General features: G+C 32.4%; 1 protein-coding gene across 4 annotated transcripts; it reads left to right on the forward strand.

Moving 5' to 3' along the window:
- The first annotated feature begins 32,262 nt into the window (after positions 1-32,262).
- On the forward strand, positions 32,263-56,264 carry LOC139524035 (E3 ubiquitin-protein ligase Mdm2-like). 4 transcript variants are annotated; one of them, XM_071318564.1, is made up of 10 exons: positions 32,263-32,346; positions 37,396-37,581; positions 37,777-37,851; positions 38,392-38,525; positions 40,298-40,409; positions 43,680-43,806; positions 44,027-44,079; positions 45,718-45,930; positions 53,124-53,204; positions 55,553-56,264. In XM_071318564.1, exons 1-10 carry the CDS (start codon positions 32,344-32,346, stop codon positions 56,261-56,263), a joined length of 1,695 nt encoding a protein of 564 aa, XP_071174665.1. In that variant the 5' UTR covers positions 32,263-32,343; the 3' UTR covers position 56,264. The 4 variants fall into 4 exon arrangements, with proteins under 4 accessions (XP_071174665.1, XP_071174664.1, XP_071174663.1 ...); XM_071318563.1 differs by lacking the exon at positions 32,263-32,346 and adding an exon at positions 32,577-32,603; XM_071318562.1 differs by lacking the exon at positions 32,263-32,346 and adding an exon at positions 35,491-35,520.
- Positions 56,265-71,072: the final 14,808 nt, after the last annotated feature.

A 71,072-nucleotide genomic window follows, 5' to 3' on the forward strand; every position in this document is an offset into this window, starting at 1 on the left:
GCAATGGACGCTAGATTGATTAAACTTAAATCTTCTATAGTTGTACTGCTTCATTCTTTCATATGTACTAAACAATACTTGTAATTTAATACTGATAAATAATAAAATATTATTATTCAACAAATGGTGTACAACTTGAATAGTTTTACTACGTATTAATGGTTTTGATGTTCTTAAAGATACTACTCAAGATTAGGAGTGTGACTGTCAAAGGCGAAAAATATAGTTCAATGGTTTCACTTTTTTAAAGTATTTAACTGCACACCTACTCTTATTACTGTCATTATACTTTGGACCAATTTTGTTTATGGTGGAAAAAAAAATAAAACTTGGGATGCGTTTTAAAGGAAACTGAAACAATATCAAGACATACATTTCATACAGCTTTATAACTTGACGCAAATTAATAATCAAAAGCAAAGTTTGCTAATTGTAACTTAAATACTAAGAAATTCTGTATGTACACGTATCCGTGGAGGACGTAATTTCGTTCATCAAAAATGTGTCGGACTTTAAAACAACTTACTGGATTTGTAGAAATTGTCATTGTAAATATAAATAAATTGTATGTTATAAATGTATGTAATAAATGTCCTCAACTTTTATTATTTAGTACATATTACTAGTCCCATCGTACATTGCTTTTTTTTTTATGTAACAATAACTCAATGTAACCGTAGCCTCAATAATTATTGTTACATTCGTAATTAAACAGGTCCTTACCCAACCATGCATTCCGGCATTTAGTCTCCAATGTAACAATAATATTTTTATTATTGTTACATTTCCATGTAACCGTAGCCAGTGCCTTTTTAAAATGGATTGATCCGCCTGTGTTTCCTCTATATTCAACCATTTGTTTAGAAATAAAACCCTGCTTCCCTTAAATCTACCTCTGGGCTCTGGGTTATATCTCCAATTGAGGAAGAAAAAGGTACAATAAAGGCCCTAAAACTCGTGATTTTTAGTACGGGTATGGATAGTAAACCCCATATCGACAGAAACAAGTTACTGTGCATTTCAGGGGCAGTAACCCAACATTGGGTTGTTGGATTTTTCAGAATAATTTCGTGCCAGCAGTTAGTGCCGACCTGTTGAATAATTTGACTCCTTATCAATTTTACTATAACTACTTTAGTTTCTGAAATATGAGTAAAACACTGCATGTTATCCTTATTTTCTTTTTTAGCCGAACGCGTGACCAGGTGACGGTCACGTTTCTTGGCCACAAAAGAATCAAATTATATACTTTAAGCAAAATACCATAAGGACCAATATAACACGTTTACATCAAGAGCAAGTAAAAACAACTGAATCACGATCGAGTTTTCGGGCCTTTACTCACTAGATATGTCCTAATTTCGGTGCAAAATATAGTTGGCATGCATTTTGTGTCCGGGGATACATGGACACGTATATATAGAACTATATAAACAGATAAACAATCAATGTCTATTATAGTGGCTACAGTAGCCCAGTGTTATATAAAACTTGTAATTTAGGCGGACACAGCTGGACACAACGGTATTCCTATATAAAACTTAAATATCTGCTAGCTACAGGTGGACACAGCTGTACACAGTACTAATCCTATATAAAACTTATGAATATGGGGCTACAGGCGGACAAAACTGGACACAACGTTATTTCTATATAATACTTCTGAATATGGGGCTACAGGCGGACACAACTGGACACAACGCTATTTCTATATAATACTTCTACATATGGGGGTTACAGGCGGACACAACTGGACACAACGTTATTTCTATATAAAACTTCTGAATATGGGGGCTACAGGCGGACACAAGTGGACACAACGTAATTTCTATATAAAACTTATAAAATATGCTGGCTACAAATGGACACAGCTGGACACAACGTTATTTCTATATAAAACTCCTAAAAATGAGGGGACACAGGAAGACACAAGTGGACACAACGTAATTTCTATATAAAACTTCTAAAAATGAGGGGACACAGGAAGACACAAGTGGCCCGGACACAACGTAATTTCTATATAAAACTTATAAATAATGCTGGCTACAAGTGGACACAGCTGGACACAACGTTATTTCTATATAAAACTCCTAAAAATGAGGGGACACAGGAAGACACAAGTGGACACAACGTAATTTCTATATAAAACTTATAAAATATGCTGGCTACAGGTGGACACAGCTGGACACAATGCTATTTCTATATAAAACTTCTAGAAATGAGGGGATACAGGCGGACACAAGTGGACACAACGTAATTTCTATATAAAACTTCTAAAAATGAGGGGACACAGGCGGACACAAGTGGACACAACGCAATTTCTATATAAAACTTATGAAAACTGCTGGCTACAGACGGACACAGCTGGACACAACGTTATTTCTAAATAAAACTTCTAAAAATGAGGGGATACAGGCGGACACAAGTGGGCACAACGCAATTTCTATATTAAACTTCTATAAATGAGGGGACACAGGCGGACACAAGTGGACACAACGTAATTTCTATATAAAACTTATAAAATATGCTGGCTACAGGTGGACACAGTGCTATTTCTATATAAAACGTCTAGAAATAAGGGGATACAGGCGGACACAAGTGGACACAACGCAATTTCTATATAAAACTTATAAAATATGCTGGCTACAGGTGGACACAGCTGGACACAATGCTATTTCTATATAAAACTTCTAGAAATGAGGGGATACAGGCGGACACAAGTGGACACAACGTAATTTCTATATAAAACTTCTTAAAATGAGGGGACACAGGCGGACACAAGTGGACACAACGCAATTTCTATATAAAACTTATGAAAACTGCTGGCTACAGACGGACACAGCTGGACACAACGTTATTTCTAAATAAAACTTCTAAAAATGAGGGGACACAGGCGGACACAAGTGGACACAACGTAATTTCTATATAAAACTTATAAAATATGCTGGCTACAGGTGGACATGACACAGCTGGACACAATGCTATTTCTATATAAAACTTCTAGAAATGAGGGGATACAGGCGGACACAAGTGGGCACAACGCAATTTCTATATTAAACTTCTATAAATGAGGGGACACAGGCGGACACAAGTGGACACAACGTAATTTCTATATAAAACTTATAAAATATGCTGCCTACAGGTGGACACAGCTAGACACAGTGCTATTTCTATATAAAACGTCTAGAAATAAGGGGATACAGGCGGACACAAGTGGACACAACGCAACTTCTATATAAAACTTATAAAATATGCTGGCTACAGGTGGACACAGCTGGACACAACGTTATTTCTATATAAAACTTCTAAAAATGAGGGGACACAGGCGGACACAAGTGGACACAACGTAATTTCTATATAAAACTTATAAAATATGCTGGCTACAGGTGGACACAGCTGGACACAACGTTATTTCTATATAAAACTTCTAAAAATGAGGGGACACAGGCGGACACAAGTGGACACAACGCAATTTCTATATAAAACTTCTAGAAATGAGGGGATACAGGCGGACACAAGTGGACACAACGCAATTTCTATATTAAACTTATGAAAACTGCTGGCTACAGACGGACACAGCTGGACACAACGTTATTTCTATATAAAACGTCTAGAAATAAGGGGATACAGGCGGACACATGTGGACACAACGTTATTTCTATATAAAACTTCTTAAAATGAGGGGACACAGGCGGACACAAGTGGACACAACGTAATTTCTATATAAAACTTATAAAATATGCTGGCTACAGGTGGACACAGCTGGACACAATGCTATTTCTATATAAAACTTCTAGAAATGAGGGGATACAGGCGGACACAAGTGGGCACAACGCAATTTTTATATAAAACTTATAAAATATGCTGGCTACAGGTGGACACAAGTGGACACAACGTTATTTCTATATAAAACTTCTTAAAATGAGGGGACACAGGCGGACACAAGTGGACACAACGTAATTTCTATATAAAACTTATAAAATATGCTGGCTATAGGTGGACACAGCTGGACACAATGCTATTTCTATATAAAACTTCTAGAAATGAGGGGATACAGGCGGACACAAGTGGACACAACGCAATTTTTATATAAAACTTATAAAATATGCTGGCTACAGGTGGACACAAGTGGACACAACGTTATTTCTATATAAAACTTCTTAAAATGAGGGGACACAGGCGGACACAAGTGGACACAACGTAATTTCTATATAAAACTTATAAAATATGCTGGCTATAGGTGGACACAGCTGGACACAATGCTATTTCTATATAAAACTTCTAGAAATGAGGGGATACAGGCGGACACAAGTGAACACAACGCAATTTCTATATAAAACTTATGAAAACTGCTGGCTATAGGTGGACACAGCTGGACACAATGCTATTTCTATATAAAACTTCTAGAATTGAGGGGATACAGGCGGACACAACGCAATTTCTATATAAAACTTATAAAATCTGCTGGCTACAAGTGGACACAGCTGGACACAACGTTATTTTTGTATAAAACTTATAAAATCAGGCATCCCCTCCCCCACTGAATAAGTAATTCATGTATTTGGCAGGAAACGTGCGATTTTCACGAAATGTTTAAAGGGGGGTGTGGAAATGAAATGGCACATCCTGCATTTTTCATCAAAGTGAAGATCACAGCCTGTTTATCTCAAATCAATTTTGGCCCCCTCCCGGTTTCCGTTTCACCCATAAAAATTAAATCTCATCTTACTTGCCACTAAAATATTTCTTAAATATATTACTTTTTAACGATGTTGCATTTTAAAAAAAAGTCTCAAACCTGTTAACACACATCTTATGCTTGAAATGGTTCTTTTGTTTTTATCAAATTATTAGATTCCTGATTTTTTTTCTAGAAAAAAAACTCCGTTAGAGGGAAATGAAAAAAAAATGTGTTTATACTATAACTTACATTTACTAATTTGAGGTCATTTAAGTTTCTCACAAGTTTAGTCTTGCAAAATGTAATACTTCCTTTAAACGTCGTACAAGTCGGATACAAAACAAAAGTAACAAAAAAACAGGCCGGAAACAACCTGCCGTATAGTTTTTCTGCACTTGTAGTCAGATCAAGGTCCTCGGCTACCGCCTCGGACCTTGACCTGACTACTCGTGCAGAAAAACTATCCGGCAACGGTTGTTACCGGCCTGTTTCTTTGTTACCTTTGTATTGTATCTAATATTTGCATATAGTAGTAGGCTTTGTAAAATTACATAATTTCAAATCTTTTGTAAATAGAAAGTTATTTAATATTTTATCGACACGCGCCTCAATCTGTTGATTGTCACCTGTGTCATTGATAAGAAATTCACCTTCGCTCAACCAGAGACATATATATATATGTCGTGTACAAGTTGCGATTTTGTACAGGTTATAACCTGTACAAAGATATTGTACATGTTATAACTTGTATAATGCAAAAATACAAGTTACAACATGTACAAAAGTACCTCATACATGTTATAACCTGTACAAAATATTGCTTAGAAATGGTTTTAACTTGTACAAAATCGAAAAATAAGGATATTTTTCTATTATCGAAGTGGGGCGTCCGTTTGGCTGTGCGGGATGTATCAAGTTCGCAGTCACGTCCGGTCAGAAGGGGACGTTAAATCCGATGCCTCGTGTAAAGAGAGTGCCACGCTCTTTGCACGTTCAGAACCCTTGCAACAACTCTTCGAGGGGTCCGTAGGTGGCCTGTTGCAAGGCAAAATTTCTGTCTGTATCCAATATACCCTCATTTTCCAGTGGCAGTCCAAATTTCCCAGACCAACTTCCTCTATTATAACAACCTACCTATTGTATTTATTGTTAACTTGTTCTCGTCCTGAATATGCATGAAATATTTGCCACTGGACGTTAAGCAACCAACAATCAATCAATCAATCAATCTATTATCGCAACAGATGATATAGACCTCAATAATAGTTATCAAAGGTATCAGGATTATAATTTAGTACGCCAGACGCGCGTTTCATCTACATTAGACTCATCAGTGACGCTCATATCAAAATATTTATAAAGCCAAACAAGTACAAAGTTGAAGAGCATTGAGGATCCAAAATTTCAAAAAGTTGGGCCAAATACGGCTAAGGTAATCTATGCCTGGGATAAGAAAATCCTTAGTTTTTCGAAAATAACATTTTCCATAACATTTTCATAACTTTTGTATTATTCCTTCATGTTATAATTAGTGTGTTTTGTCCTTTTTTTATAAAGTTAATGTTCATGCAGTGGTCGGTATTACGAAGCTTTCCTAAGACCTGTCATAAGATATATCTTCGGACACTTACATAGGTCATGATGAAGGCCAAAAATGTTGAAAAGAAGATCCAAAGATATTGATAATGAAGCGTGGTCCAATGAAAACTATTTCAGCTCTCTCTTGCTTTTACAGAGTAACCAAATAAGACATTGTTTTAGTCTTTGCATGCTATAAAAACGAGAGGGAGGAGTATTTCCCAAAATTATTAGGATTTGTTCTTAAATTTTTTGGAAGAATTTAGTTACTAGTATGTAATTGTCATTAAGGAATGCAAGCTTTTAGTAAATAGTTTCACACTTATTTAAGCCATGATGGACTGCATAAAACATACAATAACATGCCGCTGAAACACATTTTGCCAACATAAGTCATGAAACATATATTTCTGAAACTTTGTGATCATTGTCCTCTACAGAAAAAGAAACGTTCTGGTTTATTTATTGTTGTTCTTTATGCATTGGTGAATTTAAATGTATATTTTACTTCATTAAGATTTATTTTAAATTTTGTACAAGTTAAAACCATTTTTAAGCAATATTTTGTACAGGTTATAACATGTATGAGGCACTTTTGTACATGTTATAACTTGTATTTTTGCATTATACAAGTTATAACATGTACAATATTTTTGTACATGTTATAACCTGTACAAAATCGCAACTTGTACACGACATATACATATGTGTATATATGTCTTATATACATATGTGTATATGTTACAATGAATTTGTATAATCAGGGATTATGTAGAATCCCTGATTTTTCAGGGAATATGTAGAATCACTAAAATCATTAGTAATTATATATAATCCCTGAAAATGACCAGTGATTTTACATAATCACTGAACATTTTAATAATTATTCTACAAATTCCCTAACATTTTTTCAGGGATTATGAATAATTTAAGGATCCTTTGTTTGATAAAAAGAATAATACATATAGACTAATCATCTTTTTTTTTTAACTTTCATAGTTTAGTTTAAACATATTTTATTTGCTGAATTAAAGCAAAATGGATTAGACATAAGTAAATCATACTTTCATATTCCTTGTAGATGAAATAATTTTGCTTTTAAACACAGAGGATGATCTGAAAGATACAACCAACTGAAGGTTTAGAGATACAGTTGAAGACTTTCAAAATTAATATTGTCAAGATTCACTTGAAAGCGATAACTTTACATGTATTTTTTGTTTATTAAAAGCCAGAGTCCAATGGATATTCATGTTCTATTTGTAATTAAACAGAGCATGTTATTTGTGGTACATAGAAAACAAATGGTGAAGACGATTATGGAACATCTGTTGTTTTTATTGTTCAAATGAACAAGATATTTAAACAGAGAGAACTTACGCATCTAAATGAATAGAAAAACTAAGGATTGACAATTAGAACAAAAGTTTAGAGGAAACTGGCATTTGGTGTAATATTCTCTTAGCATGATTTCACAGGGTAAAAAAGGAAAGGGGATACCAAAAAACTTAATGATAATTGTTCACCAAAAGTCTGAAAAAAGGATATCGCCTGGCCAAAAAACATGGTTTCTTGCTCGAACCAGTTCGGTGTTGCTAATTCCCTTTTTGGGGGGTACCTACAGATGTTTTTTACTGAACACTTTATTTATCTTAAGCGGGTCATAAAATCTGATTCGATATGTGAATGAAAATGGTTTCTAAAATGTGGATATTGTGGTAATAACAGATGTGAGGCATTTATTTTGATATATTGTTTTTAACATTTTAATATATTGTGCTTAACATTTAAAAAAAAAATAGGGTTATCATTTTGATATGTTGTGCTTAACATTTTACAGTTTATGTTTATACAGTGTAATGCTGTTTTATTTTGATCATTTATAGCATAAATTATTTGACTTTTATTTATTTTCTTTATAAATTAAAACTATTTCTTCATTTCAGTTATTATGTATAATTATCCCTGACTTTTTTTCTAGTGATTATACATAATCCCTGAAAATTTTAGTGATTATATATAATCCCTAAACTGGCCAGTGATTCTACATAATCCCTGAAAATTTCAGGGATTTTACATAATCACTGATTATACAAATTCACTGTAACATATATATGTCTCTGGCTCAACCTTGACCCGGCTATAATCGAAACCTTACAATTCAGGGCATAGGACATTTGAGCGAAAAAGAAAAAAGCACATAGGGTCATTTGAGCGCCGACTTCATAGGACATTTGAGCGCCGGGATATTAACCTTACCTGAGTTTTCAGACAGGACATTTGAGCGAAATTTTCCCTGATAATTTTACACGAATTAAGATTTTTTTTTAAAAGTAAGAAAAAAAAGTAAGATTTAGTTATAAATATTTTTTATTTTATTTCACACCCGAGTAATTCGACCGGTTCTGGCTGGTTTATGTAAGTGAAATCCTAAGTTGATCTCTATTTACCAATCAATTCTACTATAATTCATTGGCTATGCAAATTTTCTTTGTTCTAAAATTCTTATATATATATCTATTAAGTGAAATGTCCCTTGGCACTTGAAATCTTAATACTAATAATACATGTACGTGTTAAAATGGATATTATTTTGACCGAGACTAATAAGGGAAAAAGAAGCCTTGTTTGTGACAGTTTCCGATATAGAGTGGACAAAACACTAAAAGGAGAAGAAATATCCTGGAGATGTACAGTAAGTACCTTTTTTTACAAATTTAATGTTAATGTAAACTACTTGTTCGTCTGTTACGCTTCAACTTCCATAACTTCTTTTAATTTTGATTTATATCTATATCATTATATGTCTATCTTATACCTCCTTTAGATTAATTTTTTAACACATTTGAATATAAGCTACCACATATAGGGTTAGGTATCAAGGCTCCATGTTGAAGGTCGTACTGTAACCTATATAACATTGTTAGGTTGATTTTCTAGGCACTTTACAATATTCATTTCATTTCATACTACATCTTATTTTTATGTCTTGCAATAGCAAATGAAAAAGCATTTAAACACTTCAATTGTATTTGTCCTTTCAATATTTTTCAGGCAAAAGGTTGCAAAGCAAGACTGAGGACGGATTGTACCGGAACCGTTATAATTCAACAGAAAAATACTCATAACCATGATACCAGTGATCGTGACAATGAACGTCACTTGCTGCGGGTACGATCAAAAAGAAAAGCGGATGATGATATTGCTCAACGTCCTTCAAAAAGTGCTTTGTTTTTAGTGCTTTGTTCACTTGTATACTGATTAAACATGTATATGGTATTTCAAAATGTTCTGTGTTTGTTGTTACTATATATCGTGTTTTTTTTGTATTTCTGTCTCTGTTATATTCTTTACTTCTATAGTAATAGCGTATTATCTACTCTTATTTTTTGATATTTTTATCCTTTTAATTTCGTTTTCTTGTTTGTAAAGTTAATTTTTTGCTGATCTCTGGTAAAGTATGGAATCAGGGTCGTGTTCGGAACGAAGTTTCATGTTTCCATCTGATGATCTGCATATGACTGTGACATATAGACGGCGGCATATTATTTCAACGTGTATAGACATGTTCAGCAACAAATTCGTATTTATTGACCATTGCAATTTATTATATTTATAACATTAATTTTATAACTATACAAAATACACATAAGAATAACAATAAATTCATATGATTTGTTAGGAATACAACTACAATATAACGGATTAAAACCTTGCTTTCTAACCAATCCATTCATGTAACGGACCGGCAACTTTCTTTATTTAATACGAAAATCTACAGTGCCGTTATACACATGCATGATCGAAAAGATATTATATTCCTGCATCACGTGATTTTTACCATGTGGAGCTTACATTTGAATAAATACCGAATATGGAAAGTGAAACTACAATTCAAAACATAAAGTCGGAAGGCACAAATAAGAAAAAGAAAGTTTTTTTTTGCAAAAGGTGCAGGTAAATTCTTTCCGTGTTCAAAATATACATGAAATATTTGCCACTGCCCCTTTTCTAATCTATGAATTCTAACCCTGAGTTTTCTATATGTTACTCCATGCCAAGAAATCCTCGCTAAAAATTCCGGTCGACCCCCTACGGTAGTCATTAGTAGCTAAAGATTTGATTTCATTGAAGGAATTAATTTATGACCTTCATGTACGTGTCGCTTAGAACACAGCCATATACCAAATGGTCAATATTAATCATCCATGTAATTTGCTCTATGGGGTGTTTGCAGAATTTCAACGGAGGCAATTTCTTGGCATGGTTAACTTCTATAACACATTGTGAATATTTTGGTTTCTTAAATCACTAAAGTATATGCCTATTACATTATAAAATAAAATGTTATTCATCGTCAATTGTTGAAATAAAGATGAATTGTTAAAAAAAAGAAGCATTGACATCAATTATAAAGCTATCTTTCATAGAAGACAGTTATGATAAGAACTTTGAACAAACAAAAAAAAAACTTTTAAAATTGGTAGACGGCAGATTAATCAGAAAGAAACTGTCATTAGTATTAAATGTAATTCCTATTAAGGACGAGTTTCATTATGTTTTTGCATATTCGGCAAAACTAGACAAACGCTGTTAGAACATTAGTGGATCCCTTAGGATACCACGTTTTGTAATGGATTCGGTTGATAATTTAACGTTTGCAAATGAAATAAAATGAATAGAAATTTTTCCGACTTGTATGTGTTTATTACCTTCACAGTGACACCTAATTTTTAAAGATCAGACGACCTAATCAACACGGTTATCGGTATTGAATATGATCATCGGTCGTGCATGGCTAATCCCAAATAACGGTTCGTGCCGATAAAATTGATTTAAAAAAAAACAACAAACTATAAGCATTCCTTTACGCTCACTCTATCCTGAGTGGACTTTTTTTTTATGTCATGACGTACTCCAAAATGTTGCTTCATTTTGTTGATTTAGAAAAATGAACACAAAAATCCATATAGAAATTGGTAGATGGGGAAATATTCAGAGAGAAAATCGTATTTGTACTTTGTGTAAATTCTGTAATATTGGCGACGAGTTCCATTTTAAAATGTTCGGCAATAGACAAAAGTAGACGAATGCTTCTAACGCATCATTTTCTAAACAGACCACATAACTGAAAAATATCAGTATCTAATGTGTGAAAATATTTACGTTAAGATGTAATGAAAAAAAAACCAATCTTATATGCATAATTCAAATGAACATAATTAATTAGAATAATTATTTACGGAAAAAATAAGTTATTAAATTATGTCGCATTAAAAAAACCGTTGAAAATTATGTAAACAATTTACGTCGCATTAAAAATATTTAACAAAAAATGTAGTGAAAAAATGGCCGAATCCGTTTGAGAAATTCATGATGTGCATAAATTTTAAATCATCTTTCAAATTATCGAAACTGTTATATATGTTGTGAACATTATGAGTAAAGTTCAAATCTTAAAAGTCATTATATAGACAACTGTTCAATAAAAAAATGTCAGAGCAATGAGTACATAAACGATCTTTAACAGGCTTGGTGTATCTTCCAGTCTCAATAACTAACGGGAGCAAGCCTGCACGAAAAAGGACTGTATCACGCCGGTTCGATCGTGGAATAATTTTTGAAATAACGGAGCAGTTGCATTGGTATTGCCTGTATGTTATAACTTTCCATTGTCTTTTCCGCGATCGTTAAAGAGTTCTCTCTGCCATTCTGTGTTATTTATGATGTTAACTTGTTCAATGACTTTTGTCAAGGCTACTTTTGTACTCATTGTCAGTCACATCACTAACAAAGTAACAATGTTCCTAATTTCCAACAGGTTGACTGTGTTGTTCACCTCCTTATTTCAACCTTTCCGTCGACGTGATATCCGACTCCAAATACCAGTCAACAAAAGAAACGATACACGACTTTTTTTAAAATTAAAGATGAAGTCTTCCGTTTATAAGACTAATATTCAAATAGTTTTTTGCTCTCATGACGTCATTTGGCGAAATTTAAACCTTAAAGGAGATACCACCGGATAAAAAAAAATATCAAAAAACAGTCCCAATGGTTCGGCTTGCTGATTTTGCTAGTTTCTTGGTAATTTTTCTAAATGTATTTAGTGTTCGTCAAGCCAAATATAAGGGTATTTATAAGACTACGTTATTGTTAAATCATTATTACTACTTGTAAAATTAAAGTCTCAAATATCAAACGATGGTGTTCTAAAGAGAACTACTTTCATCCTTTCTGGGTTTATGAAAAACTTTCAAGATGAGCACAAGTCTGTCAGGACATTAAGCATGCGTTGTAAACTCTGTTCGTCCGGCGCGTATTTAAACTTTTGATATTAAATAAAGAATATCACAGTAACATAATAACATTTATGTAAAATACAAATATGCACTCAAAAAAAAATGAAAAAAATAATACTGAAGGGGAATACATATGGTTTGCAAATCATAATTTTATCAAAAAAACTTTTTTCTTCTAAGAAAAAATCTATTCAATGGAGGAGCTTAAAACGTGTGTATGTATTTGCAAGTTTATAAGAGCAATAAATCTAATCTATGTATTCATTCTGTCAAAGTCATCATTAAGTTCAAGTGATTTTAAAAAAAAATTCGTATCGGATGTCTGTGTATAAAGCTATTTAAGTTAAGATTTTCCTTAAGTTAAGGAAACTCCGCCCTTTTTATCTCAGTGGTATGCATAAAAAGTCCTAAACTAACTAAAGTATTTCCTTAGTAAAATCTTAAGTGTTTTAAGTCACGACACAACACTTAATTGGAATGCATAAACCCCCTTTACTAAGAAAACGCCTAAGATTTCACTTAACTCTTAGGTACCGATAGAGATACCTCAAGTTTTCAAAAATAGTTTAAAATCAGGTGAAAGTATGCGGTTTTAATATAGGTAATAAAATACTAACAATTCGTTTGTATATTGCTAAATATTAACGATCATCGTAATTTTCATCAAATCACGTATAATAGAAAAAAAAAGAGATAGCATAGGCATAATAGGGTGGTTATGTACTTTATTATACAAATAATGTTATATTCCCCAATCTCGTTGTTGTGTATACTGAACAACGCATGGAATTCATGCTACTATTTTCTTTTGTTTACCGTCTGTATGAGAATGTTTGCACAAATAACTTTGAATTTCAATTGTAACCGTAAGTATACTCAGTTTCATGTATAGAGATGCGAGTTTTTCTGTGACATGTGCTTTTGACCATCCACAAGAACTTGCGGTCATCCGATCTTCAGTACTTCAGTACTTTGATTATATTGTTTTTATAGATAGAAATGAAATTATCAAGTGGGTGAAATAAAAGGAAGTCAATAGGTATAATTTGTATTGCCTGATATAAATATTTTTTCAATATATTACAAAATACAATATATCATAAATAATTAAATACACAAATGAAAATACATAAACATAGATATATAACCAAATTTTTTGGCAAACATCCGCCACTATGAATTTATAAAAGGAAAAAAAAAAAAAATTTAACAAGGGAGGGAGGGTGGGTAATTTCAACGTAATATCAAATTCAAAAATGTAAAGAAAACACTTTGCAATAGTATAAATAAACAATTAACAACAAAGGAAAAGTTTATATCCAATAAAAAGAGCGAAATAATATAGTGAGTAAATTTAATGCAAGAGTTTATACTAATGAAAATCTAGTTTGAACCAGTGTGATTACTGAAGTGTAAAATATAAATTTCACTGTTTTGCTAATTAAATAATTTAAATCTTAAATTAAACCAATTATCAAGTGGGTGAAATAAAAGGAAGTCAATAGGTATAATTTGTATTGCCTGATATAAATATTTTTTCAATATATTACAAAATACAATATATCATAAATAATTAAATACACAAATGAAAATACATAAACATAGATATATAACCAAATTTTTTGGCAAACATCCGCCAAGCCTGCAAGGCCGCCAAAAAAAATTAAAGATAAAATAATAACTATCAAAACAGTTATAATGATGATAAAAACCAGACATACTATCATCACTCTTTTTTCTCACTTCAAATAAGCTCCATCCTTTCAAAATGTGTATAGATAATGAAAGGACAAAACAGCAAACCAACTCAAAATATATGTAGATCTTGAGTAGTTAGAGGAAAACCAGCATCATATTCAGGATGCAAGTTCTCTGAAAAGAGAAAAAAGAATAATTACAGTAAACAATATACATGTATGAAGTAAATAAAAAACACAATTGTAACACATTACAATTTATATACTCTGATGCTTAATAATATTGATTATCTTTTTTCTGAAAAGTTCTGTACCAGCAAAATTTAAATGAAGCCCATCTCTCGGAGCAAATAAGGAAGCATCTGGAATATTGTCGAGTAAGAAACTCCTATACAAATTACAATATAATAAATTATTTCTTTTACACAATCTTTTTAACTCAGTATTAACTTTATTAACTTTAGCTCCAGTTTTCATGTGATCAACTGGTCTAGGAAGAATAGAAGTAAAGATCAACTTAGCAAATGTCATCTTTTTTAACTTGTGAATTAAATCTCCGAAATATGATATAATAGTATCTACGGATTGAGACGAAGAAATATTATTAGTACCAACATGAACTATAACGAAATCTAATGAAATTAAATCTACTTTCCCAGATGAAATTAACTCAGTAAGACGACCAATAGTGGCACCAGGAAAGGCCTGAGTTGTACACCCATCTATTCCACTAACATATTTAGGTATAGACGCTGACACAATGGTCGCCCTTTTTTCAAAGAAATTCCCTGTAAAAATTTATAATAAAACATCTGAAATATGTGCCGTCATCTTTTCTGCCACTGAAATCTTATCATCTAATGAAAATTTTAAATATCTTTTATAAGCATCGCTTTTCCAATCTCCGTACAATTGAATTAATTCAGTAGGTACTTCGGCTGCAAAAGCCCAGCTAGCCCCCCCTCGCCTAAAACTATGTGTAGAATATGAACAAGCATCTAAACCAATCTCAGTAATTAACTGTCTCAATATTGTCTGAAATTGTCTATACGTGACAGGTACACATAATTTATGTTTTATAAAACAATAAGCTGGACTCTTATCAGAAGTACAAACTAAAGACTTCATATTCAAAAAAGCTTGAACGGGACACAATGGGGAATCTGGTATCGAGACTAAAGGTATCAATAATTCTCTCTCACCAAACTGAATGGTTTTCGACCATTTAACACTTATCAATAATAGCTTACGCTTACAATCAAAAATAATACTATCCCTACAAAGCTGCTTATTATGATCAAAAGTAGAAATGGAGTCTGGCACCAAATTAGATTTTCTAAACATTAGAAAAAAGGCATGTAAAAATAAACACCATATAGTAGCATCATATGCACTATTCATATCCAGCTTCTTATAAATTTGAAGTAAAATGTGCGGAGTAATTGGCAAGGCCTGTTTTTGACAATGTGCCTTAATTCTACATAAACCTCTTAATACTAATCTCAAATGAAAAGCTTCAAACTGTGGATATTCTAAATCTAACAGTAAATGCAGATATCTTACTGAACTAAGATAATTCTTTATAGAGTCAACAGATTTAAAACTTCTACTTAGAAACTGTGCATATAGTGTCAAAACATGAACTGTAGCAGGGACAGGCATAAGTTCAAAATATATACAAAACATAAAATATGATTCTAACTGAGTTTTCTTATTTTTATAAGTACTCTCCGCAAAAGCATGTTTAGCAGAATCTTTACATTGAAACCGCAGAACCTCTAACTCTGTAAAATAAATTACCAATTATTTAAAAATGAAAAATCTGACATGATAACTGGTACCTCTTCATATCTATCTACTGAAATAGCTGACTTAAATAACTCTCTGTATTTATGACTACAATGCCATCGAGACAAATAGTCAGCAAGTCTATTTTCTACACCTAAAATGTGTCTGGCTCGAACTTCAAACTGAAAACTTGCTTGAATAAAACAAAGCTCTCTCAAACAAGTTTGCATAAAAGCATCCTTAGATGAACCTGAATTGATGACCTGAACAGACGCCTCATTATCACAAAAGATCAGAATTTTTTTCCCGCAAAATGTTTTCCCCCAAATTTTAACCGCAACTACAATAGCAAGTAACTCCAAACAATTGATATGTAATTGATCTTTTGTGATATCAGAAGGAAAAACAGCATGAAAATACTGGTTTGAAGTAATAGCTCCAAACCCTTCTAAACAAGCATCGCTTGAAAAAATCTCATCTGGAGACGACCAATCTTCAAGAGACATCATCGAGATACCATTATAGCTCGACAGAAACCTATGCCACCACAATAAGTCTTTCTGTACCTCTACCGGAATCTTTCTATATATCTTATGTCCACTGCCCACGACATTTGAAGGAAAAGCACTACGAAGCCAGTTCAACAAACGACTGACAAATAATCTACCGGGTCGTACACAGGTGGACACAAAATGAAGTTTCCCAAGTATTGACTGTAACTCTCTTAAAGAAGCTTTTCCTTCTCCAAACTGAACACATCCTCCGTAACATTAGGGCTAGACATTCCCACACAATGCAATTGTTTATAGTTAACGTTCTTACTTTCCCTTAATTCCCGAGACATACTTTAACGGCGGAAAAGTTCATTACTATCAACTTCAAAAGTCACTTTAACTCAAAAAAGGCAATCAAAAAATTCCAAGTAGCTTTTACGTAATATCTAATTTCAACGTAATATCAAATTCAAAAATGTAAAGAAAACACTTTGCAATAGTATAAATAAACAATTAACAACAAAGGAAAAGTTTATATCCAATAAAAAGAGCGAAATAATATAGTGAGTAAATTTAATGCAAGAGTTTATACTAATGAAAATCTAGTTTGAACCAGTGTGATTACTGAAGTGTAAAATATAAATTTCACTGTTTTGCTAATTAAATAATTTAAATCTTAAATTAAACCTTATTGTATCGAATTTTTATGAAAAGAAAAAAATTGTTCATTTTTTTAAATTACTAAGATAACCTCCACATTGCACCATACAAAGGCGGGAAAATTGTTAAAGCAAATTATCGATATCTCTTGTTCTTCAGAAAATAACGTTTACGAATAATGTAGATTCTGCAAACAAAAAAGTTAACAAAAGAAGCAATTGTTTAAGTGATTCGGACTTTCTATAAAATTTTATATATTGCAAAAAAACTATGCAAGCCGAGTCACGATTTTCAAATTCTTCGAAAAAGAGGTCGTTTCAAATCGAAAACGTGGTCGGTGACCCATTTTTGTGAGGGCTTATTTTGAAGCATTTGAGTCTTTTGTACACGAAACGCGCGTCTGGCGTATATACAAAATTTAGTCCTGGTATCTATGATGAGTTTATTTACATAGGCCAAAGTGTAAATACAATTTAAAGGAGATATTGTTGGTATATCTGAATAGAAGGATTTGTCTTGAAGGTTATTTACGCGCTCGATTTTCCATTTATGCCAGTTCCTCGCAACTTCGTTTATGAAATTGGATTGATTATGCTAGTAGTCCATTTATCTGGTAACTTTCCCAGTTCGAAACAATCGTTACAGATTATATAAAAAAGTTCAATGGCTGCTGTGTTTTTAATTACTACTGCTGGTATCTCATCAAATCCAGAAGCTTTTCGTAGTTTCGCGAATTCGACTGCACTATACTGATCTCTTTTCGTGTGGTGGGTTCATTCAACGTCGAAATGTCACGTTGATTGTAATCGATGTCCGGCACTATTATTTAAGCTGGCATTTATATGTATTTGAAATTCAATTTGTTTTAGATTCGTTTAGTATATTTTTCAAATTATATAAACGTATTTTCAAGGAGTATGGAGTATGTTTTGAAAGGTGACAAAAAAGGGGAAGTAATTCAAATTGTTGTAAACAATTTTCGTACATAAACTAGGCCGTTATATTATTTTTCTCGTTTGTATTGTTTTGAATTGTCATTTCGGGGCCTTTTTTAGCTGACTATGCGGTATAGGCTGTACTCATCGTTATAGACCGTACGGTAAACTAATTTTTTTGTCATTTTATCTCTTGTGGAGAATTGTATCAATGGCAATCCGCATACCACATATTCTTTTTATATTTGAAATACACAAATTATTTACGACCTAAAGCTAAGGTAATTAGTGTGTTTGACACCAAAGCTGTCAAGTGAAGTCATACAATTATGTGTCAGCTAATTTGACAGTACACACAACTAGTTGAACTACGTTTGCGCGCATTTGGGGATTAAAATATTTTACGTTTGCGCGCAGCTTTTGATTACATTTGCGCGCATTCATTTTACAGGTAATCTCATGTAAAATAATAATTCATATATATCAAATTATAAATGACTATATTTTATTGGTATTTTCATAATAGATATGACTATCAATTATAAATTTTGAAGATAGTTTGTTAATTCAAATTATATATTGTTCATATTGAATTCTAAAATCAATTCAATTTAAAACCCCTTTTTATCTTAAGTTCAAGTTATGATAAATGGGCTATGTCACAGATTTCTTAAAGTTTTGTCTACACCTTTGACTTGTTGAATTGTATCTGAAAATCGAAAAAAATATGCGGCTTTATCTCCTTTTTCCCTGTCTAAGAAGAGACTTAGACTAACGGAAGGGGTACTGATAATTGTAAATAATTGAACAAATTGATAAATAAATAAGTATTATGACCTGTATTTCCCTAAAATATTAGTGATTGAATTCTTTCAAAATATGTGCCTTAGGAGACTTAAACTAACGGGAGGGGTACTGATACTTGTAAATAATTGAACAAATTAATAAATAATAAAGTATTATGACCTGTATTTTACCTTAGTTTACCTGTCAAAAAAATGCGCGCAAATGTAAGCAAAAGCTAAGCGCAAACGTAATGATTTTTGCGCGCAAATGTAGTGGTAATGCGCGCAAACGTAATGCACCGTCCCTTCCTGTCCATGGAAGCTAGAATTACGAAATTGCCGCCGTATTTCAAAGGAAAATCACTTAATGAAAGCAGTCTGATGGATTAGGAATCATAATGAAAACGGACCATTTTCGGATTTCCTGGGTTATTTAACGACCTAGCGGGTATCCCGGGTGACCCCTCAGAATTATGAAACTCTCAGTTCACACCCATAGGATACAGGTCAGTTGACAGATTATATCTAGGAATATAATATATAGGACCAATTAAAAATTAAAGTTACCTGTACCCTGGATTAATAGATTGTATGTGCGCCTGCGCATTGCGTATTTTAAGTTAAGTAAAAGTTGCAAGAATTTGGTAAACGCAAGTTAATTTGTCCTTTTACATACTTCATATGAGGGTATAATATTATATTGACGATTTATTCACTCTATATCTTGAATATTGCATACCTTTTAATATCCAGGAATGATTTGAATATTAAATATAAGTATAGTTGTAGTCATTGGTGTTCTATATGTGTCCGGTGCTTAAACACAATGAAAAAAGAAATTTGATGTATAATTCATACTTAAGAAAATTGAATCTGATTGAATTTTCTTTTGTCATTTGTCATGTGGTCATTTATATTAAATCAAGCATTTAAACTGAATTACTATATTCAATGTTTGTAATTTAACGTTGTGTCCATGTGTCCGGACACAAAATGCATGTCAACTATATTTTGCACCGAAACCTTGCCACTAATGTTACTCACAGGCACTTGTTTCTGTCAATATGGGGTTTACTATTACCCATACTAAAATTAAAAATCGAGTGATTTTTTTAGTACGGGTATGGATAGTAAACCACATATTGACAGAAACAAATGCATGTGCTGAAATGTTATTGAATATAGATCTATATATAGTAACAGTATCTATCCGTTACTCCAACTGCCCAAGGCGTTTTGAACGCAAATGCTGTGAAACTGTTTGACAAATATCTTTCAAACTTTGATGGTTTGTATGCAATCATATTTATAAAAAAAACAAAAAAAAACAGAAAAACACAGATGTGGTATGATTGCCAATTAGACAACTCTGCACAAAAGAACAAATGACACAGAAATTAACAGATCTTTATAGGTCACTATAAAGCCTTCAACAATACGCAAAGCCCATACCGCTTTGTCGCCTTTGAAAGACCCCAAAATCACAAATATGAAACCAAACGACAAAACTACATGTATATTAATGTAAAAACAACTGAACGAAAAACAAATGTTTAACACAGCAACAAACGACAACTGAATTACAGGCTCCTAACTTGGTACAGACAAATATATACAAAATGTTGCGGGGTTAAACATGTTAGCGGAATCTCAACCCTACCCTTAATTCGGACAGTGATGTAACAGCATAGCATATGAACGAACTATATGTCCATTCTCAATTTTATAAAATTGTGTTGAAAAAGGCTAAATACATATAACAAAACACATGGACCTGACATGGTACTTGTACATTCCAACAACAAAAAGTACATATCTGAGAAGACTCGCAGTCAGTGACAGCTAGTTCAAAGCCAATAAAAACAAGAGTGCACACACTGAAATGTCTCGCCTTCTTTACTAATCATTGATATTATGTTGATAGTCCTAAGTATAAAGCTTTATTACAACTGTCACATAAACGTTACATTAACCAAGATAACTAAACAAAGACCAATGACTCTTATAAATGTTTTCTATTTTTTCATAAGAGGTACCTTTAATCTTTTCACATACTATGAGTTTTAAATTAGTTTTTTCAGGACTTACAGAAATGACTTTAAAATTGCATATAAGCAACTGCTTAGATAAAGCATTTATATGTTTTCCTGTTCGTGTTCCACTTAAACATGCTATAGGGACATTGTTGAAGAAAGATTTCAGAACTACTAATTCTGAAAAACTTTTTCTGAATTCTCTTCCCGGCCCTGAAAAATAAAAACATGTTTTATATAATGGGTAAAGTTAATAATAAAGACTAAAACTAAATAACTTATGTTTTTTATGTTGTTTGTAATATAAGTATATTTAGAAAATACTGTGAACAGTCTAACTTTAAAATCAATTCTGTGTGTGTGTGTGTTACACACATTATGTTACATTACCGGTATATATTTTATAATCAAAAGCATTTATACTGCTGATGACAGGTACTGTTTTGTATTGATCATTTCATTTAACTGAATGTGATGCTATATAAATTTTACTGAATGTAATGGTACTTAGATTGAATGTAATTCTATTTTAATGAATGTGATGATATTAAGATTTATTGATACTTCTTTTTAACTTAATGTGATGCTATTTAGATTAAATGTAATACTACATTTGTATCTAAATGTCAAATGAATGTGATTGTATTTAAAATTAGTTGAATACTATTTTTCTGAATGTGATTTGAATTGAATGCAATACTGTAAATTCAGAATTTATTGCGAGGTTTTTATTATTGCGAAATATGCGACTGAGTTGTAAACGCAATAATTTAAACTCACACTTTGAAATGTTTTATATGAATTACCGGTAAACATGATTTTTCTCAAAATCGTAATAATTAAAATCGCATTTTAGTCTGAAATGACAAAATCGCAATAATAAATGCACGCAATAATTTCTGAATTTACAGTACTATTCTACTGAATGTGATGATATTTTAATTGAATGCAATACTATTCTACTGAATGTGAAGATATTAAGCTTGAATGCAATACTTTTCTACTGAATGTGAAGATATTAAGCTTGAATGCAATACTATTCTACTGAATGTGATATTTTAATTGAATGCAATACTATTCTACTGAATGTGATATTTTAATTGAATGCAATACTATTCTACTGAATGTGATTTAAATTGAATGTAATACTATTCTACTGAATGTGATGATATTAAGCTTGAATGCAATACTATTCTACTGAATGTGATTTAAATTGAATGTAATACTATTCTACTGAATGTGATATTTTAATTGAATGCAATACTATTCTACTGAATGTGATATTTTAATTGAATGCAATACTATTCTACTGAATGTGATTTAAATTGAATGTAATACTATTCTACTGAATGTGATGATATTAAGCTTGAATGCAATACTATTCTACTGAATGTGATTTAAATTGAATGTAATACTATTCTACTGAATGTGATGATATTAAGCTTGAATGCAATACTAATCTACTGAATGTGATGATATTTTAATTGAATGCAATACTATTTAATGAATGTGATGGTATTGAGATTTATTTTTCAGCCCATGAATTTTATATGAATCTGACAAGTAATTGTTGGGTTGCTGTCAATAAATTTTAATTGAATGTGATGCTCTTAACTAACTTAAGTGTTATGCTTTTTTGATTTAATGTTATTCAACATTAATTGAATAAGATGTTATTTTGATAGAGTGTAATTCTATTTTGAATGAATATGCTATTTTGATTGTATGAGTGTGATGCTATTTGAATTAATGTAATGTTAATTTGATTGAATGTAATGCTATTTTAATTTAATGAGATACCATTTTGACTGAATATGCTGCTACATTGATGTACATTAATGTTTTGATTTATTGCTTGACTGCTGTTAAATGTAATAATAGGTATAATATAAAGAATTTTCCAATCTGTTTAAAACATGGTATATTAACTTTATCTAAGAAACTTTGTAAACACAATTTCCTTTGTTTGTATGCGTTCTGTATTTGTGACAGAAATTAATACAAGTGCAAGAATAAATGTGACAATCACAAGGAATATTTGCAAATTCTTCGCAAAGAAATTCGCATCACTTGTCCACAGATGTTTACTTGTGTCTTTCTGCATTCCGACACATTACAATTCATGCAAGCAACCTGTACAATCAAAAAACTATGTCAATAAATATTGCCCTCAATCATATAAAATGGTATGTGATATAGTGATTATATGAATTAGAAAAAAAGATTCTGTGATTCTTATTATTTTTATGTGGTGCATGTATGAATATATTGGTTTTCTATCTGTGACTCTATTTATTTTGATGTTTGTTCAAATATGAATTAATAGTATTTGTACATGTATGAAATAGTGAATAAACAATTATTGTGTACTCAAGGTAAATTGTATGATTTAATGTATTGTACCTATAGATACTGTAACAAGTTATATATCTGTTAAAAAAAACTTGTGCAAATACATATGGTCCGAGTACACAGTTATCGTCCCTTGATTTTCGTTGTCCACGAATATAGTCCCTAGTGTGGACAGTGTGTTACTTGTCAATTATTTTTATACCCCTTCCAAATTTATTTATTTATGTTTTATGCCTCAAGTAGCAAGAAGGGGGATAAAATTACACTGTAAAAAAAATTGATTCATGAATTATAATGTAAAGTAGTGATTTGGTTCAGTTGAAAAAGGTCAAAAATTAGCATTTCGGAAGCTGTCAAAAGATTTCAAGACCCCCTTCACATAAAATTGTCCATATTTGGAGTTAGAGCTGATGAAGTTTTCTATAATTTTGATATAATTTGTCCCAAAAGTAGTACAACACACTGTAAAAATATTATGGAGAAAGCGCAGGTGGAATTTTTTTTTTTCCATTTATTGTCTAAAGGAAATGCACTACGAAATAACTGTGTACTCGGACCATATGATTAAAATAGGGTGGTTGGAAAAATTCTTTTCCTTGTTCAAAGAGAAGTTATGAAAGGCTCAAGTTAACAACTTTCTGTTATAATAAAAAAAAAACATTTTGACATTTCAAATTGAGTTATTTTCCTTAGTCCATAATGTTACCTTAAAATCTCTTCTGTGTAAACATGCCAACTTTTATGGCTACTGGTAATCTGTACTGCAATAGTGTGCATAAAACTACAAAATAACTAACAAAGAACATTTTAACTGTCAATAACAATTTCAGAAATTATACAAAATACAAAAGCCTTGAAAAAAATCTAATGCTCAACAATGGAAACTTCTGAATTACCAGTCATCAATTTTGTGCATCAATGACAATTGTGCCAACTTTTCCCTCCAATGCTCGTAACAATTTAACACCATTTTCTGCAACTAACTGTCCCTCAGGGTGTGTCAGAATGATACTGGCACTAAGTGATTCCTGTATGACTATATTATATACATAGAAAAGTAATTTGTTCAGTTTGAGAAGTAAGGGCTTGACCTCAAAGGGATTCGATCCCATGCATCACGCAACCCTTCAATGAACATCAATGCCAATATACATTTAAAAATGAAGATAAAGGCACCAATATGAGGAGAATCTTTTTCACTTTTGAGTATTTAATATTTCTTAAATAATACAGTAATAAATGTGAAAACTTTCTTAGTTTCTCAGACAGTTGATTTGTCATTAATCAAGTTAATGTTTCATTTCGGCAGAAAAAGATAAACCTCAATTATAATAAAGAGGTCTTTCCCATACTGAACTTATTACAGAAAATAAACTCAAATTATTAAAGTTATTTTAACATTCACATTCAGAATTGCTAATAATGAAAACATTATAAAATAATTCCTTCTTATTCAGAATCAGGTATTGTTTAGAAACAAATGCAAAAAAGTATATGTTGCCTTCTTGGTGTTATTGTTTTATGCTACATTTTGTATACTGTTTGGTTGCTATTCATCATGTACATATTGATAATACCATGAATACATACCATTTTCACAGCTGTCTTTGTTGTTCTCAATGATCTGGCACTTCTGGCTAAGCTGAACAACCTTAACATTAATCTTGTTCAATTTTTTACACAGAACACCAGTCTAACAAAAACTGGGTGATCTAAGGTGCCCAGGAAAGGTAAGCAAATCCTGCTCCACAAATGGCATCCAATGTGGTTATACTTGGATACAAACAAAAATATGGAAACAATTATTCAGTATATCTATCAAATCGTGTTACAGGAAGCACTCTTACAGTTAGGTGTGTACATGTATTTTCCCATTTTGGCGCCTGTGGATTTTTGAAATAAGAGAGCAAGTGTGCAATAAAATTCTTGTTTGGATAGCTGAGGATTAATTTATATGAACATCAAGATTATGTAATGTATGTATTAAATAGAGGCTGTTTTCTGTATGTCAGTCAGTATTTGATATATCCATACCAAACATTGGTCCAGCATATATTGTAACGTTCTTTTCAATTTTTTGGGGGGAACAAACCTTGTGATTATACATGTATATTAAGAAAAAAAAAGTAGGCGAAATAGACCCATTTTTTATTTGATCATGTCATAAGGTAGATTACTGTCAACAGTTTCTGATAAGGAAACACTCAAAGGCATTGAAATTCTAGTTCATTTTAAAATTGAAATTTATATGGGGGATATGTGACATTTTCACCCCCTTTTCGCAATATTCCATGGTAAATAAATGCAGAATGTTGCCATGAATACACATAGAGGAATTATTTTTCACCATTTTAACTTTTGAAAATCTATGGAAGATACTCATTACATACATATGCACATGTATAAGCTTTCGGGTCGATCCGGCCCAAGTCAATCCGTCCCATGTCGATCTGGCCCCCCCCCCCCGTTGATCCGGCCTCTCAAAAAAAAATTTTATAAGGATAAGGAATAAAAATAAAGATATAAATTAATTGTAATTCATAAATGTTTATGATTTTTATTATATACAACCCCCAGGATTTGATTGAATTAAGTGATTACGAGTGGCATTACCTTAGTTCACAATCATCAGACAATTGTTGAATAAACAGACCAATTATAGACTAATGATTTCGTTTATATATACTGTTCAAATTTGTCACAAATTCCTCCATATAGTGAATATAGTTTATTCATATTTTATTTTGGGGCCGGATCGACGTAGGCTGGATCGACTTGGGCCGGATCGACTTTGGGCCAGATTGACTTGAGACCGGATTGGTTTGGGGTTGGAACGACCGGATACCCATGTATAACACAAACAGCTAGGTTAATGTATTAGAAAGCCAGGAATAGAGAATGATAAAACATTTTGTGGTTCAATTTTAATTTATTTTCTTACGGTGAATTGTGGAGTGCTACCATTATATAACTAAACCACAAATCAAAAACAAAGTTAGGAACAACCCTTCATATATATACTTCTTATATCTAGGGGTACATTTCAATTTTGTTGTAAAAACCCATTTTTGTTACAAAAGGGCACACGTCTGTATTTTTGAAGATAAAATAGCCTTGCCAGACCTCACAATTATTTGAACTCATCTACAAATGATCTACAATGAATGTTTCCACATTTAAGTTATGTTTTTCTTTTTAATATATTATAAATGATCACTTGCAGACTTGGCCCTTGTCTGAGCCGAGGGACAGTTACTGATTTCAGGCCTGAGTGATTCTTTTTGTTAGGTGGTGTTCTGAACCCAATTTAGGAGTGGACAAATATTTAAAAGAGCCGTCAAGATCGAATTATAATAAAAGTTAGAGTGTACAAAAATATATATTTTTACGATGTTTCATGTTTTGATTAGTTGATGGAATTAATATACTCACTGGGCAGTGGGCAACAAATGGAATATTATATTATATTATACTCTTTCCAAACCCAACAGGCAGATTTACTATAATATTATTTCCCTGGAGAATGTTTTCTATGGAGGAAATTTGTTCATGTTTCAGTGTCAACTGTGGATACAGCTGACACTGTATGTTCCGTATCGTCTCTGTAACATCCATGTTGGATTTGACAAGGGCAAATGAGAAGGGTCAAATAAGTATACATACACCAAAATATATCTCCAGTTTAAAATATCATTTTCTAAAAATTACCGGTAGCTTATATTGTAGTCTTTAAAACCTGTATTCATTTATTAATATAGTATAAAATTCCATACAAACAAAAATAATTTTGACATATTTAATTTTTTTTCAAGAATGTTGAAAAAAACCTACGCTAGCATTAGGAGTTGGTGGCAGTGGTAAAGTCAACGTAGCGTAGTAAAGAGGACTCAATCAAATATTCATTCTTAATAAAAGTACAGAAAAAATGTTTCATCTTGAAGAATTTAGGACTTTTTTTTTTACATATATTGCCACTAAATGGAAGTAGTCTGTTTTCTGGTGTTTATTCTTCTCACGGGTAATCTTGAAAACATAATATATATAAAAATAAGATGTGGTATGATTCCTAATAAGAGATCAAAATGACACAGAACTTTTCTTTTATATGTATTCAATTATATTTTATATGTTAAAAAGAATGTGTTCATAGAACACCCATACAGCATTCACAGTATCATTTTCGATGTTCAGTGAAACATGAAATTGTGGTCAAAACTGTAATTTGGCATTAACGCTAGAAAGATCATATGATAGGGAACATGTGTACTAAGTTTCAACTTGATTGGACTTCAACTTCATTTAAAATAAACCTACCTTAACTAATAACTGAAACCCAAAGAGGGACAGACAGACGAAGGAAATTTTTAATCCACAGACCCAAATGTAATGCTCCTACAACAATTATATAGCTTTTTCAAAATAGAATATATTTATTCTTATTCTAAATCTATATCTATATCTATTTTTTTACCCAAAATCATGGCATATTTCTGGAGAAAAGTTGGTCATTCTCTTCTTCTGTGTCTTTTGATACAAAAAAGTGGAAAAACAATGTTTGCTAGATGAAATAAAACCAAATAAACGAGAAAATGAGGAAAACCAATTTCTACAAACTGAGGCTTCATTTTGAAATAATTCATCAATCAAATCAAAACTATCTGAACCAAAAACTAATTTTAATTTAGAACTAAAGTCATAATCAGAACATTTCTTTCCATTGAAATTAAATTTAACAGAAATTCCAGAACTAAGACAAAAACAGCAATCAATTGGGTTTTCTTTTGTTGGTGTGGTATCTGCATGATCTGTATTTTCCATTTAAAAGAGATGACAAAATTGTATATTTTTGGTAATTAGAATTATCTGATCATTTTAATGTAAATATTGAGCAATGAAAATGGTCTCCGAACAATTGGAAATAATCAACATGATCAATCAAATTTATATTTTTTCTCATTAAAATGTAAGAGTTCAGAATAAAATAAAATCTGAAATAACTCATAAACTGTTATAACGTGTACCAGATGGGATGATTAAATCCAATAGAATTTGTCAATGTATCTCATCATGTGATATATAGAACCAATGAAAAGAACTAAATTCAATAAGAAACATTTTACTTATGGCCTAGCCAAGATCAGATGTGCATTTCATATTGGGTCTATGTTATAGGCTTGTAAAGACCATGAAAGACAAGAAGATAAACTTTACACAAGTAATACATCTTTGAACTGAAGAAGAGAATGTAGGGCTTCACAATGAATATCAAATATCATGTATAGGTGTTACCGTTTTGAAAAAAACCCACTAAAATACACGCTGAAAATGGGCAAAATTTCACGTTATGTTGTTTCATTTAAAATTTCGCTGTTTTAATCAATTGGTCCGAGAACACAATTATTTCGTAGTGCATTTCTTTTAGAACATAAATGAAAATAAAAAAAATCCCACCTGCGCTTTCTCAAAGAAATTTTTACAGTGTGTTGTACTACTTTTGGGACAAATTATATCAAAATTATAGAAAACTTCATCGGCTCAAACTCAAAATATGGACAATTCTATGTTTAGGGCGTCTTGAAATCTTTTGACAGCTTCCGAAGTGCTAATTTTTAACCTTTTTCAGCTGGACCAAATCACTACTTTCCTTTAAAATTCTGGACCCAAATATTTTTACAGTGTAATTTCACTCCCCTACTTGCAATTTGAGGCATTAAACATGGAGAAATAAATTTGGAAGGGGTATAAAAATTAATGGCAAGTAACCCACTGTCAACACTAGGGACTATATATATATTCGTGAACAACGAAAATCAAGGGACAACAATTGTGGTCTCGGACCAATTGATAGTTAATAAGTTAACTTAATTTGAACTACATTACTGGTTCATTGCTATAAACAATTTATTCATCTTTCTTTTACTGTTTGTTGCAACAAAAAATCTTCACTGGTTACAAAGTTATGATAAAAAGTTGAATACTATGCGCTTGTTATGAAATTTTGTACTTTTGTTTTTAGCTTGCTCAGTGTAGTGATAAAAGAGAAAAATAAATCAAATTTATGCTATTATGTGTTTTGTTTTCTCTTCTAGTATATACATTATCAAAAACTAACTCATTTATCAAAATTGAAGTACCCTAGCTGGAGATATATATGCCATCAAAGTTGAATATACAAATAAAGTGAAAAAATGTCTTGTCCGTAGACATGCATTCCCTAGTAAACTGGAAGCATTATTACATTAATGTTGCATTGCTAAGTTCCTGTTCTTTTGTAGATATGAAAACACTACTAACATTTTTTTCTACCATCTATTAATAGAGGGAAAAATTCAAAAATATGTCAGAATGTCTTGTCCGTAGACACATGTCTTGTCCGTAGACATGTCTTTTTATCAATATTGCTTGGCTTTATGGGTCTTAATTAGTCCTATGTGTTGTTTAAACTTAGAAATATCTTATTTCTAATAAATAAATGGTAATTTAAGTGTTCTCAATTTTTGTAAAATTACTTTACAGGAGTGGATTTTAAAAAGTGTCAGATTATCAGTCATAAAAAGCATACCTTATTTTACTTCAATATTGTTTATTCCAGTTGCTGCATACCTTAAAAGATTAACTAAATCAAATGAAGAAAAAGTATTTTTCTCTCTCTAACTTTATCTTTTGCATTTCAGTATTAACAGCAGATGAGGAAGTGTCTACAGACAAGACACTTGTACATAACAAGTATTAAATTCAATTATTTGTCTGCTATGGAACTTAAATCTTATTTATAGGTGATGAAAGTTATCTATTCAAATTAAAACTCAGTATTTTCAACATAAATATAGTCACAATTGATTCTAACAGATTTTTTTGACTGAAATTGTCTTGTCCATAGACATTACCACAATATATTTGTATCCAATTTCCTTGAGTTCAGCCTAATATGATAGGTAAAATGTATGTTATTTTTTCAAGAGAACACATTTAACTATGTCAAAATTGAGTTTTAATAATAGTTTGATTGTTTTAAACAGTCAGAGATATGGATTTCAGTTAAAAGAATGTGTCTTCATTTTGGCTTAATCAATAAATTATTGAGCATGTTGAGATATGTAAAGAATTATGGGTACATTTTTATATTTTTCAAACTTAAAAAACACCGCTTAAAACTTAATTAGTAACTTTAAATCTTAACTTTAACAATCATCTTTGAAAGCATTTAATTGAATATCAATAAAATGTCTTGTCCGTAGACATTAACAAAATGTATTTGTTTCCATTTTCCTCGAAGTTAAGCATCATTTGATAGATAAACCTGATAAAATGTATGGTTTTTTTCAAGATAACACTTTCAGCTATATCAAAATTAGGTTTTAATAATGCATTTCATTAAATATGAATACAATGTCTTGTCCGTAGACAAAACATATAAATTGTATTGCTAAGTTTGATTGTTTATTGTAAGAATATGCATCAAGTTATTTTAATGTTCTATACACCAAAAGAAAGGGTTCTTTTGGAAGTTTTGTTATTTATAGATAATTTTAGATACAGTTTTATCAGATAAGATTAATGATCAAAGAAAGCTACTGTTGTTTGAAATAACTGTGAGTCAAACATGTTCTTGTTAATTTTTTTTCAATTAAAATGTTTGATATTCAATAGTTCTAAACATATTTTGTTGTCTTTGTCATTGACCAAAAATCTGTCACTGGTGACCATGTCTTGAAGGCAACCATTAAAGAAAATTATACAGTTTTTAAACAAAAACTGTATGTAATTATATAAATGCTTCCAGTATGCCAGTGTTAGCCTAACGATGGCAATTTTTCATAATTTAAACCATTTTTGAACCAAAATATCAAAAGAGTTTTTCAATGAGGTGATACTCATTTTTGACTTCATGTGAAACACAAAATGCACATATCTGATCATGCTGATTGTGGCTAGGCCGAAATAAAACTGATAAATATTATTACTTTAGAAACATTTTTGCAAATAACAGTGAAATGAAAACTGAGACATTTCTGGATTATCCAAGAACTTGAATTATTTTCACAGAAATAAAGAAATGTACAATTATGTAATTCCCAAAGCCGTTATACAATGATTTTCAAGTTTTTCATATAACATTTTGGAAGCAAACTTTACAAACAACTGACATTGGCAATTTTGTAATATGCCTTATTTCAAACGTTTTGATTGGTCTAACTGTTTGCTATTTTGTAATACCAAAGATTTTCTCCCGCCCATTTACAACATTTTAGAAGCCCAGCGACGATATAATAGCCTTTCAAGATGTCATAATTATTTGGACTAAATTACACAGTGCTTTAATATGCAAAATACGCATAAGTGCACATCCTTTAATGATTGAAAGGGCAAGACATCTTAATATTCCTAGAGAGGAAAGATACTGTCCTGTCTACATGTAAAAATGGGGAAATTGAGGATGAACAACATTTCTTATTTAAATGTAATAGATATACCTCAAAGCGAGAAATATTAGAAAATAAAATAAATGTTATATTTCAAATACAGCGGAACATTACCGCTGATGAAAAAATATCTCTATTGGTCAATAATAGCTCAGCATTATTACTTGGACTGTCTTCCTCTTTCATATCAGAATGTCTAAATATAAGAAATAGTGAACTTATATAATACATCATTTTGTAACTTTTCATAATTTAGCATGATATGTTATCATGGAACCTTTCATTCTACCATGTCAATTATTATAGTTGTATGTAACGCCATAGGTCTTAACCATTTATTGTTATAAATGAGTTTGTGCCAATAAAAATATTTGTATTTTGTATTTGTAATAGAATATTACTTTCTGTTTGGTGGAATTATGAAATAGAAGTCAAAGGGGGGCGTACGTCCTCTACGCCCTCCTCTGGATCCGCCACTGACTAAGTAAGGTTGTCTATCAATAATATCACTAACCTGATGACATTGTCCCTTTTGAAATGAAAATGAAAGTAGATTCCCGCGGAATCTCGTTTTGAAAATTCTTAATATAGTACACCGGAAGCACATGCTGGAAAATGGTAAACATGTTTCTTATCCTTATCTGAGGCTATAGATGATTTATATAAAAGGGGATTGAAAGCTTTATTTAAATATAATTTTTTTTAACTTATATATAAACCTAAAATTAACACACTTTCACATATATTTGATCATACACTGTGAAACGTGTGTTGTTATATATCCTAGGTGTCAGACCACCCAAATTTTGCAATTTTCACAGCTTTCTAAATATTTTACCTCAAGTTTAACTTCATAGACCTTAATGGGAAACCAGGTATATGCTTAATTGTACATGAATCAGCTTTCTACATGCCAATTTTCACCATACCTTTAAAGCCTTCTAACAAAATAACTGACCTTCAAACAGAGGTACTCCAAAACAAAAACCTGGTTTTCTGGAAATCTAAAATTAGTATACTATGCATACCCGTAGCCAGGGGTGGTTCGGGGGATTCGGACAAACCCCCCCTTGAAAACAAATAATGACTGTTAAAGTCAACGTTCTGTTCGAATTGTGACTGTTAAAGTCAAGTTTTTGAGGCTAACGAACTCCCCCTTTGGAAATTCCTGGCTACGTACGGGCCTGCTATGGAGCGCATTAATCCTCAATTTTAAATGCAAACTCATAGACAAGTAAATTTTGGCTCAAAAAATGATCTAGATATATTTCTTTTTCACCAAAAGTTTCATTTCTGCAAATTTGTTGGATAGTTTAAGTAAACAAGGACATCAAAAGCACTATTTTGTGTTAGAGTAGGGCTACTTTTACATACTTTCTAAATTGGAGGGAGTAATTGGTGGTCTGACACCTAAAAAGCAAAAAAAGTTGATCAGAAATCTTTTGTTCTGTTTATTCTTAATCCTTAGTCAATTTGAAGTTAAAAACATCCTTTCTGAGCATAATGCGCGACTCATATTACAAATTTCACAGCTCAATTTAAACTGACTGTAATGTAAGCCTATATATATTTTAATTTTAACCCCGCCGCATTTTTGCGCCTGTCCCAAGTCAGGAGCCTCTGGCCTTTGTTAGTCTTGTATTATTTTAATTTTAGTTTCTTGTGTACAATTTGGAAATTAGTATGGCGTTCATTATCACTGGACTAGTATATATTTGTTTAGGGGCCAGCTGAAGGACGCCTCCGGGTGCGGGAATTTCTCGCTACATTGAAGACCTGTTGGTGACCCTCTGCTGTTGTTTTTTTATTTGGGCGGGTTGTTGTCTCTTTGACACATACCCCATTTCCATTCTCAATTTTATACTTTGATAGAAAATACTTGAAAATCTCATTTTGGACTAGAGAAACATAAACTTTCAATATTAAGATCAGCTTTTGTTGATTTTTCCTTGTTTGTTCTACTGCTTTAAAGACTTTTCACAATTTTTACAATGAGTTTAATAAAAAAATCCAAGGTATTGAAGAGTCAAGAAATATTGACCCCCCTTTTTAGCTCACCTGGCCCGAAGGGCCAAGTGAGCTTTTCCCATCACTTGGCGTCCGGCGTCCGTCGTCGTCCTGCGTCCGTCGTCCGGCGTTATCTTTTACAAAAAATCTTCTCCTCTGAAACTACTGGGCCAAATTTAACCAAACTTGGCCACAATCATCATTGGGGTATCTAGTTTAAAAAATGTGTCCGGTGACCCGGCCAACCAACCAAGATGGCCGCCATGGCTAAAAATAGAACATAGGGGTAAAATGCAGTTTTTGGCTTATAACTCAAAAACCAAAGCCTTTAGAGCAAATCTGACGTGGGGTAATATTGTTCATCAGGTCAAGATCTATCTGCCCTGAAATTTTCAGATGAATCGGACATTTCGTTGTTGGGTTGCTGCCTCTGAAATGGTAATTTTAAGGAAATTTTGCTGTTTTTGGTTATTATCTTGAATATTATTATAGATAGAGATAAACTGTGAACAGCAATAATGTTCAGCAAAGTAAGATCTACAAATAAGTCAACATGACCAAAATGGTCAGTTGACCACTTTAGGAGTTATTGCCCTTTATTGTCAATTTTTAACCATTTTTCGTAAATCTTAGTAATCTTTTAGAAAAATCTTCTCCTCTTAAACTACTGGGCCAAATTCAACCAAACTTGGCCATAATCATCATAGGGGTATCTAGTTTAAAAAATGTGTCCGGTGACCCGGCCAACCAACCAAGATGGCTGCATGGCTAAAAATAGAATATAGGGGTAAAATGCAGTTTTTGGCTAATAACTCAAAAACCAAAGCATTTAGAGCAAATCTGACAGGAAGTAAAATTGTTGATCAGGTCACGATCTATCTGCCCTGGAATTTTCAGATGAATCGGATAATTGGTTGTTATGTTGCTGCCCCTGAATTGGTAATTTTGAGGAAATTTTGCTGTTTTTTTGTTATTATCTTGAATATTATTATAGATAGAGATAAACTGTAAACAGCAATAATGTACAGCAAATTAAGAACTAAAAATAAGTCAGAATGACCAAAATAGTCAATTGACCCCCTAAGGAGTTATTGCCCTTCCTAGTCAATTTTTAACAATTTTCTTAAAATTTGAAGATTTTCAATAACATTTTCCACAGAAAGTACTGTTATAGATAGAGATAATTGTAACCAGCAAGAATGTTTAGTAAAGTAAGATCTACAAACACATCACCATCACCAAAACACAATTTTGTCATGAATCCATCTGTGTCCATTGTTTAATTTCACATAGACCAAGGTGAGCGACACAGGCTCTTTAGAGCCTCTAGTTTACACCTGGTGTCAGTAATGGGGAATATTAACTGATCAAAAGTGCAGTCATGGTCATTTAACTGTTTTATTTAGTATAAAACTTTCAATTGGGATAATAATTGCATTATTAATTATTGTGTTTAAAAACTTTTTATGATGAAATAATTGACTTAATCAGTCTGAACAAAGTTTTTGCATTCATCATGTTCATATTTAAAAAAAAAAAAATGAACTCCATGCATAAAAAATGAATCATGTTAATTTAAGGCCATGTACTACGATCAGCCGATAAACAGTTTTCTCTTCATGAATGAAAAATAAATGTTTAAATAATGTTAATTATCACTGAACTAGTATATAATATTTACATTTGTATTTAGGGGCCAGCTGAAGGAGGCCTCCCTGTGAGGGAATTTCTGGCTGCATTGAAGACCTTTTGGTGACCTTCTGCTGTTGTATGTTCTATGGTCAGGTTGTTGTCTCTTTGACACATACCCCATTTCAATTCTCAATTTTAATGTTGTATTTATTGATATGTAATGATACGATTGAAATGCTTTAAATTAAGGATGTATTCTTTTGACATTTCAGTCTCAGTGAAGATATAAGGGGAAAAGATTGTGTATTTACAATGAGTAGTTTTTGAGTAATCAATTTTTAAAATTTTATTACCAATCAACATGATCCAGTCAGACTTTTTTGGCAAAATTTTTAGAAAATGGGTGAGGGGTACAAAAATGATTTTACCAGAAGCATGTACATCCCATATCTTTTTTTTTCTTTTCAAATTTCTTAGATATAGATATGTATTTTCTCAATCATTTATAACAAAGAAGTTACACAAATACACAAATTTATAAAATCGACAGCATGGTGAATTTGACACAAAAAGCATCAAAATATGATTAAACTTTCTTATATTAACAATTTAACACCTACCTATAGTAATTTTAATTTAAACTTATTCAGATTGGTCCACTTCATCTTCATGATCTTAATTGAAAGTATGAAAAAAAGTTTAATTGTGGATTTGGGTGTTTTTTTTCATGATAATAGCCCAAAAATAGGTAAAAATTTATGAAGAATGGGAAAATCATGAAAATTTGGTACTTTTAAAAGGCTGTAGCTAAACATTGCTAAAAAGAAGTGCACCACAAGGCTTCCAAAAAATATTTGAGCCAGCCGGACATTTCATATCTGATCCCGATTTTAATTCCTTAAGACTTAGTCACAAAAGGCAATTATGGTAATCAGATGGCCATTTCAATGATTAACATTACATTAAAACAAACGATTTTTAAACTTTACTTTGATATGATATGAATTTGATGTTCGGATGTAACTGTTAAATTAGCAGTGCATCATTCAAAGTGTGCACATCAGCGTACTCATATCTGCCTTAGACTTTTTATTTGTGCAAAAACTTTAGTTTCGTTTTCACATTGTTCTAACCGGATGTTGACTTGACAATGGTAAAACATGGACCATAAACGGATACGTAAAATCCGTGTATGTTTTACAAAGCACGACTGAGTGAAGATACTCTTTCCACGTTATTTCTTCATCAAAATACTTGAAATGAACGTTAGATACAGGTATCAATGATAACTTTAGCATTTTTGAAGAAATGTAGGATGCATAATTAAATTTCCCACCTGTGCACATGCGCACACGTGTTCTAGTTCATACGACGTAGTTCTGACGATTTTTCATTTAAAACCTTTTTAAATTTTTCATCTAATCATGTTGATAAACTAATTTCTTATAATTTTAATCTTTTGGACTAAATCAATTAGAAACAAACTACTGAAAAGTAAGAAAAAAATTGTGAATAAACCGATCAATTTATACGATGTCCAGTACTGAACATAGATCACCTGTCACCTGAACAGGTAGATTTCAGCTGTCCAACTACTAATTAGCCTCGATTAAAATTAGAAAGTATTGGATTAGGTGTTGTTTTGATAGTAATTAATCATCATGTCACATTTATGACCGGAAATGTGTTGATGTTAAAGGCAAAAGTTTGGGTCAAAACGATCGTGAATTATGTAAAAATGACCGAAAAAGCCTTGAAAACTAAAAAGTATATGACCGTTTCATGCTTTGCCCAGCCGGTCTTTTACCGGACATTATACAAATGACCGGAATATATGACCGTTTTGGAAGCCCTGGTGCACCACCATATGATTTTTTCTTCACCCATTATTCTTTTACAATCTTATAAAACCAAATATCAGGTTAAGAAAGAAAGTTTAAATAAATTATTCTAGTTTTTTTTTTTGCTCCTCAGAGGTGTGCATCCTTAATTCAATTTAAATATTTTCATAATTTTATTTTATTTCAGCACAATTACACTATAAGTGGTCAAGTAACATCAAGCCAAGTAAACATGTGCAATAATCCAAATTTAATTGTACGACAGCCTCCTGATACATACAGCACACTTGCAGGATCAAATGTATCTACTTTGAAGCAACTCACAGAGTCCCATTACATAACAACTGAAGAATGTGAGGTCAATTATCCTATGGTAAGTTATCAGAAAGTTTTGGCAGTTTCTTTAAAACATTGGAGATTTGTTTGCCTCACCTACTCTAGTAGAGGGAATTATGTTTTCTGGATATTTGTTAATTTGTAATCTTTTTATCTATTTATAGTAGAACTTGTGAACATGAAATTGTATTGAAAGCAAATATCAAAATTAATGATCGTCTTATATTTGTAGGTCAGACCCAGACGTGAATTTCTTGACCTACTTAAACAAGTAGGAGCATCATGGGAAGTGTTATCCAGAAAAGAGGTAAAAATTTCTCTGAATTCAGAAATTATTTCCATGATTGTATTAATGCCAAAAATGCACAGCACCAGGTTTCGCAATAATTAAAGCTTTCATTCATATTTTCAGTAGTGATTTTATATTTATTGCAATCAGCATATTTAAGATGGTACCTAACACTACAGGGAGATAACTCTGTAAAGTCAGCTAAACGTTTTAATTACGTTGTGTTGTAAAGGGAATAATAAGCTTCTCAAAGATCAAAATTGGTCTTTGTCAAACTGCTATATAACCAGTGCAATTTTTCTGACAAAACGGTTGGTTCAAAATTTTTAGAATTTACATATTTTTGTTAAAGGGTCAAAGTAAATACTTTGTCAAAATTCTATCAAAATAAAACGAGCCAAATTAATTTTAGTGAAATGGTTAGGTACCACCTTAAATACTGTAAACATAACAATAAATGAAGAAATTTTTTATTATTGTGAAAAATGCTACCATATCAATTTTGACACTATAAAAACTTGCGTTCTTAATTTCAACTTAATTATCTGTAAATTGAAGGTCTGTAGTTATCTGAAGGATTACATTGGTAGCAGACAGTTGTATAATCCAAATGACCCTAGTATCGTGTTCTGTAAAAAAGATCCTCTGGGAAAAGTATTTGGAGTTGATAAGTTTACCTTCACAGAAGCAACGTAAGTATTTATCTATAATTGTATACATTATCACTGAACTAGTATACATATTTGTTTAGGGGACAGCTGAATGACTCCTCAGGGTGCCGGAGTTTCTCTTTGCATTGAAGACCCATTGGTGGCGTTCCACTGTTGTTGGCTCTATGGTCAAGTTGTTGTCTCTTTGACACATTCCCCATTTCCATTCTCAGTTTTATGTATATGTATATAATACGCATGTTCTGTACCATTGAGTTGACTGCAATGCCTAATTTTGTGATCGCTTATTTATTGTTTAATCAACTGTATGTTTTGATAGAAACATTATAATTTGCTATTTATTATTTGTATATCTATTGGATATGTCTGAAGGAATAAACATTAACTAATTATAAAGCTGTACTTTTTGATTGATTTGTATTTAGGAGAGAAAGGGCAAAAATTGAAATGACAGCAAGTTTATATAAAAATAATCCTATAAATTGGGTGTTTCAAGTCTTGCAGCAAGGATAAACATGATAAACAGATCTAAAAGACTAAAGTGAAAGACCTCATTTATATAAAAATGCATTGCAAGGAATTGTGTGCAACTTCTTGTTTCTTCAGTATTTAAATACGAAGATAAACAAGAAGTAATTGTAACAGGATGCTGTTAAGAAGTCTCCCAAACAAAGCTCCCATATTCATTTGATTTGTTTAATTGTCCAATACAAGAATAAATATGGTTAAGGGGTGGGGATCTTGACCGTTTACAAGTTTTCAAACAAGAGGGGGTGGGGTGACCCCCTAAGGACTTCCTTTTTTTCCCATTTAATTTGTTTTATTATCCCCTACAAGAATATATATGGTTTAGGAGTTGGGATCTGGACAGTTTACAAGTAAATAGCACATTCTCAAATTTAATGGGGTGGGGGTGACCCCCAGGGACTTCCCTTAAATTTCATTTGATTTGTTTTATTGTCCCCTACAAGAATTTATATGGTTTTGGGGTGGGGATCTGGAACGTTTACAAGATAATAGCACATTCTCAAATTGAACGGGGTGGGGGTGACCCCCCAGGAATTCCCTTTTACAACATTAAATTTGTTTTATCGTCCCATTCAAGAATATATATGGTTTAGGGGTGGGGATTTGGACCATTTACAAGATAATAGTATATTCTCAAATTTAAGGGGGTGGGATGACCCCCCAGGGATTCCCTTTATTTCATGTGATTTGTTTTATTGTCCTATGATCATTTCTGAAGACTGTGTGTGTTTATCACTTAAAGTTTTCAAGTTATATTCATTTGAAAATTTTCGAAAATAAAATCCCATAGGGTTCTATAGTAAACCCCTCCCTTCTTTCGGCCCCCCAAAATACCCCTTAATAGACCCCAATGCACACATTTTATGAAACCCTAAGTAAATCTGACAAGTGGTTTTTGAGAAACGCTGCGGACAAGTTCATTTTTTTTAAAGTGGCGGAAGAAAAAGAAAAAGAAAAAGAAGAAGAATAATAAAAATCATAAGAACTGAGCAAAAACAATAAGTCTCCAAACTTTGTTTGGGAGACTTAATAATGAATGGTAACAAGACGTAACTGCTAATAAATGGAAGACCAAAGGATGTGAATAAGAATTATTGATTGATTGGTTTTTAAATTGCTGTAATATTGTCAAAATGATATATTCCCCTATCAACTTGTACAACGGAAGTAACTATAAACTTATCTAAACGGGGAGGTCTGGGTCGATAATCTTTATCTGAAATTATGAATCTCTATAATGTTTTACATCTGTCTTTTATTTTCAGGAAATTGATAGATGCCAACTGCTACCAGTTACCTGACTCATGTATGGTTAAGAAAGAACAATTAGTCGCTATACCAAAGAAAAGAAGTAATTCATCAAATCAAGTAAATCAGGTAATTATTAATTTAAATTGATTCAGGGATCTTCAGATTGTTTTGAAAATGCTATGGCTGTGGCATCCAAAAATCTTTTCATTTTTTTATGACCGCTGCTGTGGACAATGATGACATCCAGTATTAACCCTGACCGCCCTTCCGTCCAGGGCATTTTCATTTCTTCACTCAAATTTAAGTTTTCCATGTCTAAATTTTTGAAACTTATACACAGATACATAGATTTGGCCAGTGAATCAATACTTTTCTAGAGTAATGCCCCTTTAAAACTTGGAAAATTGCTCACTTTTTAGCTCACCTGTCCCGAAGGGACAAGTGAGCTTATGCCATCACTTGGCATCCGTCGTCGTCCGTCGTCTGTCGTCCGTCATCTGTCGTCGTAAACTATTTCAAGAATCTTCTCCTCTGTAACTACTGGGCCAAATACTTTCAAACTTTAACTGAAAGTTCCTTAGGGTATCTATTTTATAAATTGTATCCGAAGTTTTGATCTATCAACAAACATGGTCGCCATTGCTAAAAATAGAACATAGGGGTCAAATGCAGTTTTTGGCTTATAACTCAAAAACCAAAGCATTTAGAGCAAATCTGACATGGGGTATTATTGTTTAACAGGTCAAGATCTATCTGCCCTGAAATTTTCAGATGAATCAGACAACCCGTTGTTGGGTTGCTGCCCCTGAATTGGTAATTTTAAGGAAATTTTGCTGTTTTTGGTTATTATCTTGAATATTATTATAGATAGAGATAAACTGTAAACAGGAATAATGTTCAGCAGAGTAAGATTTACAAATAAGTCAACATGACGGAAATGGTCAGTTGACCCCTTTAGGAGTTATTGCCCTTTATAGTCAATTTTTAACCATTTTTCGTAAATCTTAGTAATCTTTTACAAAAATCTTCTCCTCTGAAACTACTGGGCCAAATACTTCCAAACTTTAATTGAATGTTCCTTAGGGTATCTAGTTTGTAAATTGTATCAGAAGTTATGATCTATCAACAAACATGGTCGCCATTGCTAAAAATAGAACATAGGGGTCAAATGCAGTTTTTGGCTTATAACTCAAAAACCAAAACATTTAGAGCAAATCTGACATGGGGTAATATTGTTTATCAGGTCAAGATCTATCTGCCCTGAAATTTTCAGATGAATCAGACAACCTGTTGTTGGGTTGCTGCCCCTGAATTGGTAATTTTAAGGAAATTTTGCTGTATTTGGTTATTATCTTGAATATTATTATAGATAGAGATAAACTGTAAACAGGAATAATGTTCAGCAAAGTAAGATTTACAAATAAGTCAACATGACGGAAATGGTCAGTTGACCCCTTTAGGAGTTATTGCCCTTTATAGTCAATTTTTAACCATTTTTCGTAAATCTTAGTAATCTTTTACAAAAATCTTCTCCTCTGAAACTACTGGGCCAAATACTTCCAAACTTTAATTGAATGTTCCTTAGGGTATCTAGTTTGTAAATTGTATCCGAAGTTGTGATTTATCAACAAACATGGTCGCCATTGCTAAAAATAGAACATAGGGGTCAAATGCAGTTTTTGGCTTATAACTCAAAAACCAAAGCATTTAGAGCAAATCTGACATGGGATAATATTGTTTATCAGGTCAAGATCTATCTGCCCTGAAATTTTCAGATGAATCAGACAACCTGTTGTTGGGTTACTGCCCCTGAATTGGTAATTTTAAAGAAATTTTGCTGTTTTTGGTTATTATCTTGAATATTATTATAGATAGAGATAAACTGTAAACAGCAATAATGTTCAGCAAAGTAAGATTTACAAATAAGTCAACATGACGGAAATGGTCAGTTGACCCCTTTAGGAGTTATTGCCCTTTATAGTCAATTTTTAACCATTTTTCGTAAATCTTAGTAATCTTTTACAAAAATCTTCTCCTCTGAAACTACTGGGCCAAATACTTCCAAACTTTAACTGAATGTTCCTTAGGGTATCTAGTATGTAAATTGTATCCGAAGTTATGATCTATCAACAAACATGGTCGCCATTGCTAAAAATAGAACATAGGGGTCAAATGCAGTTTTGGCTTATAACTCAAAAACCAAAGCATTTAGAGCAAATCTGACATGGGGTAATATTGTTGATCAGGTCACGATCTATCTGCCCTGAAATTTTCAGATGAATCAGACAACCTGTTGTTGGGTTGCTGCCCCTGAATTGGTAATTTTAAGGAAATTTTGCTGTTTTTGGTTATTATCTTGAATATTATTATAGATAGAGATAAACTGTAAACAGGAATAATGTTCAGCAAAGTAAGATTTACAAATAAGTCTGCATGACGGAAATGGTCAGTTGACCCCTTTAGGAGTTATTGCCCTTTATAGTCAATTTTTAACCATTTTTCGTAAATCTTAATAATCTTTTACAAAAATCTTCTCCTCTGAAACTACTGGGTCAAATACTTCCAAACTTTAACTGAATGTTCCTTAGGGTATATAGTTTGTAAATTGTATCCGAAGTTATGATCTATCAACAAACATGGTCGCCATTGCTAAAAATAGAACATAGGGGTCAAATGCAGTTTTTGGCTTATAACTCAAAAACCAAAGCATTTAGAGCAAATCTGACATGGGGTAATATTGTTTATCAGGTCAAGATCTATCTGCCCTGAAATTTTCAGATGAATCAGACAACCTGTTGTTGGGTTGCTGCCCCTGAATTGATAATTTTAAGGAAATTTTGCTGTTTTTGTTTATTATCTTGAATATAATTATAGATAGAAATAAACTGTAAACAGCAATAATGTTCAGCAAAGTAAGATCTTCAATTAAGTCAATTTGACCAAAATTGTCAATTGACCCCTTAAGAAGTTATTGCCCTTTAAAGACTTTTTTCACAATTTGTTCATCATGTTGACATACTTTAAAAAATCTTCTCCTTTGAAACTGCTGTATCAATTTCAGCTTAACTTAGGCTAAATGAGTTTCAGAGTATCTAGTATAAATTTTATATTTTATTTCCTTGTATGTCAAGAAACATAGCTCCTAAAGCTAAAATAGAACATAGGAGAAAATGATTATTTTTTTTGGCTTTTGAAGAAAATAGGACGATCCAAAAAACATTTAAATAAATTGAAAAGCCAAAATAATCATTGATGAGAGATTTAACCAAAAGAATTAAGGTGAGCGATTCAGGCTCTTGAGAGCCTCTTGTTTAGTTTCCACACTCTTAATTTATATAATTAGTTATCATGGTTATTCTCGTCAGTATTTTATGAAAAAAAGTTGTTTATTTTCAGATAGTGACTGTTTCTTGTCCAAAGTTGATTGACATACTCGTACATAGTCCCAGTACACAGACAGGGGAACAGCAGAAAAAACAAAATAGTTTCCAAGGTCAAACATCAGACACGAGTTCTAACAGAGGTAAACATGGAAAGTATATAATTATTACAGTTTTGTATGTTAAAATTAAATGGGCAACAACTCTAAATAACATGTTGGTACAAATTCGATAAGCTTTTGACATGTTTCAGCATTGGCAAGATGTTGTGTACATTGAGTTTGGTTTGTTTAGCATGACAGCATGTGCATCCTTGTTTTAGAGTTGACTTAATATTTTTATGAGTATTTCTATTCATTTTAGCACAAAACTTGTCAGCTGCATCTACTGGTAGGAGAAGACATAGATGGGTTTCTGTAAGTAAAAATCACAAATTTACATGTTGTTGTTTTGAACATGATATGTAGATAAATCAGTGGCGTAGCCAGGGTTAAAATGATGTGGATGCGAAACTGTTTTAAAAAAATTTTAGGACCTTTTATGCACTTTTTTTTTCTGACGTTTTTCCTGTATACATGTGTACTTCCCCTACAATCCAACAATGGCTATATTTTTGTTTAATTTCAAAATACCCCTCAATATATAAGTTTCTATCAGAATTTTATTGTTTTCTCGTAACTACCATCATAAGATACAGTAATATGTGAGGTTAAAGTTTCACATCCAATTGAAATATGAAATCTCAAAATGGATCCATTACAAAGGCCCTTTTGCATATGGAACTTCGAAATATAGGCTCTGAAGTGATACCCTCCTTTCCCGCAATTTGAGCCTCCACATGGGATTTTTTTATTACTTGTCTTAACCCGTTGCAGGGGACAGAAATGCCGGGTGTCCGTCATGTGTTGCCAGATTTTTGTGAAATTTATATCATCACCAATGTCTTTGAAACTCGCGAAAATAAGTCCTGATCAAATAATTTAACCAACTATGCCCCCTTTGAAATATAAATCATAATTGATATACCATTGCATTTGGCCTGAAGCTTTTATTTCTCTTAGATATTAAATAAAAAAAAAAAAGGGTTTTTTTTTAGTAACTGCCCTTGTATACATATTAGAATAGATATATATGTGCACTACAGGGACTTTTGAACTCTTTATTTGAAAATAAAATTAATATTGTACCAAGTTTGTAACCGGTATTTATTAGCCCAGAAATGATCACACTCCATAATAAATACTAGTCGTATTTAATGTCACAGGAAACGATATCAGGCAATGATGTGTTCGTTGTTAACTAGTAACGTTGCTATGTCATCCCTCCGCTTGGTTCAATCTCAGACCAAACATGTCTGCAGGTCTATGTGTTATCATCCTCTGCGCTTGTCGTTTCCGACGATGCGCTAAGACGTAGACTTTTTACGAAAAAGTTAACAGCACTTTTCTGCGATTTATCCATCTTGTTTACATAAACTATAAATGATCTTAAAGGAAAGACCATGTATACTACTTTGGAAATGTTTTTATGTCCTGCTGTAGCAGAGAGAGTCATTAAGTTTTCCCTAGTCCATCAGTCTGTACTTTCAATAATTAATTTGAAACAACCAAATGTTATGAAACTTATTCATAATGCTTATTACCACAACACAAAGATCAACTTTGAATTTTGGTGAAGTCACTTATACCGTTTTAGAGTTATGCCCCTTTACAAATGAAATAACTGCTCATATACAAAAGGGGGCATCATCATATTTTACTGAAAAAGTCATAACCTTGTGTATATTGTGAGACCTGCAATGTTATTGTCATTCACTACCAATAGTCCCAATACCAAACTTTTACAGTAGGTCTTTCGAGGCATAAACATTATATAGAGTTGGTGGGGAAACCATTAATACCAGCATTTTCCATTTTGGCTGAAAGTTCACATTCCTATATATGTTCATCCACTAAGAAAAAAGAAGTGCTTTGAAAACACACTGTATAGCAATAAACCTCATTAAAACATATTAAGCTAAGAAAGCATAGTAAACTAGTGTATATCAATTATAGGAAAGGGGAGATTCTGAACCAGATATAATAGCCATCGAGCTAGATGCTGACAATGATGATGATGCTATAGGTGTAGAGGTTGGAACCAATGGTACTGAGGATGTTATGTCTGTAGAGGTTGATGCTGACAGAATCTCATTCGAGTATGAAGTCTGTTCAGATGAGGATGATATTATATCCAGCACAGCCAGTGTATCAGGAATCTCAGATACTGTGAGTTTTATAGGGATATCATACATCACTCAACCTTAAGGTCATATGCAGTTATTTAAGAATGGTTATCTATATGCTACCCTTTTTTGTTGATTTTACAGTACTCCTGTATACTGGATCTTAAGGGGGTCCTTTTGACTAGAGATCAGTAGTGTGCTTGTAACAGTTTATATCAAATTGGTTTTCAGCAGAATAGAAATAATTTGTGTTATAAAGAAGTCTAGGAAATATCTGATTATTACCAACACAAACAATTAGTCATTTTAAGAGCAGTGTTTTCTCCAGGCCAATTTTAGTGTTGTGGTATTAAAAGTATTATTATTAATTTTATGGAACCCACCACAGCTTGAAAGTTCAAACTAACAGATTTAGCTTTCAAAGGGACAATTGAAGTTCATTTTCAGAGATCATACAAATACAACCAATATAGTGTACAGTCGTCCGCCATAAGTATTCGTAAAAACAAAATGGCTGCCATTCAATGTAAATCTGCACATGAAAAAACTTGGAACTATTGAACAAGTAACAAAATAAAAAAATCCTACCTTAAAATGTCATGAATTTCACGTTCCAGGTCTTTGGTGTTATTTATGTTCTGAGTTCGTTTTTGCAGTTCCCTTTTTAATACCCACCAACAATTCTCAATAATATTGAGGTCGGGACTCTGAGCTGGCCAGTTTATGCTATTTAGTTCCGTTACCCTAATAAAAATCTTGAACAGATCGGGCTCGATGGACGGGGGCATTATCATCTTGAAAAACATAGTTATTATCTGGAAAATGACGAACAACCACTGGCCACAAGTTATTGTCAATAATGTCAATGTATTTTAAGGCATTTATGTTCCCTTCAACAATGGTAATAGTTAAGACACCATGGTAAGTGATGCATCCCCAGATCATTAAACTATACTTGCGCTGAGATGGAGGGCAAATACAATCTGTCAGCCACTCTTCTCCGACCTTTCTCCAAACACTGACACGAGAATCTTGCCTAATGACTACCTTGCACTCATCGCTGAAGATTACTTTACTCCAGTGTGCAATAACAGTTTTATGTAAAATTCCCCCTGCAATATCTCCCTCATTTTTAGCTCACCTGTCCTGAAGGGACAAGTGAGCTTATGCCATCACTTGGCGTCCGTCGTCGTCCGTCGTCTGTCGTCGTAAACTATTTCAAGAATCTTCTCCTCTGAAACTACTGGGCCAAATACTTTCAAACTTTAACTGAATGTTCCTTAGGGTATCTAATTTGTAAATTGTATCCGAAGTTTTGATCAACAAACATGGTCGCCATTGCTAAAAATAGAACAAAGGGGTCAAATGCAGTTTTTGGCTTATAACTCAAAAACCAAAGCATTTAGAGCAAATCTGACATGGGGTATTATTGTTTGTCAGGTCAAGATCTATCTGCCCTGAAATTTTCAGATGAATCAGACAACCTGTTGTTGGGTTGCTGCCCCTGAATTGGTAATTTTAAGGAAATTTTGCTGTTTTTGGTTATTATCTTGAATATTATTATAGATAGAGATAAACTGTAAACAGGAATAATGTTCAGCAAAGTAAGATTTACAAATAAGTCAACATGACGGAAATGGTCAGTTGACCCCTTTAGGAGTTATTGCCCTTTATAGTCAATTTTTAACCATTTTTCGTAAATCTTAGTAATCTTTTACAAAAATCTTCTCCTCTGAAACTACTGGGCCAAATATTTCCAAACTTTAACTGAATGTTCCTTAGGGTATCTAGTTTGTAAATTGTATCCGAAGTTGTGATCTATCAACAAACATGGTCGCCATTGCTAAAAATAGAACATAGGGGTCAAATGCAGTTTTTGGCTTATAACTCAAAAACCAAAGCATTTAGAGCAAATCTGACATGGAATAATATTGTTTATCAGGTCAAGATCTATCTGCCCTGAAATTTTCAGATGAATCAGACAACCTGTTGTTGGGTTACTGCCCCTGAATTGGTAATTTTAAAGAAATTTTGCTGTTTTTGGTTATTATCTTGAATATTATTATAGATAGAGATAAACTGTAAACAGGAATAATGTTCAGCAAAGTAAGATTTACAAATAAGTCAACATTACGGAAATGGTCAGTTGACCCCTTTAGGAGTTATTGCCCTTTATAGTCAATTTTTAACCATTTTTCGTAAATCTTAGTAATCTTTTACAAAAATCTTCTCCTCTGAAACTACTGGGCCAAATATTTCCAAACTTTAACTGAATGTTCCTTAGGGTATCTAGTTTGTAAATTGTATCCGAAGTTGTGATCTATCAACAAACATGGTCGCCATTGCTAAAAATAGAACATAGGGGTCAAATGCAGTTTTTGGCTTATAACTCAAAAACCAAAGCATTTAGAGCAAATCTGACTTTGGATAATATTGTTTATCAGGTCAAGATCTATCTGCCCTGAAATTTTCAGATGAATCAGACAACCTGTTGTTGGGTTACTGCCCCTGAATTGGTAATTTTAAAGAAATTTTGCTGTTTTTGGTTATTATCTTGAATATTATTATAGATAGAGATAAACTGTAAACAGGAATAATGTTCAGCAAAGTAAGATTTACAAATAAGTCAACATGACGGAAATGGTCAGTTGACCCCTTTAGGAGTTATTGCCTTTTATAGTCAATTTTTAACCATTTTTCGTAAATCTTAGTAATCTTTTACAAAAATCTTCTCCTCTGAAACTACTGGGCCAAATATTTCCAAACTTTAACTGAATGTTCCTTAGGGTATCTAGTTTGTAAATTGTATCCGAAGTTGTGATCTATCAACAAACATGGTCGCCATTGCTAAAAATAGAACATAGGGGTCAAATGCAGTTTTTGGCTTATAACTCAAAAACCAAAGCATTTAGAGCAAATCTGACATGGGATAATATACAATTATGGCCCGTTGAAGAGGTGAATATCCAAAATTGTCAACACGAGAAGGTTATTTCATTGAGGGCGCAGCCCGAAGTGAAATAACTTTCAAGGGTTGACAATTTTGGATATTCATCGAATCTAAGGGGCCACAATTGTTTTATTATACCGAACTAACATTGGAAAGGCCTTTCGAACACTTCTTTGGACTTTACACAACAGTCAACACAAACACACAAGCTAAAAATACCTTTAACGGCTTTGTGTTCTAGAATTTCTCGAATGTACAACAAAGGTAGAATCTTTTTGTAAAATATTGATGGCCCTGAAAAGGACCGTTTATAAGAGACACGGCTGCTGGCACTCTTTTCATGACCACTGCCTAATTTCCACTTCTCTCGGTGGGCTTCCATTGTAACGTGAACGCTGCCATTTTGTTTATTTACGTCTGTGACGTCATTTTCATGGGAGGTAACTCAAGTACAAATCAACAAACTGAAAAGGTTATTCACCGGTGAATAATAGGGTTATTCACCGCTGGTGCAAATTTTTAGGGTTATTCGTCCTTCCTTGTATTAGAATAAAAAACAACTGAATTATTCCATGTCACGTGATAACGTTTCACCCAATAGAATTGTTTAAAATATATGTAAGGTATAATAATATTGTTTATCAGGTCAAGATCTATCTGACCTGAAATTTTCAGATGAATCATACAACTTGTTGTTGGGTTACTGCCCCTGAATTGGTAATTTTAAAGAAATTTTGCTGTTTTTGGTTATTATCTTGAATATTATTATAGATAGAGATAAACTGTAAACAGGAATAATGTTCAGCAAAGTAAGATTTACAAATAAGTCAACATGACGGAAATGGTCAGTTGACCCCTTTAGGAGTTATTGCCCTTTATAGTCAATTTTTAACCATTTTTCGTAAATCTTAGTAATCTTTTACAAAAATCTTCTCCTCTGAAACTACTGGGCCAAATATTTCCAAACTTTAACTGAATGTTTATTAGGGTATCTAGTTTGTAAATTGTATCCGAAGTTGTGATCAATCAACAAACATGGTCGCCATTGCTAAAAATAGAACATAGGGGTCAAATGCAGTTTTTGGCTTATAACTCAAAAACCAAAGCATTAAGAGCAAATCTGACATGGGATAATATTGTTTATCAGGTCAAGATCTATCTGACCTGAAATTTTCAGATGAATCATACAACTTGTTGTTGGGTTACTGCCCCTGAATTGGTAATTTTAAAGAAATTTTGCTGTTTTTGGTTATTATCTTGAATATTATTATAGATAGAGATAAACTGTAAACAGGAATAATGTTCAGCAAAGTAAGATTTACAAATAAGTCAACATGACGGAAATGGTCAGTTGACCCCTTTAGGAGTTATTGCCCTTTATAGTCAATTTTTAACCATTTTTCGTAAATCTTAGTAATCTTTTACAAAAATCTTCTCCTCTGAAACTACTGGGCCAAATATTTCCAAACTTTAACTGAATGTTTATTAGGGTATCTAGTTTGTAAATTGTATCCGAAGTTGTGATCAATCAACAAACATGGTCGCCATTGCTAAAAATAGAACATAGGGGTCAAATGCAGTTTTTGGCTTATAACTCAAAAACCAAAGCATTAAGAGCAAATCTGACATGGGATAATATTGTTTATCAGGTCAAGATCTATCTGCCCTGAAATTTTCAGATGAATCAGACAACTTGTTGTTGGGTTACTGCCCCTGAATTGGTAATTTTAAAGAAATTTTGCTGTTTTGGTTATTATCTTGAATATTATTATAGATAGAGATAAACTGTAAACAGGAATAATGTTCAGCAAAGTAAGATTTACAAATAAGTCAACATGACGAAAATGGTCAGTTGACCCCTTTAGGAGTTATTGCCCTTTATAGTCAATTTTTAACCATTTTTCGTAAATCTTAGTAATCTTTTACAAAAATCTTCTCCTCTGAAACTACTGGGCCAAATATTTCCAAACTTTAACTGAATGTTCCTTAGGGTATCTAGTTTGTAAATTGTATCCGAAGTTGTGATCTATCAACAAACATGGTCGCCATTGCTAAAAATAGAACATAGGGGTCAAATGCAGTTTTTGGCTTATAACTCAAAAACCAAAGCATTTAGAGCAAATCTGACGTTGGGTAATATTGTTTATCAGGTCAAGATCTATCTGCCCTGAAATTTTCAGATGAATCAGACAACCTGTTGTTGGGTTGCTGCTCCTGAATTGATAATTTTAAAGAAATTTTGCTGTTTTTGGTTATTATCTTGAATATTATTATAGATAGAGATAAACTGTAAACAGGAATAATGTTCAGCAAAGTAAGATTTACAAATAAGTCAACATGACGGAAATGGTCAGTTGACCCCTTTAGGAGTTATTGCCCTTTATAGTCAATTTTTAACCATTTTTCGTAAATCTTAGTAATCTTTTACAAAAATCTTCTCCTCTGAAACTACTGGGCCAAATATTTCCAAACTTTAACTGAATGTTCCTTAGGGTATCTAGTTTAAATTGTATCCGAAGTTGTGATCTATCAACAAACATGGTCGCCATTGCTAAAAATAGAACATAGGGGTCAAATGCAGTTTTTGGCTTATAACTCAAAAACCAAAGCATTTAGAGCAAATCTGACGTTGGGTAATATTGTTTATCAGGTCAAGATCTATCTGCCCTGAAATTTTCAGATGAATCAGACAACCTGTTGTTGGGTTGCTGCCCCTGAATTGATAATTTTAAGGAAATTTTGCTGGTTTTTTTTTTATTATCTTGAACATAATTATAGATAGAAATAAACTGTAAACAGCAATAATGTTCAGCAAAGTAAGATCTTTAATTAAGTCAAATTGACCAAAATTGTCAATTGACCACTTAAGGAGTTATTGCCCTTTAAAGACTTTTTTCACAATTTGTTCATCATGTTGACTTACTTTAAAAAATCTTCTCCTTTGAAACTGCTGTATCAATTTCAGCCAAACTTAGGCTAAATGAGTTTCAGAGTATCTAGTATAAATTTTATATTTTATTTCCTTGTATGTCAAGAAACATAGCTCCTATGGCTAAAATAGAACATAGGAGAAAATGATTATTTTTTTTGGCTTTTGAAGAAAATAGGACGATCCAAAAAACATTTAAATAAATTGAAAAGCCAAAATAATCATTGATGAGAGATTTAACCAAAAGAATTAAGGTGAGCGATTCAGGCTCTTGAGAGCCTCTTGTTTCTTGTTGACTACACGGATACAAATTTTTTTCTTTACTGACCGCTTGTGGAACCCATCAGAATGTAGTTTATGTTCAACAGTTTGTTTAGAGAAAGGTTGATCAATGCTCTCATTAAAAATATTAGTAATTTCAGAAAAAGATTTATGGCGATGTTTTTTTACGCAACGGGAAAGTTTCTCATGTCCCGGTCATGAAAGGATTTTGGTCTGCCTGTTCTCTTTATGTTTTCCATATCACCATGGTGCTCATCCCTCTTCAAAAAACTGTAAACAGTACTCTGTTTAATACCTGTCATATGAAGATATCACTTTTTCTGTAACCTGCATCATTTAATGCAGAGAGACAACTTTTCTGATCAGATGTCAGTTCTTTTCCCTTGTGTCCCATTTTGTTTACATTAGCTACAATGTAAGTGCAGACGCCTCTGAAGTCATCACGCACGTGTCACATGGCAACCACATGTTTTTTCACATGATCATCTATATATAGATTCATTGCCATCCCGATTGTGACATGGAAATGATAGTCAAATCTTGTTTACCCTTCATGACGTGACCGCCATTGTTGTTTTACGAGAACTTATGGTGGAGTACTGCAATTTTGTTATAGAATTTAGAAAATTAAGTTGAAAAAAAGAATAATGATATAGTGTGTCTTTAAACATGTTAAAAGACCAAAGAACTCTAAAGCCATCATATGAAAATAAATTGTACCTTGACAAAATTTGAGTGGTGTAAAATTTGTATTGAATTATCTCCCTTTGAAAGTATTTCTTTCATAAAAATGGGAATTAGTTTTAGAAATCTTTAACAAAGCTTGCTGGAAATTCCAATGTTTGAAAGGTTAAACACTTACCAGACATGAAAAAAGCAGTATAAAGTCAGGTACCAAAGATGATTTGAGTGAGGGTTTAAATTGAATTTTGAGGGCTTTAGTCAATTTTGCAGGATCAAAATTATTTTTGTAAATGGTTAAAATTACAAGTCTCTAGCAAAATCATTGAATTAGGAATATATTACATATGTATTTTCCTAAATATTTAAGTGAATTTGTTTTCATACTTTTCAGAATGTAGTGATAATATGTGGTGATAGTGATATGGAATTCTGGGGTGATTCTGATTCAAGTGATTCAGAATTATCAGATGGGGTAAGTTAATGTTGGATATTGGATTAACAATATTTCTCCACTGGAGACAGTTAAATTTTTATATTAAAAGCATAAGGCTTGCTGAGCTTTTTAAATAGTTAAATTTAATTTTTGAGAGTAGAGAAATATGATTATACAAGGGTTATAGAGGTGGGCTCTTTTTTCTAATTGTTTTTTTTTTCCTTCCTTTTTAAACATTTTTATAGATATTAACGTCACATCATCAGGCATGGTCGCATTTTTGCATTTTTTCAGGACTTCACAATAGGAAATTACAAAGAAATCAAGATTATACTCATTTATAATTAAATTTCAACCTGTCATTTGCTGAAAACAGATATTTCACCAGTGAGGAGAAATATCTTTCTCGCAGCACTCAAAAAATGTAAATATGTTTTTCAATCTTTTATTTGTTTTTCAGTAGTCAGGATTTAACATACATGTACCCTACAATACCACCTGACAATGGTATCAAGGAGTTACATATAGAAAATAATTCAGTATATAATTATATCACTGACAAATTGATTTTTACAATAATAGTATTTAAGGTTACATATAAGTTTTATTTGGTAATATTCTCTTGCTCTCTGACTTGCTCTCATACAATACAAGTACTCTCCACTCATTTGTTTTGCTACAATATGTATCTTGACTTACATTTAAAAAAAAAATATTTTTAAAGACTGAACAAACAAAAAAATCAAAAGCTCAAGGATAAATTTTTGCTCATAATACATTGTAATATATATAAAAGAAAAAGAAAATATCTCATTTATATCAATTAATAATTAATTAAATATTACATGTAAAGGAGACCAAAATTTTTCACAAACTTGGACTCTTATCATTTTTCTCTGCAATATAATATTCGAGAAATTGGTATTTCTTTATTCTATTTTAATTTACATTTGTATATATAATTCTTTGTAATTATGACTAGCAGATTCAGTAATAAACTTTCATGTTTGCAAGCAAGAAACACATTTTCTTTGTTAAGAACAAAGTTTACAAAAAAAAGATTTACTACATTTGAAAAAGACTACCACAATTCAAAAGTTATTGGGCATTCAAAAAATAGGTGTTCAATGGTTTCTTCACCAAGTTTACAAAAAGTACACATCTTGGAGTCTTTTAATTCAATTTTGTATAAAAAGGTATCAGTTGCTATGATTCTATGCAAAAATTTGTATTGAAAGGTTCTTAAATAAACATCTTTACAGGATTTTTTGATTATCCTGAAATATTCTGACCATTCTGTTGTATCAATAATCAATAGTTCTTCCCATTTTGAAAATTTAACTGTTGGTAGTAGTTCAATAACTTTATTTACTAAATTTTTATATACAAATTTAGCTTTCACATTATCTATAAATCCAAATCATGCTTTAAGCAGTTCTCTTTAAGGCATTTTTTCATAGTCTGAGGGATTCTTCAAATCAGACCATGATATTTGATAAAATTGTTGATGTAAATATACATTGTAGCTAAAAACTATGATTTATCCCTTCATCTCCAAAAATGATACATATTAGATATTTGAATTTTATATTGTATATTGATCATGTTGATATGAAACTTTAGTGAAAACAAATATATTCAGTTATTATTTAAACATTTAAAAGGTATATGGATGGATTAGAAATAAAAACTGGTGGCATAAAATGTTACGATTGTCTGTTGTAGGTCCTTTCATTTGTCAGTATTTCCAAAATAAGTACTGTGAATTCATTTAATTTTGTGGATACCAATTTTCGTGAATGAAGGAAAACATGCGTGTTCGTGGACATTTCGTTTAGTGGTTTTGATGAAGTCTTCTTGCAAGCCTTATGAAAATTTGTCATTCATTGAGCATTTAATTTCGTGGTTCACCTATAACCACCATATCCATGAAAATTAGTATCCAATGAATAATAATGAATCTACAGTATTAATTAATATCCCAAAGATTTCATGTTAAATATTTAAAGTATATGATTACCGGTACGTAAAATTGAGAATGGAAATGGGGAATGTGTCAAAGAGACAACAACCCGACCATAGAGCAGACAACAGCCAAAGGCCACCAATGGGTCTTCAATGCAGCGAGAAACTCCAACACCCGGAAGAGTACTTAAGCTGGCCCCTTAACAAATATGTATACTAGTTCAGTGATAATGACATCATACTAAACTCCAAATTATACACAAGAAACTAAAATTAAAAATGATACAAGACTAGCAAAGGCCAGAGGCTCCTAACTTGAGTAAAATCACAAAAATACTGAACTCTGAGGAAAATAAATGGTAAATTTGGGGGAAATACTATTGAACATATCATGACAAATCTTCTAATTACATGAATTACAGGATAAATGGACGTGTACAGAATGTGATACAAAAAATTCTCCTTTAAATGGTCACTGCGGACATTGTAAAAAAGTACGTCCAAACTGGTTACCAGAGACTACAAGAAAGAGACGTTTGGAAAAAATGAACTCGAAAGATAAGGCACTTTTATCTTCTTCTGAATGTAGTGACATATCGCACATCTCTTCAAAAATTCAACGTCGTTCTTCAAGAGACCGTCTTACGTCGATAGAATTGGAATCGGACAAGGATTTAATAGCTGAGGAAGAGGACTCAGGAATTAGTACTCTGTCCAGACAGCAATCTAGTCAAGAAAATTTAGCCGAAAATAAACTGAAATCATATTCGTCACTGATAGAAAATTCTTCCACGTTAGGATCGTTTAGAACTTTGTTAAACTTTCAAACAACAGCATCGGCAAAAAATAAAGATGAAATGACAATATCAAATAAAATAGATAAATTGGACAAACCACAAAAAGATTTGAAGCTTGAGAAAAGTTCAAACATTAAGGAATTTGAAAATTCTCAATCACAACTCGGTCAGTGCTGTATCTGTTTCAGCCGGCCTAAAACTGCCAGCATTATTCATGGCTGCACTGGACATCAAGTATGTTGTTATAGATGTGCCAAGCGACTGAAAAGACTTGCAAAACCATGCCCCCTTTGTAGACGACCTATTCAAAAGGTCATTAAAAACTATTCTGCCTAAATATTTATATACTTTTTACTGGCCATATTTACATTTTCCCGCGTTGCAACGAATAGGGGGAAAAATTTGTATTAACGATGCGTATGAATTTTCTAATTTAGTCACATGAAAATTTTCATGTGTGGGAAAATATTTTGAAAGCCTTCACTTTCTACCCAACAGTCGTAGTGTCAAGTTTATTTTTACATATTTCAGATATGTAACATTTTTAGCTTAATTCATGTTCCTGCTCATGGTGAGTGGTGTTTTGTTACGAATAATTATATTTCATTTTTTTTTTAGCTCACATGGCCCACAGGGCCAAGTTAGCTTATGCCATCACTTGGCGTCCGTCGTCGTCTGTCGTCGTAAACTATTTCAAGAATCTTCTCCTCTGAAACTGCTAGGCCAAATACTTCCAAACTTTAACTGAATGTTCCTTAGGGTATTTAGTTTATAAATTGTATCTGAAGTTTTGATCTATCAACAAACATGGTCGCCATTGCTAAAAATAGAACATAGGGGTCAAATGCAGTTTTTGGCTTATAACTCAAAAACTGAAGCATTTAGAGCAAATCTGACATGGGGGTAAAATTGATTATCAGGTCAAGATCTATCTGCCCTGAAATTTTCAGATGAATCGAACAACCTGTTGTTGGGTTGCTGTCCCTGAATTGGAAATTTTAAGGAAATTTTGCTGTTTTTGGTTATTATCATGAATATTATTATAGGTAGAGATAAACTGTAAACAGCAAAAATGTTCAGCAAAGTAAGACCTAAAAATTAGTAAACATGACTGAAATGGTCAGTTGACCCCTTTAGGAGTTATTGCCCTTTATAGTCAATTTTTAACCATTTTTCATAAATCTTAGTTATCTTTTACAAAAATCTTCTCCTCTGAAACTACTGGGCCTAAACTTGGCCACAACCATCATTGGGGAATCTAGTTTTAAAATTATGTCTGGTGACCCGGCCAACCAACCAAAATGGCCGCCATGGGTAAAAATAAAACATAGGGGTAAAATGCAGTTTTTGGCTTATAACTCAAAAACCAAAGCATTTAGAGCAAATCTGACATAGGGGTTAATTTGTTTATCAGGTCAAGATCTATCTGCCCTGAAATTTTCAGATAAATTGGACAACCCATTGTTGGGTTGCTGCCCCTGAATTGGTAATTTTAAGGAAATTTTGCTGTTTTGGTTATTATCTTGAATATTAATTTGTTATAGATAGAGATAAACTGTAAACAGCAATAATGTTCAGCAAAGTTAGATTTGCAAATAAGTCAACATGACAGAAATGGTCAGTTGACCAGAGATGGGTCCGATTACTTTCAATGTAATTGATTAAATTACAATTACTTTGTCATTTGTACGATTAAATTAAATTAATGATTACATCGTTTCTGAAAGTATCTGATTAAATTAATGATTACATTGGCAAAGTAATCATGATTACATCTGATTACAATGAATTTAAAAACAAAACATTTTGAATGATGTGAATGAATAAACGTTCATAACTATAGCATTTTTGAGAAAGTATTTTATTTGGTTCAATTTTAAAATGATAACTTCAAATTAAACTTCATTTATTTAAATAAACACCAAATTTCACTACTTATATATACATTACACTAGTACTTTATCACCAATGATCTCTGAATTATTTTGAATTAAATTTAATAACGATATATTTTAATCAAGAGTTTTTTTGTTCGTCTTCTGACCTCTTTCATAATTTATATGTATTCCAAGTTGCAGTTTATGGAAGTTTAAATGTGGATGAAATAAAGTTACCAGTTAAAACTATGTTAAATTTTAAAAGAAATGTTTAATCAAATTGTAAACAATATGTAAGTACTAAAAATCATTGCATTTTACATGTCCAGTCCAAATACAAAAAAAATTTAAACAACATATTTGTCCAACTTTTAATTTAGTTTGTGCTAATTAGATAAATTTTCATGTCTGATTTATCTTTTATCATATATATTTCCCTACAGCTATTTCTTTCATTTGCGCCGATTTTTTTACAGGTAAATTACAGGTGAAATGATATAAGAAGATGTGGTATGAGTGCCAATGAGACAACTCTCCATACCAGTAATGTTATTTTCATTTATCGTTAAAGACCTCTTCCGTTAGCGAGTTGTACATATGTTATGAATTGTCAATCATGACATGTATATAACTGTTGTCTCCTGCTTAAAATCAAGAAGTAAAAACCTAAGATAAAAGCACTTTGTTTATACTAAAATGACGAATCAAAAATATATGTACAGCATTCAAATCCATAAAAACGGAATACATTCAAATCATAAATCTGTTCTTGCCGAGTATGTAGAGGCAACACATCTAATATATTCCTTTTTTATGATTTCGTCTCTTCTATATTTGGCGTAATTGTCGATAACGAAGGCCATCTTTTCTTTGTCTGGCATATGTACTGGTGGGGGCATTTCTAGAATTCGCATTTTCTCACAAGGAAGCTATTAAACAAGGAGTTCCAAATGGTGCAGTTAAAATCATCCCTTCGTTAATTTTATGGACGCCATCACGAATTGGTTGACCGTTATGGAATGTGTACTTGTACGTTGTCTAAGAATGTATGACGTTTGTCATCAGAAGTAGTGGAGCGTCAGACAATGTCAAACATGAGCAGTCATAGATTTTATTTAGGGAAAGGAATGGTAACCCGAAACATTGGGATAGCCATTTACCAATTGCAATGTCACTTGATTTGTCTTTATACTCTGTGCTCACCCCATGTAAAAGTATTAACTTACCTGTAACTTACCTGTAAATCCAATTAGGCAAAAATATAAAATCGGCGCAAATGAAAAAATTAAATCGGCGCAAATGAAGGAATGAAAATTTCAAAATCGGCGCAAATGTCATACGCCCATTCAAAGTTGACAAAAATCACAAAAGATTAAAATTCAGGGTTAAAAAAAAGTATTACTTGAATATATAACAGTTATTATCAAATATTAATATGAAGATCATTATAAAACAATGAATATACATGTATGTACAATATCTTTTACCAAAAAGGTATATAATTGTATTATATGTCTCTACTTAGGCTAATGATGATTTTTCAATACTGTAACTTTATTTTTTACTGAAGTAGACATGCTTGAAGTAACCAAACCATTTTAATATGTTTAAAATTTATCATATATGAATAAAAAAGAGGTTCATTTAATGACCAAAAACACAAATTTAGATTTTTTTTCTTCATTTTAATCAGAATGTAATCAAAAAGAAATCATGATTACAGGGTATTTTGAAAAGTAATTGATTAAATAAATTACATGTAAATCATATTTTTGGCTGATTAATGATTACACTGATTACATGAAAAATAGTAATCAATTACAGCTGATTAACGATTACAATTACAATTACCCCAAGTCTGCAGTTGACCCCTTTAGGAGTTATTGCCCTTTATAGTCAAATTTTAACCAATTTTCGTAAATCTTAGTAATCTTTTACAAAAATCTTCTCCTCTGAAACTACTGGGCCAAATTAATCCAAACTTGGCCACAATCATCTTTTGGGTATCTAGTTTAAAAAATGTGTCCGGTGACCCGGCCATCCAAACAAGATGGCTGCCACGGCTAAAAGTAGAACATAGGGGTAAAATGTCAAAAACCAAAGCATTAAGATCAAATCTGACTGTGGTTGAATTGTTTATCAGGTCAAAATCTATCTGCCCTGAAATATTCAGATGGATCGAACGACACGTTGCTAGGTTGCTGCCCCTGAATTGGTAATTTTAAGGAAATTTTGCAGTTTTTAGCTCACCTTTCCTAAAATGAAATGTGAGCAGCTTTTCTCATCACTTGGCGTCTGTTGTCGTCGTCTGTCATCGTTAACAATTTTTCAAACATCTTCTCCTCTGAAACTACTGAATGGATTTGGATGAAACTTGAGCATGATTGTTCCTTAGATTATCTTGCACAAAGTTTGTGCCTCGATTTTTGATCTGTCAAAAAACATGGCCGCCTTTACTTAAAATAGAACATAGGGGTCAAATGCAGTTTTTGGCTTATATCTCAAAAAATAAAGCATTTAAAGCAAATCTGACAAGGGGTAAAAATGTTCATTAGGTCCAGATCTATCAGCCCTGAAATTTTCAGATGAATCAAACAACCCATTGTTGGGTTGCTGACACTTAATTGGTAATTTTAAGGAAATTTTGCAGTTTTTGGTCATTATCTTGAATATTATTATAGTTAAAGATAAACTGTAAACAGCAAAAATGATCAGCAAAGTAAGATCTACAAATAAGTTTAATATATAAATACAAATATTATGACCAAAATTGTCAATTGTCCTTTTATGACAATTTTTCACAATTTGTTCATCATATTTGCTAACTTTAAAAAATCTTCTCCTCTAAAACTACCCAACCAAATTCAACCAAACTTCATTTGAATGATCAGTAGGGTGTATAAGATAAAGTGTGTGTTTTATTTTCTATTTCGTCAAAAAACATGGCCGAAGGCATTGTTTACCAGGTGAGCGATTCAGGCTCTTGAGAGCCTCTTTTTTTTTTAACAAGTATACCTCTGGAGAGGGTCTTCTGAGCATAGGATTGGACACAGGTTTCCAACTTTTTTCCACTACATATTTGGTATTTAATGTAGTTTGACCCGAGTTAACTCGTTTTAGTTGGTTGTTCCTGGCCGGCGGGATCGTCGATGAAAGAACCTTTGTTATTATTTGGTATTTATTTGCTCCCATAGCCTTTGATCTTCCAAGATCTAACCACAAGGCAGTGGTACTATAATTTACCATAGTTGGGGCAGTATTGATGAGTGTAAGGGGGTGTCTACACGACGATGGGCCTACACACTGCATCACCAGGGTCCTTGTTGCTCTGAGATCCTTTACAATAATGCCTAGGATGCAAGGTTCTAGTTACAATGTGCTGTCACTGGGAAGTATTGTAGAAGTCTTGAATACTGAAGAGGCTATGTACTGGCAGAAATACTTACACACTCAGCTGTCTTTTCAACTACAAAGCAGGCTAGTGATAAAGAACCTATGGCTCTTACCACAAGAGACACTTACAAAATCCTGTGGTACAAACCACCAGCAAACAAAAAAAAGAGTATAATATACTATACATGTTTCTCTCCCTATGTGCATTGATGATTCGATTTCACTATTTTTTGTAAAATTCATTTTTCTTTTGTCGAGGCATGAGTTACAGTCTTTTCTTTAGCATGATTTAAGATTCTCTTTCTCTCTTTTCCAATAGTTGTCAACATCTTATATTAATCACAGAATGCTTGCCTCAGAGGTGAATGTCTGTCTATGGATTTGCAGGTTTAGATAAAATGTTAAGCTTGTTTTAAGTTACCAAATAGATGGTTTTCAAGAGAATAAACTTCTGCCAATTTTCTAGGTTGTACTGAAAAAGGGGTCGTCCCGATAGTCCGACACACACTAGTCCGACACTCATTGGTCCGACACTCATTAGTCCGACACTCATTGGTCCGACACTCATTAGTCCGACACTCGATAGTCCGACACTCAATAGTCCGACACTCAATAGTTCGACACTCGATCATTTTCCACTACCTTGAAAAACAAGTGTGGACACACTGACATGTCTTACCTGTATAACGTTAAATTTAATTGATCAATGTCAGGGGCGGATCCAGCCATTTAAAAAAGGGGGTGTCTGTGTTCCCAACCCAAGGTACATGTCCCGATACAAATGCATTGATCGGCCAAAAAAAGGGGGTCCAAACCCACGACCCCCCCCCACCCCCCCCCCCCCCCCACACACACACATGAGGTCGAGGTGAGATATACCCTTTCAGACAAACGTGTATATATAAAAAAGGAGATTTGGTGTACTTGCCAATGAGACAACTCTAAACAAGAGACCAATGACACAGAAATTAACTATAGGTCACCGTACGGCCTTCAACAATGAGCAAAGCCCATGAAGCATAGTCAGCTATAAAAGGCCCCGAAATAACAAATGTAAAAAAATTCAAACGAGAAAACTAACGGCCAAATAAATGTACAAATAAATGAAAGACAAAGGCCAGATATACAATCATTCCATACTCCAAATATAGTTAACATATTACTTATAATAAAAGTGAAATTAACATTGCAAAAATCTGAACTATCTCAGTCTCTCTTTCTGTTACAGAAGTCGCAAGTGAGACACTAAATACAAAAAGATGTGATGTAATTTCCAATGAGACAACTCTTCACAGGAGACCAAATAACACAGTAATTAACAATTATAGGCCATCTTACGGCCTTAACTAACTTTAACCTTGCAATGTCCTTTTTAAAAATTATGCCAATTCTATTTTAAGTGAACAATAAGACTGAGATAAAAACCAATTTATCATACAATTAATAAAAACCTCACCAAAGGAACATGTGTACTAAGTTTCAAGTTGATACGAGTACTGCTTCATAATAAACCACATTGACTAAAAATCTGTTCGCATGAACAGACGAACGAACTTACGGACAAACGAACATCTGGACAATCGGTCGTACGAATGAACGGACAGACGAACGAACTAGACAATATAATGCCCATGTACAATCGTAAAAAAGGAGGATGGGTGTAATAGATGAAAGCCACAGTAAACTCAGATTTGAAATAAATGTAGATGCGTATATGACTGGTCTTAAGGTCGATTAAGAATGTCACGTTCTGCTGGACTTTTTAGAACTACGAACACAAACTTGTAAGATATGTTTTATTTCAATTTTCATTACACCACCGACAAACGGCTAAACGTCTCAGTCATTTCAGTTAAATTGGGCAACAGTGTACACCATGGCGTCCCAGTACTGATTAAGTGTTGTCTGTCCATTTCTGTAGGAATTCGTTAAACGATCCATCCTTTCTTGAAGAAGGCGGTACTTCCTCTTTCGAACGGGTGGTCGATCGCCTCGTCTAACGGCTGCAACGGACAAGGCTCCCCTTCTCTCTTCTGTTTTTCACTTCTTCAAAAAGTACCACAAGTTTGGATGACGTCTGCCAACTACTGCGTTCCATCTCTTGTTGAAAGCTGAAAAATATTTATAATGAATTTTCAAAGGAAAAACAGAAAGTTTTTTTTGTGACCCAATTCTGATTTAGTAGTTAGCAAGGATTAAATAACACATTTCATTTTTATATTCAGTGAAATACAAAAGTAAAACTCTTACAATCATGAGATACTGAATTTAAGCATTTTTGCTTTCTGAATTTCGGGTATGATTGTTACACGGAAGCTTTTATGAAAAACAACGGCTGATCATAAGCGACAGAATCGCTTTCCATTTTTTTTTATTGGGGCCATTAATACTGATAAATCAAATTATTAATACTACATAGAATGGGGATACATACCGTAACGGAGTGTCATTAAAGCATATGCTTTTATGATTTAATTTGTCATACATGTATATACTTACATTCGACATGATTGTTTGTCCTATTGTCCATATTTCTTTGGTAGACATTCCAAATAACTGGGCTAAACTGTCCATTTAGGTAATTTCGTTGGAAATAAGTTAATAGCTCCCTTAAACCTGGACAATTGTGACATAGTCATGGAGTAGTTGCATCTTGACGAAACAACTGGAAATTTTGTCGAACCACCGCCAATGGAAGATACACTATGGCCATCATTTTTCTCACACAGTCTCCTCAGTGCAAGACGTCTGTTAAAGGCATTTCGAAGTCCCTCTTTCTGAAGTCGCCTCCAAATACTTCTGCAGAAATGAAAGAAACAGCCACACATCCTAGCTTGGGGAATTTCTGTTTCCGCTGCAGTTATCATTCCGGTCTCGAAATCTGAAACAATGTTTTGTGGCGATAAATCATTGTCGGTTAACCTTCTGTAACACCGTTTAATGTGTCTCGTAATCTGTCGATAGCTGCCAATATGCTTATCTGTTATTAAAGCATAAACAAATGGTTTTACCCTGTCACGGTAGAACCCGTGTATTGTCAAAAATTGCATATATGGACGCGGGACAGACTTAAAAGTAGCATCTTTATATGTGTCATTACAATCTCCCAAACACATAAGTGCCTCCCTAGTGCAGAAAACAGCAATTCCCCAACCATTATCTAGTTTACTTAGGAATTGATCACCATCTTTGGTAAGACACCAGCGCCCGTTGATAGCCACATCATTTATTGTGGCTGGGATTGGGGGAATGTGTTTCCTTCTTGTCCTGTCAAGTGATGATCTTAGGCAATCGTATGTTGGGATACTATCCCGTTCATTCCGTGGGACTTGCTGAACAACATTGTCATAAGCCTGTCTTCCGGAGACCTCTGGATTTGCAGATACATGATTTACCATTCTTTGTCTTATTGATACAGAGTCAATTGTTTCCTGGTCTTCTTGGTGATCATGCTCGGAAACCTAAAAGATAGTCAGTCGCAAGTTATGTAGTCTGTATAAGTACTTATCTTCAAAAACCTAAGAAATTAACATCATAGTATTATCTAACTACACAATAAAAACCAATTATACCAAGGATGTTTCAATAGATAGACAATATAACATCATAGTATTATCTCACTACACAATAAAAACCAATTATACCAAGGATGTTTCAATAGATACACCATCTAACATCATAGAACTATCTTACTACACCATAAAAAACAATCATATAAAGAATGTTTCAATAGATATACCATCTAACATTATAGTACTATCTTACTACACCATAAAGCCCATATATACCAAGCATGTTTCAATAGATACACCATCTAACATCATAGTACTATCTTACCACACCATAAAAAACAATTATACCAAGCATGTTTCAATAGATAGACCATATAGTATCATAGTACTATCTTACTACACCATAGAAACCATGTTTGAAGAGACCAAGCAGTTTATATGCTTATAAAAAAAACTGATATTAAAATGAATTCCTGTATAATAAATTCCAGGAATGAGACTATTTTATATAAAACAGATGAGATATTAGTGGTAAAGGTTTAAACAGAAGCAGGAGATGTCAAGGGGCAATACAAAAGGTACAAGGTCCTGTAACACAGAGTAAAAAATAACAAATGAAAAGAAAATAACAGCCCCCATAGCACTGCACCGAAAATTACCTTGAACAACATAAACCCACAAAAGATCAGATAATTGTGCACAATTTTAATCTTTCTAATTTCAAACTCAAGTTTCACTACCCGATAGGAATGGGTAAAGATAAGAATGATGCAGTACTCCGGTGGTCTATGAAACAAAACATTAAAATTCTACAGTTCAGCAGAGCATTTTACTGTACTTATGATACAAATTGTTTTTAATCAAAGTCCGTGATATTAAGTTCATTTAGGAAATTTATGCAAAGGTTCTATAAATAATTTTATTCTAGGTCAATCAACAATTAAACATTATAATTAAATTAAAACAGATTTAAAATCAGTTTTTCACGAGACAAAATTCTACTGGCTACATATTTTTTATATATATATGAAAAAGTTGCTTCATTTCTTCTCTTGACATGTTTAGTTTAAACATTTATTTGTAGTGGATTGGGAAACAAGTTTTTCAACTTATATTAACCCCTTTCCACTTTGCGGGTGCGAGTGCTGCCTTTTAGTGGCATTAGCCTGCTCTTTTTCGAAATCTACAAGGGTGTCTTTAGCGTGCAAGAGATATGGCTCTCTCTTAACACGGGTCAGCCATTTATCGTCCCCTTCTAGACATGTTAAATCACTATTTTTGTTTTCCTGATTGAATACTATATGATTGCCCAGTGCTTCTGTTAAAATAAAGTTCTGGTCATGGTTAAAATAATATGTTAGAATTTGTTTAGTTTTAAAAACAATTACCAAGTAATATTTCATTTAGAACTTCACCTCCGGCAAAATTCATGTGATCGGAGGGCAACAAATTGCGTAAACGTCCACATATTTAAGTATAAATAAAGATTCAGGCATGTAGACTAGTAGATACCCTAAGCATTAGTTTGAGCTAGAATATACCCCAATGGCATGACTGGGGGAAGATTTAAGGCCTTTACGATGAAAATGACACCTAGAATAGACCAATAATATGCTCAGTTTGGTCCCTAGGGTGAAAAGATCTGGGGTTAGTATGGTCAATATTGGCGTCTGGATATTAAAATTGGTGGGTAGGGTTCGAATAAATATTTTTGTTGGCTTACATTGACATATTTTATTATAAGTAAATATTCAGGCATGTAGTAGACACCCTTAGCATTCGTTTGAGCTATAATATACTCCAATGGCATGCCTGGGCGGTGCTGGGGGAGATTTTCACTGGTCGTATAAAGCTGCACCCTGCGGAGCATCTGGTTTAAAATGTTTATTAAAAGCTATGATTAAATGATTTTTAATTTCACTCTTAATCAGAGCTGCAGCAGCAAGATGTCGTATGAAGAGGAATAACTGGATAATGAATTTAGAGAAAAGGGGTTCAGATTTACAACAAAACAACAACATATTACAGGTTGGTGTAGATCATATTCTTTTAAAATATTATTATTTTTATTCCAAAAAATCTTGTAGCTCATTTTTTTTAGACACATTGTTCTCGAAAATACGAAATCAAAATTTAATATAATTAATATTTAATCATTAATTTAAAAAAACAACTTATGATCCTTATCAAAATAATTAATGCATTTTTATTTTAAAAAAAAGAAATCTAAAAAAAACAGGTTCTTAAAAACAAGGCATTTAGAGTTTGTTTTACTTTCGATGACTTTTTACTTAAAAAGATCTTAAAAATATGTTAAATTATCAATTTGTGTTTCCTGTGGTTAACATACATGGCAATTTCCTCCAAGATTGTATTGTATTTACATTATATTAAAACTTAGATTTTTCTCCTAAATTGAATGTATAATGTCCTATTCCATTATGGATGCATAGGTCTGCTTTACTTCCTTGAAAATGGTCTAAATTGTGTATTCCGATCAGCTTTTGGACCCTTTGATGTTTCTAGTGGTCAGGTAAGAGTAACACAAATTCTAAATTCATGTACTTTAAATGCTTTGAGTACACACCTGTTGCGTAATACAAATACATTGCATATCAGCTGATTGTCAACAGAATGATTTGTTTTGGCTGTTCTAATCATACCCCCAAGTATTATATTTGTTATGATTGTTATGAATGAGTTACCCATTTGAAGTTAACAGAATATTGCCCTAGTAGAGTCCTGTTAAGTACCTGTCTTTGTAAAAATCATGCAGAAGGTGATTCCTGACATGTCACAGAAGTATTTTTTTTTGCCCTATAACATAAGAACTTTGGTAGATGAGTAAAATTCTGTCTTTATTTCCCCTGTATTATGCCCGTTGCCATGGTAACCATCAAATCAACATTTTGCTTGAATATGTGAAAAAAGACCCTTTTTGAAAATATAAAATAAGGGAATTTAAAGTCCCATAGAAATATTGTTAATCAATACAAACAATATGTATATTTACAGTATTGACAAAAAAAAACCCAAACTATACAAAAACATTAAAATTGTGAATTTACTAAATAGTTTGTATTCAAAGCAACCATTTAAAAATTTGAAAATGAAAAATTTCAAAAACTCCTAAATTTTAAATCTGTTTATCTCCCAAGACCAACAATACCATGAAATGTCATTGACAAATTTTGAAAGACCACATTCTATATATTCATAAAATAAAAAGAAAGTCGTGCGTTTTTTTTTTCTTTAAAAAAAGAATTTTAGTCAAAAATTGTCAATTTTCACCAAAATTCAGATTAACAATCAGATGAATAATCAAACATTTAGTAACTTAAAAAGCTAAAATATTCCATTTATATGTGCAATTCTGACACGCATTTGTTAATTTTAAACAAAAATATATAGTAAATGAAGATAGACTTGTACAAAATGAAAAATCATCACTCTGGGTATGGTCCACCCCCCTTTTTTCGATTTTTTTTTTTTTTTTTTCAAAATTATAAAATTTGTTGAAAAAAAACGTGGTATCTCATTTAGTTTACTTGTGAACTAAGTATTTTAAGAATTTAAGCATAACACAACTTCTAAAGTTGAGGGCAGCATATGTACCCCCGCCCTTCAATCTTATATATGTAAGATTTCTCAGAAGTTTAAAAAAAATTGGTAATACGCATAACCCGTTGTCGTATCAAAGACTGATGCTGTCAGTGAAAAAGATTAATGTTGAATCCAAAACTTAATTACTAGTAAGTCTATGTATAAAAATAAGACGATGTGTTGTAATTGTCAATGAGACAATTAACTCTCCGCCAGAGAGCAAAGACATAGAAATAAACAACCACAGGTCACCGTATATCCTTCAACAATGAGCATAACATGATTATCTAGAAAAACAAATCTTAATGAACATTTTAAAAAAAATAGCTCAGGATACTTTGTCTTTCAAAATGGCTATAAAAAGTTACAGGAACAATTTAATGCAACTCATTGTTGGTTTTTGAAACAGATTGATGCTTTAAAAACTTTAAACCTAGACTAAGATCTGCTAAGCAAGAAGGTTCACCCTGAAATGTCTGGTTGGTTTTATTTATCATTGAATTACTTTTGAAACTCTGTAAGTGTTATGTAAAGATTTTAATACAAGTATCACATTAACTTAACATTATCAATGTTCTAAGAAAATGAGGTCAGTGTAAGATGAACTATGTCAGACAGACGAAAAAGAGAGAACGGAAACGGAAAATTCAGCATTTTTTCCAATTTATAAGGGGCATAACTAATTGACAGTACATGTTAAACCAATAACATTCTAACTGTTCTGAATTTTATGGAAATAAGCATTGTGTATAAGTTTCAAAACAGTTGGTTGTGGCAAACTTCATGAACTTAAGTTAGAGAACGGAAACAAAAAAGTCAGCACTTTTTATGGTATAACTCTGGAACGGACGTACTTACGGACAAGGGTACAACTTAATGCCCTCTTTGCTACGGTGGGGGCATACAAATTCTATATGTTCTATCTCAGGAAAAATATACCAACGATCTACATTAAATTGTGCAAGAATTTGTCAATGTTTCTATTGCATATGGTGGAAAAGGACAGCTTGTCTATTATTATTATTTTTAAAAACCTAACTGATTATTATTTGTATACGGCAGAATAATCGATTTTTTTTTATGGTTCTCAAAACATATTTTACTTGTGGCCTTGAGGACAATTTGCTGGTCCTAACTATTATATACTGTTTTGATTCTCAAACCTTTATGACAACCATGTGCAATGACCATTCATTGAATTTTGCCTAATTTAATCAATTGCTATATTTACACATTGTTATGCCCCCGCAGTGGCGGAGGCGGCATTAAGGTTTACCCTTGTCCGTCCTTCAGTACGTCCCAAAGTTGGTTTCTGTTCTCTATCTTTAGTTTGCCTCAACCAAATGTTATGAAACTTAATCACATTGCTTATTACCATAAAACACAGACTTAGTTTGAATTTTGGTGGTGTCACTTAAACCGTCCAAGAGTTATGCCCCTTTACAGATAGAAAAATTGCTGAATTTTCCGTTTATGTTCTCTAACTTTAGTTTGTCTTTACCAGATGTTATTAAAATTATACACAATGCTTAAAACCACCAAATACAGATCAACTTTGAATTTTGGTGGTGTCACTTTCACTGTTCTATGCAATGCCTCTTTATAGAGGAAAAAAGTTGCTGAATTTTTAACCGGATTTTTGTGACAAAAATGTCGGTTATTGATTTGGGGATGTACGGCGGGCGGCCGGGCGGGCGGGCGGGCGGCAATCAAATGTTGTCCGTGCATTAACTCATGAACCGTTCAATCAAAGCTTTTAAAATTTTAATATGTTGTTGCTGACAACTAAATGAAGGTCAAGTTCAATAATGGCGATTTTGACTTTTACCGTTCAGGAGTTATGGTTCTTGAAAGATTGAAAAATGAAGTTTCCAGTCGTGTCCGTGCATTTACGCATGAACTGTTCTACTAAAGCTTCCCAAATTTTAATATGTTGTTACTGATGACAAAATGGAGGTCATGTTTAATAATGACGATTTTGACTTTTACCGTTCAGGAGTTGTGGTTCTTGAAAGATTGAAAAATGGAGTTTCCAGTTGTGTCCGTGCATTTACGCATGAACTGTTCTACCAAAGCTTCCCAAATTTTAATATGTTGTTACTTATGACAAAATAGAGGTCAAGATCAATAATGGCGATTTTGACTTTTACCGTTCAGGAGTTATGGTTCTTGAAAGATTGAAAAATGGTGTTTCCAGTCGTGTCCATGCATTTTCTCATGAACCATTCAACCAAAGCTTTTGAAATTTTTATATGTTGTTACTGATGACAAAATGGAGGTCAAGTTCAATAATAACGATTTTGAATTTTACCGTTCAGGAGTTATGGTTCTTGAAAGATTGTAAAATGGAGTTTCCAGTCGTGTCCATGCATTTACGCATGAACTGTTCTACCAAAGCTTCCCAAATTTTAATATGTTGTTACTGATGACAAAATAGAGGTCAAGTTCAATAAAGACGATTTTGACTTTTACCGTTCAGGAGTTATGGTTCTTGAAAGATTGAAAAATGGTGTTTCCAGTCGTGTCCGTGCATTTTCTCATGAACCATTCAACCAAAGCTTTTGAAATTTTTATATGTTGTTACTGATGGCAAAATAGAGGTCAAGTTCAATAATGATGATTTTGACTTTTACCGTTCAGGAGTTATGGTTCTTGAAAGATTGTAAAATGGCGTTTCCATTCACGTTGTTGCATTTACTCATGAACCATTCAATCTAAGCTTTTCAAATTTTTATATGTTGATACTGATGACAAAATGGA

The sequence above is a fragment of the Mytilus edulis genome, chromosome 5 (genome assembly GCF_963676685.1).
Source record: "Mytilus edulis chromosome 5, xbMytEdul2.2, whole genome shotgun sequence".
In the NCBI taxonomy this organism is placed as follows: Eukaryota; Metazoa; Mollusca; class Bivalvia; order Mytilida; family Mytilidae; genus Mytilus; species Mytilus edulis.

Bases quoted from the DNA above. Each gene is read 5' to 3' on its own strand.
- LOC139524035 (XM_071318562.1), top strand. The intron at 38,526-40,297 runs GTAAGTATTTAT...TTTTATTTTCAG, and splicing joins TTTACCTTCACAGAAGCAAC to GAAATTGATAGATGCCAACT. The intron at 44,080-45,717 runs GTAAGTAAAAAT...TATCAATTATAG, and splicing joins GAAGACATAGATGGGTTTCT to GAAAGGGGAGATTCTGAACC.